General features: G+C 42.4%; 1 protein-coding gene across 2 annotated transcripts; it reads right to left on the reverse strand.

Moving 5' to 3' along the window:
- Positions 1 to 25,519: 25,519 nt before the first annotated feature.
- On the reverse strand, positions 25,520 to 60,394 carry itga11a (integrin, alpha 11a). 2 transcript variants are annotated; one of them, XM_069657174.1, is made up of 27 exons: positions 60,317 to 60,394; positions 59,304 to 59,418; positions 59,033 to 59,160; positions 58,127 to 58,275; positions 57,901 to 58,045; positions 57,217 to 57,382; positions 56,019 to 56,089; positions 52,618 to 52,762; positions 51,521 to 51,669; positions 50,231 to 50,374; positions 44,711 to 44,914; positions 42,832 to 42,962; positions 42,422 to 42,588; positions 40,636 to 40,775; positions 39,997 to 40,107; positions 39,771 to 39,856; positions 38,237 to 38,447; positions 38,010 to 38,108; positions 32,202 to 32,278; positions 31,893 to 31,976; positions 31,535 to 31,625; positions 31,334 to 31,447; positions 30,127 to 30,210; positions 29,918 to 30,028; positions 29,639 to 29,734; positions 28,265 to 28,378; positions 25,520 to 26,806 (listed from the first exon to the last, which is right to left on the reverse strand). In XM_069657174.1, exons 1-27 carry the CDS (start codon positions 60,365 to 60,367, stop codon positions 26,729 to 26,731), a joined length of 3,261 nt encoding a protein of 1,086 aa, XP_069513275.1. In that variant the 5' UTR covers positions 60,368 to 60,394; the 3' UTR covers positions 25,520 to 26,728. The 2 variants fall into 2 exon arrangements, with proteins under 2 accessions (XP_069513275.1, XP_069513267.1); XM_069657166.1 differs by having other exon boundaries at positions 28,257 to 28,378.
- Between the last annotated feature and the right edge of the window lie 554 nt (positions 60,395 to 60,948).

Consider the following 60,948-nt stretch of genomic DNA (forward strand, 5'->3'; position numbering starts at 1 on the left):
AAGTGTGGCTACAACTCTGTGAAAAAATCACTGTTCTACTGTGTAATTTGTGGCTGGGGTGAGTCACGGAAAGAGAGAATTTCTGAGAGTTTTTTGGAGTCTGAAGAATTAATTGGCCCAGCTGAGCTCGGTTGCCGCGGAGATGGTTGTCGTTACTCCCTAGCAACGACCAAAGCTGGTGTCTGTGGCAGCTGATCTGAGCGTGATTTCTGGCTCACATTTAGGACGTCAAACTACTGCCATTTCTTCCAAACCAAACATGATATCGTCAAAATTTCTTCACCATCAAGCCAGAAAGGCCTTAAAGAACACAGACATAAGTTTTTGTGGTCCTAGCTTCTAAAATGTGGTAATAGGAGCGAGTTAAAAACAGGTGCACTTTCGAAAATCCTGGAAAATCCTCCTCCCGATTAACATTGGAGTAAATGGAGCAGTTGAGAGCTACTCTTGTCGGTTAGGGGCAGATAAATGAAAAACCGTACATCCTACTGATAAAGTAGACACATTGGGAGAAAGAAGACAAGTGTGGCTACAACTCTGTGAAAAAATCACAGTTCTACTGTGTAATTTGTGGCTGGGGTCGCGAGAGAGAGACAGAATTTCTGAGAGTTTTTTTTGAGTCTCCGCACTCTGTCAGTTAGCTCTGCACGAACATTCCGCAATACACACCCATTATAAATCCTGAATTTTTCCAAAATAACTCACCATCTTTAAAGGGTCACCGTTCAAAAACGAAACATGGTAGGAAAAAAGTTCAAATACAACTTAAATAGACAAGACCCGTGCCTACATTTTAAAGTTTGAATGGTGTTTCTAGGTGAACGTAGGCCAGAGCAGGAGATGTTTGAAAAACTTCGCAGATTTTCGAGGTTTTTTGTACCTCGTCCCATTCATTCCAGATGGGAATTTTTTCCCATTTTTTCGCGTCTTACGACGCGAAAAATTAATATTCTGGAGATAAAAATAATAGCATAGCGAGTTAGACCGAGCCGCACGTTTTGATGTATTTTTTGTTGGTGTGCGCTCAAAGCTGCGGGGCAAGAAAGAAACCGAAAATTAGGTAGGAAGAATAATAATAAAAAGAGGCGCAGTGAAGAACAATAGTGGGCTGTGCTTCGCACAGCCCACAATGGACCCCTATAGCTACGCTATAGAGGGGGCCATTGTGGGCTGTGCTGCACAGCCCACTAATAAAAAAGAGGCGCGAGCAATAACAATAGTGGGCTGTGCTTCGCACAGCCCACAATGGACCCCTATAGCTTTGCTATAGAGGGGGCCATTGTGGGCTGTGCTGCACAGCCCACTAACTAGACAATTCCCCGTTGGGAAATCGCGAGAGTGGGCTGTGCTGCGCTGCATGTCTGTGTGCGCGTGTGTGTGAACCCCACGTACATTGAACATATGATAACATTTAGCTAACAGTCTAGACAGACACATTCTGTACTTATGGATAGCCTATAGCTTTGCTAACCCCTGTTGGCCCGGAGCTACTGGGCTCCGACTAGCCAAGCTAACTGCTAACGCTCCGTTAAAAAAGTACTGGCTCTTGCCAGTAGGTGGCGCTGTGACTATGAGTGAAAAATGAATATGCAGATGTGTTCAGGGCAGTACCCTCATGAAACCTGTGAAATTTGGAGCAAATCAGACAATGTATAATGAGAGTTGATACAGGCTGTCACCAGTGGGTGGCGCTATAGTATTGGTAAGGAAAGGAGTGTGTAGATCTGTTCAGGGCGGGACTCTGATCAAGCATGTGAAATTTGGTGCAGACAGGATGAAGTACAGGTGAGTTATCGCAGCCTAAATGTCATGGCGAGGCATCATGGCGAAGGTTATATGCGCCGTGCCGCCAGGGTCACGCCCTCTGTTGTAACCTGAACAAGTTTTGTTCCTTAATCAAGGTCTTAAGAGTTTCCTGACATGAATTTGAGGTGAACATGTTTTACCACCTTGGAGGAGGGGCTTGTAGAGTCAAATATGTCACTTCCTGTTTCCAGTAGCGGGCGCTAGGCCTGATGGGAAATATTTTCATGTAATTGTGTTCAGGCTGGGACTCTTGTCATACACGTGAAATATGAAAAACCACACACACACAACTGTCCAATCAGAGTCCTCCTGTGTTGTCTGTCATCTGTATCCGAGGTGATTTGTCAAATGAGATCGATCAGCACGGAGCAGAAGGTTATATCATGGCAGATAAAACCACACACACACAACTGTCCAATCAGAGTCCTCCTGTGTTGTCTGTCATCTGTATCCGAGGTGATTTGTCCAATGAGATGGCTGATATCTGTGCACTTGACACAGACGCCGGACGATCATACTCTGCTGCAGTCTCTCTGTCTGTGTGATTTACATTGGAGTGAATGGAGTAGTTGAGCGCTACTCTTGTCGGTTACAGGCAGATCAATCAAAAACCATAAGTCCTACTGATAAAGTAGACAGATTGGGAGAAAGAAGACAAGTGTGGCTACAACTTTGTGAAAAATCACTGTTCTACTGTGTAATTTGTGGCTGGGGTGAGTCACGGAAAGAGAGAATTTCTGAGAGTTTTTTGGAGTCTGAAGAATTAATTGGCCCAGCTGCGCTCGGTTGCCGCGGAGATGGTTGTCGTTACTCCCTAGCAACGACCAAAGCTGGTGTCTGTGGCAGCTGATCTGAGCGTGATTTCTGGCTCACATTTAGGACGTCAAACTACTGCCATTTCTTCCAAACCAAACATGATATCGTCAAAATTTCTTCACCATCAAGCCAGAAAGGCCTTAAAGAACACAGACATAAGTTTTTGTGGTCCTAGCTTCTAAAATGTGGTAATAGGAGCGAGTTAAAAACAGGTGCACTTTCGAAAATCCTGGAAAATCCTCCTCCCGATTAACATTGGAGTAAATGGAGCAGTTGAGAGCTACTCTTGTCGGTTAGGGGCAGATAAATCAAAAACCGTACATCCTACTGATAAAGTAGACACATTGGGAGAAACAAGACAAGTGTGGCTACAACTCTGTGAAAAAATCACAGTTCTACTGTGTAATTTGTGGCTGGGGTCGCGAGAGAGAGACAGAATTTCTGAGAGTTTTTTTTGAGTCTCCGCACTCTGTCAGTTAGCTCTGCACGAACATTCCGCAATACACACCCATTATAAATCCTGAATTTTTCCAAAATAACTCACCATCTTTAAAGGGTCACCGTTCAAAAACGAAACATGGTAGGAAAAAAGTTCAAATACAACTTAAATAGACAAGACCCGTGCCTACATTTTAAAGTTTGAATGGTGTTTCTAGGTGAACGTAGGCCAGAGCAGGAGATGTTTGAAAAACGTTGCAGATTTGCGCGTTTTTTGTACCTCGTCCCATTCATTCCAGATGGGAATTTTTTCCCAGTTTTTCGCGTCTTACGACGCGAAAAATTAATATTCTGGAGATAAAAATAATAGCATAGCGAGTTAGACCGAGCCGCACGTTTTGATGTATTTTTTGTTTGTGTGCGCTCAAAGCTGCGGGGCAAGAAAGAAACCGAAAATCAGGGAGGAAGAATAATAAAAAGAGGCGCAGTGAAGAACAATAGTGGGCTGTGCTTCGCACAGCCCACAATGGACCCCTATAGCTTTGCTATAGAGGGGGCCATTGTGGGCTGTGCTGCACAGCCCACTAACTAGACAATTCCCCGTTGGGAAATCGCGAGAGTGGGCTGTGCTGCGCTGCATGTCTGTGTGCGTACATTGATCATATGATTTTTGAAAAAGAAAGTTTCATTTTTTTTGTCAATGAGGATTGCCAATGCTATGATACTATACTACAATGCAATGCTACAATGTATTCATTTCACCACCTACCATTCATTCTCAGCGTCTTCATCTATGGTATTTGTCTAGACAGACACATTCTATACTTATGGATAGCCTATAGCTTTGCTAACCCCTGTTGGCCCGGAGCTACTGGGCTCCGACTAGCCAAGCTAACTGCTAACGCTCCGTTAGCGTTAGCATGTCTGTGTGCGCGTGTATGTGAACCCCACGTGTAAAAAAGTACTGGCTCTTGCCAGTAGGTGGCGCTAAGAGTATGAGCGAAAAATGATTCTGTAGAACTGTTCAGTCCGACACTGTAATCATACATGGGAAATTTCAAGCTGATTGAACATTGTATATGAGAGTTACTACTGGCTCTTACCAGTAGGTGGCGCTGTGACTATGAGTGAAAAATGAATATGCAGATGTGTTCAGGGCAGTACCCTCATGAAACCTGTGAAATTTGGAGCAAATCAGACAATGTATATGACAGTTTATACAGGCTCTGCCCAGTAGGTGGCGCTATGACTATGAGTGAGAAATGTATATGTAGATGTGTTCAGGGCGGTACCCTCATCAAACTTGTGAAATTTGGAGCAAATCAGACAATGTATATGAGAGTTGATACAGGCTGTCACCAGTGGGTGGCGCTATAGTATTGGTAAGGAAAGGAGTGTGTAGATCTGTTCAGGGCGGGACTCTGATCAAGCATGTGAAATTTGGTGCAGACAGGATGAAGTACAGGCGAGTTATCGCAGCCTAAATGTCATGGCGAGGCATCATGGCGAAGGTTATATGCGCCGCGCCGCCAGGGTCACGCCCTCTGTTGTAACCTGAACAAGTTTTGTCACAGACCTTAATCAAGGTCTTACGAGTTTCCTGACATGAATTTGAGGTTAACATGTTTTACCACCTTGGAGGAGGGGCTTGTAGAGTCAAATATGTCACTTCCTGTTTCCAGTAGCGGGCGCTAGGCCTGATGGGAAATATTTTCATGTAATTGTGTTCAGGCTGGGACTCTTGTCATACACGTGAAATATGAAAGACCACACACACACAACTGTCCAATCAGAGTCCTCCTGTGTTGTCTGTCATCTGTATCCGAGGTGATTTGTCCAATGAGATGGCTGATATCTGTGCACTTGACACAGACGCCGGACGATCATACTCTGCTGCAGTCTGTCTGTCTGTGTGATTTACATTGGAGTGAATGGAGCAGTTGAGCGCTACTCTTGTCGGTTACAGGCAGATCAATCAAAAACCATAAGTCCTACTGATAAAGTAGACAGATTGGGAGAAAGAAGACAAGTGTGGCTACAACTTTGTGAAAAATCACTGTTCTACTGTGTAATTTGTGGCTGGGGTGAGTCACGGAAAGAGAGAATTTCTGAGAGTTTTTTGGAGTCTGAAGAATTAATTGGCCCAGCTGAGCTCGGTTGCCGCGGAGATGGTTGTCGTTACTCCCTAGCAACGACCAAAGCTGGTGTCTGTGGCAGCTGATCTGAGCGTGATTTCTGGCTCACATTTAGGACGTCAAACTACTGCCATTTCTTCCAAACCAAACATGATATCGTCAAAATTTCTTGACCATCAAGCCAGAAAGGCCTTAAAGAACACAGACATAAGTTTTTGTGGTCCTAGCTTCTAAAATGTGGTAATAGGAGCGAGTTAAAAACAGGTGCACTTTCGAAAATCCTGGAAAATCCTCCTCCCGATTAACATTGGAGTAAATGGAGCAGTTGAGAGCTACTCTTGTCGGTTAGGGGCAGATAAATGAAAAACCGTACATCCTACTGATAAAGTAGACACATTGGGAGAAAGAAGACAAGTGTGGCTACAACTCTGTGAAAAAATCACAGTTCTACTGTGTAATTTGTGGCTGGGGTCGCGAGAGAGAGACAGAATTTCTGAGAGTTTTTTTTGAGTCTCCGCACTCTGTCAATTAGCTCTGCACGAACATTCCGCAATACACACCCATTATAAATCCTGAATTTTTCCAAAATAACTCACCATCTTTAAAGGGTCACCGTTCAAAAACGAAACATCGTAGGAAAAAAGTTCAAATACAACTTAAATAGACAAGACCCGTGCCTACATTTTAAAGTTTGAATGGTGTTTCTAGGTGAACGTAGGCCAGAGCAGGAGATGTTTGAAAAACGTTGCAGATTTGCGAGTTTTTTGTACCTCGTCCCATTCATTCCAGATGGGAATTTTTTCCCAGTTTTTCGCGTCTTACGACGCGAAAAATTGATATTCTGGAGATAAAAATAATAGCATAGCGAGTTAGACCGAGCCGCACGTTTTGATGTATTTTTTGTTTGTGTGCGCTCAAAGCTGCGAGGCAAGAAAGAAACCGAAAATCAGGGAGGAAGAATAATAAAAAGAGGCGCAGTGAAGAACAATAGTGGGCTGTGCTTCGCACAGCCCACAATGGACCCCTATAGCTTTGCTATAGAGGGGGCCATTGTGGGCTGTGCTGCACAGCCCACTAACTAGACAATTCCCCGTTGGGAAATCGCGAGAGTGGGCTGTGCTGCGCTGCATGTCTGTATTTGTCTAGACAGACACATTCTGTACTTATGGATAGCCTATAGCTTTGCTAACCCCTGTTGGGAAATTTCCTATGGAGATCTGTTCAGGCCGAGACTATAATCATGCATGTGAAATTTGAAGCTGATATAACATTGTATGTGACAGGTAGTACTGGCTCTTGCCAGTAGGTGGCGCTAAGAGTATGAGCGAAAAATGATTCTGTAGAACTGTTCAGTCCGACACTGTAATCATACATGGGAAATTTCAAGCTGATTGAACATTGTATATGAGAGTTACTACTGGCTCTTACCAGTAGGTGGCGCTGTGACTATGAGTGAAAAATGAATATGCAGATGTGTTCAGGGCAGTACCCTCATGAAACCTGTGAAATTTGGAGCAAATCAGACAATGTATATGAGAGTTGATACTGGCTCTGCCCAGTAGGTGGCGCCATCAGTATGAGTGAAAAATGTCTATGTAGATGTGTTCAGGGCAGTACCCTCATCAAACCTGTGAAATTTGGTGGAGATTGGACAATGTATATGACAGTTTATACAGGCTCTGCCCAGTAGGTGGCGCTATGACTATGAGTGAGAAATGTATATGTAGATGTGTTCAGGGCGGTACCCTCATCAAACTTGTGAAATTTGGAGCAAATCAGACAATGTATATGAGAGTTGATACAGGCTGTCACCAGTGGGTGGCGCTATAGTATTGGTAAGGAAAGGAGTGTGTAGATCTGTTCAGGGCGGGACTCTGATCAAGCATGTGAAATTTGGTGCAGACAGGATGAAGTACAGGCGAGTTATCGCAGCCTAAATGTCATGGCGAGGCATCATGGCGAAGGTTATATGCGCCGCGCCGCCAGGGTCACGCCCTCTGTTGTAACCTGAACAAGTTTTGTCACAGACCTTAATCAAGGTCTTACGAGTTTCCTGACATGAATTTGAGGTTAACATGTTTTACCACCTTGGAGGAGGGGCTTATATGTCACTTCCTGTTTCCAGTAGCGGGCGCTAGGCCTGATGGGAAATATTTTCATGTAATTGTGTTCAGGCTGGGACTCTTGTCATACACGTGAAATATGAAAAACCACACACACACAACTGTCCAATCAGAGTCCTCCTGTGTTGTCTGTCATCTGTATCCGAGGTGATTTGTCAAATGAGATCGATCAGCGCGGAGCAGAAGGTTATATCATGGCAGAAAAAACCACACACACACAACTGTCCAATCAGAGTCCTCCTGTGTTGTCTGTCATCTGTATCCGAGGGGATTTGTCCAATGAGATGGCTGATATCTGTGCACTTGACACAGACGCCGGACGATCATACTCTGCTGCAGTCTGTCTGTCTGTGTGATTTACATTGGAGTGAATGGAGCAGTTGAGCGCTACTCTTGTCGGTTACAGGCAGATTAATCAAAAACCATAAGTCCTACTGATAAAGTAGACAGATTGGGAGAAAGAAGACAAGTGTGGCTACAACTTTGTGAAAAATCGCTGTTCTACTGTGTAAATTGTGGCTGGGGTGAGTCACGGAAAGAGAGAATTTCTGAGAGTTTTTTGGAGTCTGAAGAATTAATTGGCCCAGCTGAGCTCGGTTGCCGCGGAGATGGTTGTCGTTACTCCCTAGCAACGACCAAAGCTGGTGTCTGTGGCAGCTGATCTGAGCGTGATTTCTGGCTCACATTTAGGACGTCAAACTACTGCCATTTCTTCCAAACCAAACATGATATCGGCAAAATTTCTTCACCATCAAGCCAGAAAGGCCTTAAAGAACACAGACATAAGTTTTTGTGGTCCTAGCTTCTAAAATGTGGTAATAGGAGCGAGTTAAAAACAGGTGCACTTTCGAGAATCCTGGAAAATCCTCCTCCCGATTAACATTGGAGTAAATGGAGCAGTTGAGAGCTACTCTTGTCGGTTGGGGGCAGATAAATGAAAAACCGTACATCCTACTGATAAAGTAGACACATTGGGAGAAAGAAGACAAGTGTGGCTACAACTCTGTGAAAAAATCACAGTTCTACTGTGTAATTTGTGGCTGGGGTCGCGAGAGAGAGACAGAATTTCTGAGAGTTTTTTTTGAGTCTCCGCACTCTGTCAATTAGCTCTGCACGAACATTCCGCAATACACACCCATTATAAATCCTGAATTTTTCCAAAATAACTCACCATCTTTAAAGGCTCACCGTTCAAAAACGAAACATCGTAGGAAAAAAGTTCAAATACAACTTAAATAGACAAGACCCGTGCCTACATTTTAAAGTTTGAATGGTGTTTCTAGGTGAACGTAGGCCAGAGCAGGAGATGTTTGAAAAACGTGTCAGATTTTCGAGTTTTTTTTTCCTCGTCCCATTCATTCCAGATGGGAATTTTTTCCCAGTTTTTCGCGTCTTACGACGCGAAAAATTAATATTCTGGAGATAAAAGTAATAGCATAGCGAGTTAGACCGAGCCGCACGTTTTGATGTATTTTTTGTTGGTGTGCGCTCAAAGCTGCGGGGCAAGAAAGAAACCGAAAATTAGGGAGGAAGAATAATAACTAGACAATTCCCCGTTGGGAAATCGCGAGAGTGGGCTGTGCTGCGCTGCATGTCTGTGTGTGTACATTGATCATATGATAACATTTAGCTAACAGTCTAGACAGACACATTCTGTACTTATGGATAACCTATAGCTTTGCTAACCCCTGTTGGGAAATTTCCTATGGAGATCTGTTCAGGCCGAGACTATAATCATGCATGTGAAATTTGAAGCTGATATAACATTGTATGTAACAGGTAGTACTGGCTCTCGCCAGTAGGTGGCGCTAAGAGTATGAGCGAAAAATGATTCTGTAGAACTGTTCAGTCCGACACTGTAATCATACATGGGAAATTTCAAGCTGATTGAACATTGTATATGAGAGTTACTACTGGCTCTTACCAGTAGGTGGCGCTGTGACTATGAGTGAAAAATGAATATGCAGATGTGTTCAGGGCAGTACCCTCATGAAACCTGTGAAATTTGGAGCAAATCAGACAATGTATATGAGAGTTGATACAGGCTCTGCCCAGTAGGTGGCGCTATGACTATGAGTGAGAAATGTCTATGTAGATGTGTTCAGGGCGGTACCCTCATGAAACCTGTGACATTTGGAGCAAATCAGACAATGGATATGAGAGTTGATACAGGCTCTGCCCAGTAGGTGGCGCTATGACTATGAGTGAGAAATGTATATGTAGATGTGTTCAGGGCAGTACCCTCATCAAACCTGTGAAATTTGGTGGAGATTGGACAATGTATATGACAGTTTATACAGGCTCTGCCCAGTAGGTGGCGCTATGACTATGAGTGAGAAATGTATATGTAGATGTGTTCAGGGCGGTACCCTCATCAAACTTGTGAAATTTGGAGCAAATCAGACAATGTATATGAGAGTTGATACAGGCTGTCACCAGTGGGTGGCGCTATAGTATTGGTAAGGAAAGGAGTGTGTAGATCTGTTCAGGGCGGGACTCTGATCAAGCATGTGAAATTTGGTGCAGACAGGATGAAGTACAGGCGAGTTATCGCAGCCTAAATGTCATGGCGAAGCATCATGGCGAAGGTTATATGCGCCGCGCCGCCAGGGTCACGCCCTCTGTTGTAACCTGAACAAGTTTTGTCACAGACCTTAATCAAGGTCTTACGAGTTTCCTGACATGAATTTGAGGTTAACATGTTTTACCACCTTGGAGGAGGGGCTTATATGTCACTTCCTGTTTCCAGTAGCGGGCGCTAGGCCTGATGGGAAATATTTTCATGTAATTGTGTTCAGGCTGGGACTCTTGTCATACACGTGAAATATGAAAAACCACACACACACAACTGTCCAATCAGAGTCCTCCTGTGTTGTCTGTCATCTGTATCCGAGGTGATTTGTCCAATGAGATCGATCAGCACGGAGCAGAAGGTTATATCATGGCAGAAAAAACCACACACACACAACTGTCCAATCAGAGTCCTCCTATGTTGTCTGTCATCTGTATCCGAGGGGATTTGTCCAATGAGATGGCTGATATCTGTGCACTTGACACAGACGCCGGACGATCTGCTGCAGTCTGTCTGTCTGTGTGATTTACATTGGAGTGAATGGAGCAGTTGAGCGCTACTCTTGTCGGTTAGGGGCAGATCAATCAAAAACCATAAGTCCTACTGATAAAGTAGACAGATTGGGAGAAAGAAGACAAGTGTGGCTACAACTTTGTGAAAAATCACTGTTCTACTGTGTAATTTGTGGCTGGGGTGAGTCACGGAAAGAGAGAATTTCTGAGAGTTTTTTGGAGTCTGAAGAATTAATTGGCCCAGCTGAGCTCGGTTGCCGCGGAGATGGTTGTCGTTACTCCCTAGCAACGACCAAAGCTGGTGTCTGTGGCAGCTGATTTGAGCGTGATTTCTGGCTCACATTTAGGACGTCAAACTACTGCCATTTCTTCCAAACCAAACATGATATCGTCAAAATTTCTTCACCATCAAGCCAGAAAGGCCTTAAAGAACACAGACATAAGTTTTTGTGGTCCTAGCTTCTAAAATGTGGTAATAGGAGCGAGTTAAAAACAGGTGCACTTTCGAGAATCCTGGAAAATCCTCCTCCCGATTAACATTGGAGTAAATGGAGCAGTTGAGAGCTACTCTTGTCGGTTAGGGGCAGATAAATGAGAAACCGTACATCCTACTGATAAAGTAGACACATTGGGAGAAAGAAGACAAGTGTGGCTACAACTCTGTGAAAAAATCACAGTTCTACTGTGTAATTTGTGGCTGGGGTCGCGAGAGAGAGACAGAATTTCTGAGAGTTTTTTTTGAGTCTCCGCACTCTGTCAGTTAGCTCTGCACGAACATTCCGCAATACACACCCATTATAAATCCTGAATTTTTCCAAAATAACTCACCATCTTTAAAGGGTCACCGTTCAAAAACGAAACATGGTAGGAAAAAAGTTCAAATACAACTTAAATAGACAAGACCCGTGCCTACATTTTAAAGTTTGAATGGTGTTTCTAGGTGAACGTAGGCCAGAGCAGGAGATGTTTGAAAAACGTGGCAGATTTGTGCGTTTTTTGGACCTCGTCCCATTCATTCCAGATGGGAAATTTGTGGCAGTTTTTCGCGTCTTACGACGCGAAAAATTAATATTCTGGAGATAAAAATAATAGCACACCGAGTCCGAACGAGCCGCACGTTTTGATGTATTTTTTATTTGTGTGCGCTCAAAGCTGCGGGGCAAGTTAGGTGCCGAAAATCAGGGAGGAAGAATAATAAAAAGAGGCGCGAGCAATAACAATAGTGGGCTGTGCTTCGCACAGCCCACAATGGACCCCTATAGCTTTGCTATAGAGGGGGCCATTGTGGGCTGTGCTGCACAGCCCACTAATAAAAAAGAGGCGCGAGCAATAACAATAGTGGGCTGTGCTTCGCACAGCCCACAATGGACCCCTATAGCTTTGCTATAGAGGGGGCCATTGTGGGCTGTGCTGCACAGCCCACTAAAAAGAGGCGCGAGCAATAACAATAGTGGGCTGTGCTTCGCACAGCCCACAATGGACCCCTATAGCTTTGCTATAGAGGGGGCCATTGTGGGCTGTGCTGCACAGCCCACTAACTAGACAATTCCCCGTTGGGAAATCGCGAGAGTGGGCTGTGCTGCGCTGCATGTCTGTGTGCGCGTGTGTGTGTGAACCCCACGTGTAAAAAAGTACTGGCTCTCGCCAGTAGGTGGCGCTAAGAGTATGAGCGAAAAATGAATATGCAGATGTGTTCAGGGCAGTACCCTCATGAAACCTGGGAAATTTGGAGCAAATCAGACAATGTATATGAGAGTTGATACAGGCTCTGCCCAGTAGGTGGCGCCATCAGTATGAGTGAAAAATGTCTATGTAGATGTGTTCAGGGCAGTACCCTCATCAAACCTGTGAAATTTGGTGGAGATTGGACAATGTATATGACAGTTTATACAGGCTCTGCCCAGTAGGTGGCGCTATGACTATGAGTGAGAAATGTATATGTAGATGTGTTCAGGGCGGTACCCTCATCAAACTTGTGAAATTTGGAGCAAATCAGACAATGTATATGAGAGTTGATACATGCTGTCACCAGTGGGTGGCGCTATAGTATTGGTAAGGAAAGGAGTGTGTAGATCTGTTCAGGGCGGGACTCTGATCAAGCATGTGAAATTTGGTGCAGACAGGATGAAGTACAGGCGAGTTATCGCAGCCTAAATGTCATGGCGAGGCATCATGGCGAAGGTTATATGCGCCGCGCTGCCAGGGTCACGCCCTCTGTTGTAACCTGAACAAGTTTTGTCACAGACCTTAATCAAGGTCTTCCGAGTTTCCTGACATGAATTTGAGGTTAACATGTTTTACCACCTTGGAGGAGGGGCTTGTAGAGTAAAATATGTCACTTCCTGTTTCCAGTAGCGGGCGCTAGGCCTGATGGGAAATATTTTCATGTAATTGTGTTCAGGCTGGGACTCTTGTCATACACGTGAAATATGAAAAACCACACACACACAACTGTCCAATCAGAGTCCTCCTGTGTTGTCTGTCATCTGTATCCGAGGTGATTTGTCAAATGAGATCGATCAGCGCGGAGCAGAAGGTTATATCATGGCAGAAAAAACCACACACACACAACTGTCCAATCAGAGTCCTCCTGTGTTGTCTGTCATCTGTATCCGAGGGGATTTGTCCAATGAGATGGCTGATATCTGTGCACTTGACACAGACGCCGGACGATCATACTCTGCTGCAGTCTGTCTGTCTGTGTGATTTACATTGGAGTGAATGGAGCAGTTGAGCGCTACTCTTGTCGGTTAGGGGCAGATCAATCAAAAACCATAAGTCCTACTGATAAAGTAGACAGATTGGGAGAAAGAAGACAAGTGTGGCTACAACTCTGTGAAAAAATCACTGTTCTACTGTGTAATTTGTGGCTGGGGTGAGTCACGGAAAGAGAGAATTTCTGAGAGTTTATTGGAGTCTGAAGAATTAATTGGCCCAGCTGAGCTCGGTTGCCGCGGAGATGGTTGTCGTTACTCCCTAGCAACGACCAAAGCTGGTGTCTGTGGCAGCTGATCTGAGCGTGATTTCTGGCTCACATTTAGGACGTCAAACTACTGCCATTTCTTCCAAACCAAACATGATATCGTCAAAATTTCTTCACCATCAAGCCAGAAAGGCCTTAAAGAACACAGACATAAGTTTTTGTGGTCCTAGCTTCTAAAATGTGGTAATAGGAGCGAGTTAAAAACAGGTGCACTTTCGAAAATCCTGGAAAATCCTCCTCCCGATTAACATTGGAGTAAATGGAGCAGTTGAGAGCTACTCTTGTCGGTTAGGGGCAGATAAATGAAAAACCGTACATCCTACTGATAAAGTAGACACATTGGGAGAAAGAAGACAAGTGTGGCTACAACTCTGTGAAAAAATAACAGTTCTACTGTGTAATTTGTGGCTGGGGTCGCGAGAGAGAGACAGAATTTCTGAGAGTTTTTTTTGAGTCTCCGCACTCTGTCAGTTAGCTCTGCACGAACATTCCGCAATACACACCCATTATAAATCCTGAATTTTTCCAAAATAACTCACCATCTTTAAAGGGTCACCGTTCAAAAACGAAACATGGTAGGAAAAAAGTTCAAATACAACTTAAATAGACAAGACCCGTGCCTACATTTTAAAGTTTGAATGGTGTTTCTAGGTGAACGTAGGCCAGAGCAGGAGATGTTTGAAAAACGTCGCAGATTTTCGAGGTTTTTTGTACCTCGTCCCATTCATTCCAGATGGGAATTTTTTCCCAGTTTTTCGCGTCTTACGACGCGAAAAATTAATATTCTGGAGATAAAAATAATAGCATAGCGAGTTAGACCGAGCCGCACGTTTTGATGTATTTTTTGTTTGTGTGCGCTCAAAGCTGCGGGGCAAGAAAGAAACCGAAAATTAGGTAGGAAGAATAACTAGACAATTCCCCGTTGGGAAATCGCGAGAGTGGGCTGTGCTGCGCTGCATGTCTGTGTGCGTACATTGATCATATGATTTTTGAAAAAGAAAGTTTCATTTTTTTTGTCAATGAGGATTGCCAATGCTATGATACTATACTACAATGCAATGCTACAATGTATTCATTTCACCACCTACCATTCATTCTCAGCGTCTTCATCTATGGTATTTGTCTAGACAGACACATTCTATACTTATGGATAGCCTATAGCTTTGCTAACCCCTGTTGGCCCGGAGCTACTGGGCTCCGACTAGCCAAGCTAACTGCTAACGCTCCGTTAGCGTTAGCATGTCTGTGTGCGCGTGTATGTGAACCCCACGTGTAAAAAAGTACTGGCTCTTGCCAGTAGGTGGCGCTAAGAGTATGAGCGAAAAATGATTCTGTAGAACTGTTCAGTCCGACACTGTAATCATACATGGGAAATTTCAAGCTGATTGAACATTGTATATGAGAGTTACTACTGGCTCTTACCAGTAGGTGGCGCTGTGACTATGAGTGAAAAATGAATATGCAGATGTGTTCAGGGCAGTACCCTCATGAAACCTGTGAAATTTGGAGCAAATCAGACAATGTATATGACAGTTTATACAGGCTCTGCCCAGTAGGTGGCGCTATGACTATGAGTGAGAAATGTATATGTAGATGTGTTCAGGGCGGTACCCTCATCAAACTTGTGAAATTTGGAGCAAATCAGACAATGTATATGAGAGTTGATACAGGCTGTCACCAGTGGGTGGCGCTATAGTATTGGTAAGGAAAGGAGTGTGTAGATCTGTTCAGGGCGGGACTCTGATCAAGCATGTGAAATTTGGTGCAGACAGGATGAAGTACAGGCGAGTTATCGCAGCCTAAATGTCATGGCGAGGCATCATGGCGAAGGTTATATGCGCCGCGCCGCCAGGGTCACGCCCTCTGTTGTAACCTGAACAAGTTTTGTCACAGACCTTAATCAAGGTCTTACGAGTTTCCTGACATGAATTTGAGGTTAACATGTTTTACCACCTTGGAGGAGGGGCTTGTAGAGTCAAATATGTCACTTCCTGTTTCCAGTAGCGGGCGCTAGGCCTGATGGGAAATATTTTCATGTAATTGTGTTCAGGCTGGGACTCTTGTCATACACGTGAAATATGAAAGACCACACACACACAACTGTCCAATCAGAGTCCTCCTGTGTTGTCTGTCATCTGTATCCGAGGTGATTTGTCCAATGAGATGGCTGATATCTGTGCACTTGACACAGACGCCGGACGATCATACTCTGCTGCAGTCTGTCTGTCTGTGTGATTTACATTGGAGTGAATGGAGCAGTTGAGCGCTACTCTTGTCGGTTACAGGCAGATCAATCAAAAACCATAAGTCCTACTGATAAAGTAGACAGATTGGGAGAAAGAAGACAAGTGTGGCTACAACTTTGTGAAAAATCACTGTTCTACTGTGTAATTTGTGGCTGGGGTGAGTCACGGAAAGAGAGAATTTCTGAGAGTTTTTTGGAGTCTGAAGAATTAATTGGCCCAGCTGAGCTCGGTTGCCGCGGAGATGGTTGTCGTTACTCCCTAGCAACGACCAAAGCTGGTGTCTGTGGCAGCTGATCTGAGCGTGATTTCTGGCTCACATTTAGGACGTCAAACTACTGCCATTTCTTCCAAACCAAACATGATATCGTCAAAATTTCTTGACCATCAAGCCAGAAAGGCCTTAAAGAACACAGACATAAGTTTTTGTGGTCCTAGCTTCTAAAATGTGGTAATAGGAGCGAGTTAAAAACAGGTGCACTTTCGAAAATCCTGGAAAATCCTCCTCCCGATTAACATTGGAGTAAATGGAGCAGTTGAGAGCTACTCTTGTCGGTTAGGGGCAGATAAATGAAAAACCGTACATCCTACTGATAAAGTAGACACATTGGGAGAAAGAAGACAAGTGTGGCTACAACTCTGTGAAAAAATCACAGTTCTACTGTGTAATTTGTGGCTGGGGTCGCGAGAGAGAGACAGAATTTCTGAGAGTTTTTTTTGAGTCTCCGCACTCTGTCAATTAGCTCTGCACGAACATTCCGCAATACACACCCATTATAAATCCTGAATTTTTCCAAAATAACTCACCATCTTTAAAGGGTCACCGTTCAAAAACGAAACATCGTAGGAAAAAAGTTCAAATACAACTTAAATAGACAAGACCCGTGCCTACATTTTAAAGTTTGAATGGTGTTTCTAGGTGAACGTAGGCCAGAGCAGGAGATGTTTGAAAAACGTTGCAGATTTGCGAGTTTTTTGTACCTCGTCCCATTCATTCCAGATGGGAATTTTTTCCCAGTTTTTCGCGTCTTACGACGCGAAAAATTGATATTCTGGAGATAAAAATAATAGCATAGCGAGTTAGACCGAGCCGCACGTTTTGATGTATTTTTTGTTTGTGTGCGCTCAAAGCTGCGGGGCAAGAAAGAAACCGAAAATCAGGGAGGAAGAATAATAACTAGACAATTCCCCGTTGGGAAATCGCGAGAGTGGGCTGTGCTGCGCTGCATGTCTGTATTTGTCTAGACAGACACATTCTGTACTTATGGATAGCCTATAGCTTTGCTAACCCCTGTTGGGAAATTTCCTATGGAGATCTGTTCAGGCCGAGACTAGAATCATGCATGTGAAATTTGAAGCTGATATAACATTGTATGTAACAGGTAGTACTGGCTCTTGCCAGTAGGTGGCGCTAAGAGTATGAGCGAAAAATGATTCTGTAGAACTGTTCAGTCCGACACTGTAATCATACATGGGAAATTTCAAGCTGATTGAACATTGTATATGAGAGTTACTACTGGCTCTTACCAGTAGGTGGCGCTGTGACTATGAGTGAAAAATGAATATGCAGATGTGTTCAGGGCAGTACCCTCATGAAACCTGTGACATTTGGAGCAAATCAGACAATGTATATGAGAGTTGATACAGGCTCTGCCCAGTAGGTGGCGCCATCAGTATGAGTGAAAAATGTATATGTAGATGTGTTCAGGGCAGTACCCTCATCAAACCTGTGAAATTTGGTGGAGATTGGACAATGTATATGAGAGTTGATACAGGCTGTCACCAGTGGGTGGCGCTATAGTATTGGTAAGGAAAGGAGTGTGTAGATCTGTTCAGGGCGGGACTCTGATCAAGCATGTGAAATTTGGTGCAGACAGGATGAAGTACAGGCGAGTTATCGCAGCCTAAATGTCATGGTGAGGCATCATGGCGAAGGTTATATGCGCCGCGCCGCCAGGGTCACGCCCTCTGTTGTAACCTGAACAAGTTTTGTCACAGACCTTAATCAAGGTCTTACGAGTTTCCTGACATGAATTTGAGGTTAACATGTTTTACCACCTTGGAGGAGGGGCTTATATGTCACTTCCTGTTTCCAGTAGCGGGCGCTAGGCCTGATGGGAAATATTTTCATGTAATTGTGTTCAGGCTGGGACTCTTGTCATACACGTGAAATATGAAAAACCACACACACACAACTGTCCAATCAGAGTCCTCCTGTGTTGTCTGTCATCTGTATCCGAGGTGATTTGTCAAATGAGATCGATCAGCACGGAGCAGAAGGTTATATCATGGCAGAAAAAACCACACACACACAACTGTCCAATCAGAGTCCTCCTGTGTTGTCTGTCATCTGTATCCGAGGGGATTTGTCCAATGAGATGGCTGATATCTGTGCACTTGACACAGACGCCGGACGATCATACTCTGCTGCAGTCTGTCTGTCTGTGTGATTTACATTGGAGTGAATGGAGTAGTTGAGCGCTACTCTTGTCGGTTACAGGCAGATAAATCAAAAACCATAAGTCCTACTGATAAAGTAGACAGATTGGGAGAAAGAAGACAAGTGTGGCTACAACTTTGTGAAAAATCACTGTTCTACTGTGTAATTTGTGGCTGGGGTGAGTCACGGAAAGAGAGAATTTCTGAGAGGTTTTTGGAGTCTGAAGAATTAATTGGCCCAGCTGAGCTCGGTTGCCGCGGAGATGGTTGTCGTTACTCCCTAGCAACGACCAAAGCTGGTGTCTGTGGCAGCTGATTTGAGCGTGATTTCTGGCTCACATTTAGGACGTCAAACTACTGCCATTTCTTCCAAACCAAACATGATATCGGCAAAATTTCTTCACCATCAAGCCAGAAAGGCCTTAAAGAACACAGACATAAGTTTTTGTGGTCCTAGCTTCTAAAATGTGGTAATAGGAGCGAGTTAAAAACAGGTGCACTTTCGAGAATCCTGGAAAATCCTCCTCCCGATTAACATTGGAGTAAATGGAGCAGTTGAGAGCTACTCTTGTCGGTTAGGGGCAGATAAATCAAAAACCGTACATCCTACTGATAAAGTAGACACATTGGGAGAAAGAAGACAAGTGTGGCTACAACTCTGTGAAAAAATCACAGTTCTACTGTGTAATTTGTGGCTGGGGTCGCGAGAGAGAGAGAGAATTTCTGAGAGTTTTTTTTGAGTCTCCGCACTCTGTCAGTTAGCTCTGCACGAACATTCCGCAATACACACCCATTATAAATCCTGAATTTTTCCAAAATAACTCACCATCTTTAAAGGGTCACCGTTCAAAAACGAAACATGGTAGGAAAAAAGTTCAAATACAACTTAAATAGACAAGACCCGTGCCTACATTTTAAAGTTTGAATGGTGTTTCTAGGTGAACGTAGGCCAGAGCAGGAGATGTTTGAAAAACGTGTCAGATTTTCGAGTTTTTTTTTCCTCGTCCCATTCATTCCAGATGGGAATTTTTTCCCAGTTTTTCGCGTCTTACGACGCGAAAAATGAATATTCTGGAGATAAAAATAATAGCACACCGAGTCCGAACGAGCCGCACGTTTTGATGTATTTTTTATTTGTGTGCGCTCAAAGCTGCGGGGCAAGAAAGAAACCGAAAATCTGGTAGGAAGAATAATAATAAAAAGAGGCGCGGTGAAGAACAATAGTGGGCTGTGCTTCGCACAGCCCACAATGGACCCCTATAGCTACGCTATAGAGGGGGCCATTGTGGGCTGTGCTGCACAGCCCACTAACTAGACAATTCCCCGTTGGGAAATCGCGAGAGTGGGCTGTGCTGCGCTGCATGTCTGTGTGCGCGTGTGTGTGTGAACCCCACGTACATTGAACATATGATAACATTTAGCTAACAGTCTAGACAGACACATTCTGTACTTATGGATAGCCTATAGCTTTGCTAACCCCTGTTGGGAAATTTCCTATGGAGATCTGTTCAGGCCGAGACTAGAATCATGCATGTGAAATTTGAAGCTGATATAACATTGTATGTAACAGGTAGTACTGGCTCTTGCCAGTAGGTGGCGCTAAGAGTATGAGCGAAAAATGATTCTGTAGAACTGTTCAGTCCGACACTGTAATCATACATGTGAAATTTCAAGCTGATTGAACATTGTATATGAGAGTTACTACTGGCTCTTACCAGTAGGTGGCGCTGTGACTATGAGTGAAAAATGAAAATGCAGATGTGTTCAGGGCAGTACCCTCATGAAACCTGTGACATTTGGAGCAAATCAGACAATGTATATGAGAGTTGATACAGGCTCTGCCCAGTAGGTGGCGCCATCAGTATGAGTGAAAAATGTCTATGTAGATGTGTTCAGGGCAGTACCCTCATCAAACCTGTGAAATTTGGTGGAGATTGGACAATGTATATGACAGTTTATACAGGCTCTGCCCAGTAGGTGGCGCTATGACTATGAGTGAGAAATGTATATGTAGATGTGTTCAGGGCGGTACCCTCATCAAACTTGTGAAATTTGGAGCAAATCAGACAATGTATATGAGAGTTGATACAGGCTGTCACCAGTGGGTGGCGCTATAGTATTGGTAAGGAAAGGAGTGTGTAGATCTGTTCAGGGCGGGACTCTGATCAAGCATGTGAAATTTGGTGCAGACAGGATGAAGTACAGGCGAGTTATCGCAGCCTAAATGTCATGGCGAGGCATCATGGCGAAGGTTATATGCGCCGCGCCGCCAGGGTCACGCCCTCTGTTGTAACCTGAACAAGTTTTGTCACAGACCTTAATCAAGGTCTTACGAGTTTCCTGACATGAATTTGAGGTTAACATGTTTTACCACCTTGGAGGAGGGGCTTATATGTCACTTCCTGTTTCCAGTAGCGGGCGCTAGGCCTGATGGGAAATATTTTCATGTAATTGTGTTCAGGCTGGGACTCTTGTCATACACGTGAAATATGAAAGACCACACACACACAACTGTCCAATCAGAGTCCTCCTGTGTTGTCTGTCATCTGTATCCGAGGTGATTTGTCAAATGAGATCGATCAGCGCGGAGCAGAAGGTTATATCATGGCAGAAAAAACCACACACACACAACTGTCCAATCAGAGTCCTCCTGTGTTGTCTGTCATCTGTATCCGAGGTGATTTGTCCAATGAGATGGCTGATATCTGTGCACTTGACACAGACGCCGGACGATCATACTCTGCTGCAGTCTGTCTTGTCTGTGTGATTTACATTGGAGTGAATGGAGCAGTTGAGCGCTACTCTTGTCGGTTACAGGCAGATCAATCAAAAACCATAAGTCCTACTGATAAAGTAGACAGATTGGGAGAAAGAAGACAAGTGTGGCTACAACTTTGTGAAAAATCACTGTTCTACTGTGTAATTTGTGGCTGGGGTGAGTCATGGAAAGAGAGAATTTCTGAGAGTTTTTTGGAGTCTGAAGAATTAATTGGCCCAGCTGAGCTCGGTTGCCGCGGAGATGGTTGTCGTTACTCCCTAGCAACGACCAAAGCTGGTGTCTGTGGCAGCTGATTTGAGCGTGATTTCTGGCTCACATTTAGGACGTCAAACTACTGCCATTTCTTCCAAACCAAACATGATATCGGCAAAATTTCTTCACCATCAAGCCAGAAAGGCCTTAAAGAACACAGACATAAGTTTTTGTGGTCCTAGCTTCTAAAATGTGGTAATAGGAGCGAGTTAAAAACAGGTGCACTTTCGAGAATCCTGGAAAATCCTCCTCCCGATTAACATTGGAGTAAATGGAGCAGTTGAGAGCTACTCTTGTCGGTTAGGGGCAGATAAATGAAAAACCGTACATCCTACTGATAAAGTAGACACATTGGGAGAAAGAAGACAAGTGTGGCTACAACTCTGTGAAAAAATCACAGTTCTACTGTGTAATTTGTGGCTGGGGTCGCGAGAGAGAGACAGAATTTCTGAGAGTTTTTTTTGAGTCTCCGCACTCTGTCAGTTAGCTCTGCACGAACATTCCGCAATACACACCCATTATAAATCCTGAATTTTTCCAAAATAACTCACCATCTTTAAAGGGTCACCGTTCAAAAACGAAACATGGTAGGAAAAAAGTTCAAATACAACTTAAATAGACAAGACCCGTGCCTACATTTTAAAGTTTGAATGGTGTTTCTAGGTGAACGTAGGCCAGAGCAGGAGATGTTTGAAAAACGTCTCCGATTTTCGAGTTTTTTTTTCCTCGTCCCATTCATTCCAGATGGGAATTTTTTCCCAGTTTTTCGCGTCTTACGACGCGAAAAATTAATATTCTGGAGATAAAAATAATAGCACACCGAGTCCGAACGAGCCGCACGTTTTGATGTATTTTTTGTTTGTGTGCGCTCAAAGCTGCGGGGCAAGAAAGAAACCGAAAATCTGGTAGGAAGAATAATAATAAAAAGAGGCGCGGTGAAGAACAATAGTGGGCTGTGCTTCGCACAGCCCACAATGGACCCCTATAGCTACGCTATAGAGGGGGCCATTGTGGGCTGTGCTGCACAGCCCACTAAAAAGAGGCGCAGTGAAGAACAATAGTGGGCTGTGCTTCGCACAGCCCACAATGGACCCCTATAGCTTTGCTATAGAGGGGGCCATTGTGGGCTGTGCTGCACAGCCCACTAATAATAAAAAGAGGCGCAGTGAAGAACAATAGTGGGCTGTGCTTCGCACAGCCCACAATGGACCCCTATAGCTACGCTATAGAGGGGGCCATTGTGGGCCGTGCTGCACAGCCCACTAATAAAAAAGAGGCGCGAGCAATAACAATAGTGGGCTGTGCTTCGCACAGCCCACAATGGACCCCTATAGCTTTGCTATAGAGGGGGCCATTGTGGGCTGTGCTGCACAGCCCACTAATAAAAAAGAGGCGCGAGCAATAACAATAGTGGGCTGTGCTTCGCACAGCCCACAATGGACCCCTATAGCTACGCTATAGAGGGGGCCATTGTGGGCCGTGCTGCACAGCCCACTAATGAGTGTATGTCCCTCTCCTCTCCTCTCCTCCTTGTGCCCCGAGGCCTCTTTGTGTTGGGAGACCTGCCTGACGCTGTTGGGATGGTGCTTCGTGATGATCACAAAGTATCCAAACCCTCAAGACTTCTCCTGGAAGCAACAAGTGTTTGGACTCTATAAGAAATGATCAATCCATAGTGTTAAGTCTAACTTATTTTTTTGCTTTTGTTTAACAGCATTACAGAGAAAAAAAAGCTTCAGTTTCATAACTTAATCAGCAAATTGTTCCGGCTAATGAGAGAAGCATGGTGACAATCCTAATCAACAGTGCACTGCTGGTTTGTGTCCTGTAACAGTATTTTGGTTGTGTTTGATTCTACCATAGCACTGATCCTGAATTTTAATATATACATTTATGTATTTTTAATGTCCTTCAGCACATATTTCATGTTTACTGATCCACATTTACTCCAGCCAAGGTAAGCTATAAGCAATATTTATGAGTACATAGCAAAGAACATCTGATTGTTACACTGAAATGTGAACAATTTTTACATCACCACATATTTTCTGTCCTGTGTTTGGATTGCTGTTTGCTGTGGCGTACTCAGGCCATTTGAGGGGCAGGGGCAAAAAAAGGGGTACCCGCTGCTAGCGCGCAGAAAGTTGTGCTGCGAAACAACAACGTGGGCATTTTTAACTATAGAGGCATACCATGAGGGCACATTGTGTCAAGTGTAGGAGTGTGTGGAGGCCGACTAATTTTCCAATATGTATTATTTCTCATGCCCTTCCCCTGAATACACCACTGGCTGTTTGTGCCTCTTCTGTTGTTGAATTTTAAGCAGCAGCTAGCAAACTCCCCCCTCAGGAATCAATACATTTTCAGCGTAGCTCTGCAATAGGGAACACAATTAGCATTTATCAGCTGAGTGAATCAAACCTGCATCCATCCACACAAGTGTGCAGCCTCAGTGAATCACAGCACCACATGGGAGCAGTCTTCATTTATTATTGTTTTGTTACCCTGGAGAAAAAAACACACAAACAGCCACTTACATTGATTCTCATTTGCCTTTAGATTAGATTTTCTCAGACGTCATTGAAGCAGCCGGAACAAAACCTGCAGGCTGCACAGTCACCTTTGTGTTAGATGCAAATTGTTGTTTGTGAAGCTCGAAGTAATGCATTAAGGACAAAATAAGGACGGGACCCTTGAAGGAAACTCGTCAGTGTAATTACTTACCAAAACCTGGCTTTATGGGAAACATTATTTACCTACAAAACATACACAACATAATTCAAATTTGCTGCACATGTTCTGTAAGAATGCTGCTGACATTTTAAAAAGACAACAGAAATAATCCTTTTTTGTGTTGTGTCAAACAGATTTCCGTAAGAACTGTTATTTTTGTGTAGCTGTAGTAGCTCATCAGTTTTAATATACCCATAAAATTGATGTCATTTACAGATATCAATGAAGAGATGTCACAAATGATAAAGTCCATAATAAGACCATAATAAGCCAAATTAAGAGAGGGAGAGAGATCATACTGATCCTTACTGGTAATGAAACCTTTAAGAAATGAAATGGCTTCTGAATAAAAGGAGCTCTCCACAGATACACTTGAAGAAAATGTACTCAGCCTGAGAAACTGAGCTGAGAACATACCAGGCAGGCAATTTTAAGGCAAATGTAAGCTATTGCCTTTACGTTTTTGCAATCGGCTACAGTCTGAGATGATGTAGCCTCTGAGGACACCGGTGAACATGTCGGGCTAAGCCATAACTTCTGGTCAACACTTCCTTTTCCGGGTGCTGCATTGTTAAAGAAAGAGAACACGTTTTCTTGTGATTTACTTGTTATTAATGGGTCTTACCTTTGCCGAAATTTCAACATCATGATGCAGATTTGTAAGAAGTAAATATTCAAGCTGTCCTCGAGAGCAGAAGAACATTTTTAAAACGCACGTTTGTTAAATGGAGGTGAATCGATGCATTCGAGGAAGTCGGGAAATCTGAACACTGAACGGCTTTCGTGACACAGCGTCAAGGGAATTTATCTCAAGATCTAGAACGTATTGTTAGCTGAACTTGCTGCAGATGTCTGTTTATAGAGATTCATAAGAAGCTAAATCGTCCTCAGATAACGCTGATGGGAGCGGGGATGGGATTATGGCGGATTAAGTTGTGCCTGCTTTTGCTCTCCACACGGACTTTTTTGCATGCCGCAGCCTGCCCATACGTGATTGGTCAATATTACTCGGACTACAAGCGTAGTTCAAACAGAACACTTGCCTTCCCAGACATCCACGTCCCTGCCCACAGATTGTACTATGTAGACTATTCTATGTAGAATCTGTAAATAGAGATTAAGGTGTTTGTAGCTTGTGTTGCGGCTGTTAATGAGATGCACCTGCACCAAAACTAAGAACCAAAAGTGAGCACATCTCAGCCTCTGCTCATACTGCTTTTTGATTTTAATGACTTCAAGTTTGGCCTTTGGCTTTTTTTAAGTATGCTAAGTGCTTTCTGGCAGAGAAGATCAATAACACTCAAGAATGGTATTGATCTTCTCATCTAAGAAAGCTGGAGATATTTCAATATATTAAAGATGTAACTCAAAAGAGACATTATATTTTGGGTTCTCGGGGAGAGGCTGAAATAATCATCACATATATCATATAACATAGCTCCCACCCAGTTTATGGCTCTCTTATAGCCACTGCCTCCTCTTCTGAATCCAAACCACGGTGGCAGTCCCCTGGCTTCGAGGACAGAAACAGAGTCACAACTTCAAAACAGGTTAAATATCTTATTTCTTAAAGTCTTTCAGTATTCTGACAACATGTTTTGGGGTTTTTAAACATTGCTGGTTAATTATAGATTCAAACGAACGCTCTTGCTTCTCCAGGCCTCAGGTGTTCATTAAAGAGACAGTCAGACATATACAATGTTTATTTGTAGGCGTATAACAGCTCGTCACTCATCAAACAGGACAATCTGACATTCGTTGCTAACACCAGGAGGGTGCGACATTACTGTAAGCCATGTGCATTTACTAGACCCATCTTTATGTAATCTGATCATTTAGTTACAGTTATTCATAAGACTCACTCTGTTAAAATCCATGTTGCCTGCAGTATTTAATGCACATCCTTTTGTTCTGATGCAGTGCATGTGAAAAGGCATGCAACGTCTCCTAACAGGTTCAGTGACAAAAAAAGCTGTTTGGTTTCATTTGTCTCTTTGCTTAAGTTACAAAGTAATGCCACAAACCACGCGGGAAATACTGAAAACCATTAGAATACTTGAAAGCGTATAAAAAGGTACTTGACTATTTACAAAATTCAAGTTAATTTTGTACAAAGTAAAAGTGCATCAAATGTTTAAAGCTCATCCTGAATGTTTCCAGGATGAAAATATCAAAAAAGAAAAGGAGTAAATTCAGGTGTAGAAGATTCTTCTCTGTAGAAAGTCTCTGTCAGTTGAGCATCATGAATCTTCTTTGTACTCTGGCAACTTTAGTTCTGTTTGTTTCTTAATAAATTATTATGCATTTGAGCGGAATATGTTGCAGATAATATCTTTTAAACAATCGAATTCAATATACAATATAGTAACTTTACATTTGCGGTAGCTTTTGGGTGGAAAGTCACCCTTGAGGTTTTTCATGTATTCAAAATTTACCATAAGAGTTAAATAAATATACATCAGGAATAGACAAAGATTGGCTGACGCTCGCCTCATGGGCAAATTGTGGCCTGAAAATCTTCGAATAGATCAAGTGAAGTTCTATTCTTCTTTTCAACCAGCCAGAAACCAGAGCTCCAGCCTGAAGCCAAGAAAACGAGAGCTCATAGATCTATGAATTTACGACACAGAGGGCAGAGAAATACACGGACAAAGAAGGCCCTAACGTCGCAACAGTGCAGGAATGCTAAGTGTGTGTGACAGTGCTGACTCTCGGGGGTCAGAGGTCGTGGCGTGGGACAGATCCAGCGCGTTCAATGAGCCTTTCTTCATCAGCGGCCATGCGGAGCTGTCTATCAGTGCCACTGTGGTGTCGGGGGGAGCAGGGGGAGGTGGGTTGGTCCCTGAGTGTGGGGTCCCCTGTGGAAAAGGAGTCTGCTGGGGGGCCCTTAGCCTGCGTTACCGCTCTTCCGCCACTTTCCCGTTCGCCTCCTGCTCGTCCTCGTCTCTCCGCTTCCGCCTCTGGAAGAAGCCGAGCTAGAAGGATAATGATAAGGATAAGCGCTTAGTGAAGAAACCCCTCCCCTTGTGCCCTCATCCCAATACTTATTATCAATCTACCACATGCTGTTGGGCAGCGAGAGCCAGCACATCAACAAGGTTATCAAGTGGGCACCTCCCTTCACCTGTGTTTCGTCAAGTTAGACACACAACACCTCGGAGAGGCTCAACAGTTAGCTCTGGCTTCCCAGAACCACCCCCCTCCATGCTAGCTTTCTCCGCCCCTCACACACACACACACACACACACACACATAGACCTCCCTGCTATCAAATCTTTAAATAGAAAATGCAACTATTCCTGATATCAACGTTATATACAAAACAGGAATGGCATAGATGAAGTACATAGCTTCTGGGTTTAAATTGTGAAGCCAATCAAAAGCATCTTTAATCTGCATTCTTTTCAGAGTCCAGCAGGGGGCGCAACACTAGAGGCAAAAAAAGTCTGATAAGAGATGAGAGAAAATGATCCGATTTCTCACTTGCTTATTACCCCAAAATGAGTTTATGTTCTCCATCCATAGTTTCAAGTCTTCATCAAGACAGCAGGATGTTCATTTGTAAATTATGGAGTAACTTAGACCATGGAGCAAGCTATATTATAGGTCGTGGCTACCTTAGGATCGACAGACTCTTATTTCTCTGGAAATGGAAGTTGATAGCATCTTGTGAACATGAAAAATTCTGACTGCTTTGCCACAGAGAAAAGTTTCACATGAAGATCTTTTGTTGTCTGGAGATTGTGTCATTCAGTCAGTGGCTCTTGTGTTGGTCTGAGTGCCAGCAGGATGCCTGTGCTGACTGATTGAGCTTCAATATAAAGGTCTATAACTGTACCATTATTTCTCCAACTAGAAAACATTAACATGGAGGGAAATCACAGAGTTCAACGGTTTTCCTTTCTTATATTTACATTGAACAAAAGAGCAGCCAAGCTTTTCTCTTCCATACTAATAATTGTCTTTACAGAATTTGAAGCTTAAACAAACTGAAGCCTTTCAGATAAGGGTCTTCGAGAGCTTCAACCAAGTCCAGTTGCCTTATGGATTAAGCTTTGAAATACCTCAATGACTGAAAACCTTCACAGACACGTCTTTATGGAAGCTATATAAACCCCCTTTTGATAATGATATTCTTTGATATCACTTAGACTGGACATTTCTCAACAGATGTTCTATTCTCTACCAGAAGGTGGCAGCATAACTCTATACTGAAGTATTATGAAACTTCAACTATTTGTTTAGGTTCAAATGAGGCCTTTAAAGACCTTCAATAACTCAATGACAGAAAAAGAAGTTTGGCTAAAGAATTAAATGCTTTAAACTACTGTGGATAAAAGCATCAGTTCTGAGGCTCACATGATCTTTAGATATTCAGGAGGTCTTAACGTTATCACCATGACTTATAACTGTGACTTTACTTACTTACTTACCTTCCATAGAGCGAGAATGAGCAGGGCTAACAATAAGAGTCCTCCCAGCGTGCTGCCAATGATTATCCAGATAGAGATCCTGTAATCTCCCTCCTTCCTGATCTCCAATATTATCTGTGGACAACACGAGATGATTTTTAAATCATTCGATTAGAAGTACAATAACTTCGACATTTATTGGAGCGTATGGGTCCATCCTCTTAAAGAGAAAGAAAAATAATCGATAAATTAGTACGTGTCATTAGAAATTAAGTAAGCTAGTGTAAATGTCAGATGTAAGAAGTCTGTGAGGACTACAAACACTAAAGATGAATTAGCTATGACCTTTAAATGCAGTGCAGGTGGACTCCTCCTATAGATGATAGTCATTATAGTGGGTTATTAATTTAGACATTTGTTTTGTAGTTATATTAAGAACACACACCCTAAATAAATACTTTATATTGTACCGTATATTGTATTATATCTTATACGTCATATCATACTGTATTATTTCATACTGCTAAATGCTGCTGCTATTAACCATACATGTCACTTTATCCCATAATTGTCACCTTTGTATACCAGTTTTATATACCTCTTATTATATTGTATTTATTTTTCTATATGTGTTGACCTTCTTGCTACTCGAATTTCCCCTTTGGGAATCAATAAAGAATGATCATACATAATAACTTCACCGTACATGTAGGAGACATATGTAAAATGTCTATTCTTCAGAATTGGCCTGAAACTGGACTGACAAAGTTTGTGTTTATGTGTATTTTTACAAGTCAAATGAGAACTGTGCTTGCCAAAAAAATCCATTCCCCTTTTTTACAATAAAAGTCCATTAGCGCTCCTTACCCAAGCTTAAACAAATCACATGTATTTGCTCACAGAAGCATAATAAAGAGACACCGTTTGACTGTTTGTCCTGGCCATTAGATGGCAGCAAAGATTAATGTATTAGTCCAGGCTTTTACATGTTGTGCCGCTGGTCCTTTCGGTCCCTGAGCACCACGCAGCACGTGTGCTCCAATACCAACATTAGCTGTCTGATTCCACACTGCTTCAGTTATAGAGTGCCATGCTTCACTGTAGCATACAGTGCTTATATACTTTATGAAGTGGTCAGTGCAGCACTTTATGTTCTTGTTTAATCTGAGATAATCAGAACATTACAGATATTATAATACTTTAATACTTTACATAAATTAAATCAATAGACTGATCTAATCCCCTTAAGGACAAGTAATGTATTCACACATGGAGAGGATAAAAATCAAAGAGGCTAAATCTGTTCACATTTACAACGCTGCTATGAGCTCAGATCTGAGTCAGGTCAAACCCGGGACAGAGACAGTTTACAGCATCATTTGTTTATTGACTCACATGTCTGACAGGCCTCTCTTCATGTAGGAACATGGGACTGGAGGAGGGAAGCTCCACTGATGCACTGGTCACCAGTTCCAAGATTTTAAACTTGAGCTGGAGAGGAAATGAAAACATCACACGACACATCACACAGCAGAAAGACTACAAAGCTGTCATCACTGCAGAGTCGAGGCAGAACAACGGGAAGATGAATGTAACATTTGCATGCATATAAGCTATGAGCTAAAGCTAGGGATATCCAATTATGTCGGTCCATGCTGGGGGGTTTATACTCACTGCGTGTAAAGTATCTATTCGTAGTGCTCCTGTGATTCTAACTGCAATTTCTCTGTAGGAGGCCGCATTGACCGTGCACTGGATTGGCAGAGTCAGGGTGTTGGATCGGTTCTGTGTGAAGAAAACACAAACTTTACCTCTCAGGAAAACGATACTCAAGACAAAGTCAGAAAGTAGTCTGGAATACATGTCAGTGGTTTGTTCTTTACCAAACGAGAGAAGCGTGAAAGGTCCTCAGGAGACGCTCTGCTCTGTGCCACATGCTGAGGTGGTAAACAGTGCGAGCCATCTTTCTGTGTGACATTAGGGTGAAAATACCTGTTAGTGTAGTACATAAGATTGGACTGCAGAGCAACACTTTCAACTGCAAATTAAAGGATTGGATTATCATCTTGGGAGATCTCATGTCTGTGTTTGAAGTGCAGGATGTGTTTAGCCTAGCTTAGCATAAAGACTGCAGGCTGGGCAAGGAAGCAATCGTAGATGCTAGAACATCAAAAGTGCAACTAAAACTGACAAAACCTAGAATAGGTAAAGGTCAGACGGTGACTTATCGTTTTAACCCAAACTTTGATCTTTTCCAAAGCTTTATCAAATAGTGTTGGTGCCTAAACCTAACCAAACTGCAACCGTTTCACAAAGTTACTCGCATGCTTAGTTTGGTTTAGGGACCAAAAGAACCTAGGATGTGATCATGGTTCGGGTTAAAATATGAAGTCAAAATTGACATGTAGTTTCGCATGGGACACTCCTGGGAGAAAGTCCTGTGTTTGGCCTGTTTGCTCTCATAGTCAGTAACAGCACAGTAGCGCAGGACTGGGTGATACTCTATTGGGAGAAATATAAGGCAAGATGACATTTCACGACCCACTGAGCTGATGTTAGCTAAATTAGATCTCTGGAGCTCAGAGAAACTGTGAGCAAGAGTTATGATTTCATCCTGCAAACTCAACCTGCCCAAAACAGAACATTTCTGTCTACATTTGTCTGAAATAAACTCAAAGTGCTTTTACACTACAGGTCACATTCACCCTTTCACACTCACATTCACACACAGAGGCTGCTACTGCCTCTAAAGTGCCCAACTGTCAATCAGTCATCACATTCACACACTGATGGATATGCCACTCCAAATTTGGGGTTAAGTGCCCAAGGACTCATCGACATAATAGACTGAGGGAGGAAGTGGGGATCGAACCACCAACCTTCCGATTGAAAGACAACCCACTCTACCACTGAGCCACATCCACCCAGTAATTAATAATTTAATCTATATGGTGGTGAATTGTGCGCTGCCCAAATACAAAAAGGAAATTCAACCTTTAACTACTAAAAAGAAAAATTCTTGTATTATTTTAAAAGTTAGATATTCCCTTTGACACTTTCCTGTGACTTACTTTAAAGCGCCACACTCACCTGGTCGATATATAAGTCAGACATCTGCAGGACTTGGTTCCCATTTTTAGTCATTTCTGGGATCTCAATGTTCAGCTGCAGATCCTTCACTGGGAAGTAGCCAAGGTTTTGTATCTGATGGAACAAGAAGCAAATTATTCCCAAGCCGTTTTTTCCTGTACAATCATTTAAAGCTATGGTAATGATGCTCTTGGCTCTCACTTGGAAAGTGAAGTTGAAAGGCGGCCCGATAACTCCAGGCTCCTCCAGGGACAGCTCTGATTTGATGTCATACCGAGTCGGATTTGAATCCCTTTTGAAGTAAAGAATAAACACGAGAAAGGTGAGGAGTGATTACCTTCCAATTATGTGGGCTTTAAAGCATATGTTGTGAACACATGATATCAAAGCTCCCATTCCAGCTGCAGTATCTGAATCTGATTTTCCAACACTGAGAGCCTATTATTCAACATTTTTCAGATGCCATCGAATCACTTTGTTCCAGTTCATTGCTTCCAAATTCACCTCAAGAACCAGAACAACACGCAGAGTGTGGTGGGAAATGGAGATATTAACAAACCTAGTGAAGAGCAGGTCGGCCTCGTATTTCAGTGAGTAATAGAGTTCATTGAAATTATCTGCTGTGCTCACTTCCTCGCCATCACTGGTGAAAAGAGAATGAGAGCGAGCAATGATGTTACAATGGGACACACCAGTTAAAATATTTAACCTTTAAGCTCAATTGCAGGTTTTTATCTTATTTTGAGCTTCAGTAGAGATACAATACTGACAAACAGGACAGTTATGAACAAACCTCTCTGCTTGCAAAGAGGAAATGTATTAAGATGCAAATTATATATGAATACAGATTTTAAAGTGATGTTAAAACCTTCTAGCCTCGAGGATGATCCTGACGTGCTCCAGGAAGACGGTCCGACTGAACTCAAACTCCAGGCGAAATGTTACCTACAATAAGGAGAGAAAGTTTAGCAGATAAATCACTTGAACGATTTTTATCATTTATCTTCTTTAATAGTCTTCCTTTGATTTTTTTTGTTTATCATCTTAACATCGTAGATCCTCTATGTCATCTAATTTTCTGAACTTAAAGTTTTGTTCTCTTTGGCGGCACCTATGGCGATAAAAGGCAATTGCGGGAGCACACTTCCCAGATATCCAGACAGTGTTGCATGTGTGACGTCCACGGTACGCTCCAATTGTCATTATTGATTTTCCTCGCTGACGGTCGCTTTCCTTTTTAGACTGTTTGCCTTCATCTGAGCGTCTAATTTGTTTCTTCTTCTTTGGATTTTCAGTTATTGTTGAAGTTGTATCTGTAGTCATCCATCTTTTCTTTGTTTGTTCAGCCATAGTAGATTACTATTTACTCGCAACACTTGTAGAGATCAGAAAAGCAGCCGCTTAGCTCCGCCTACCCTCTCTGGCAGACCAACCACTGTTGGGTCACTGCTTGGGCGCTGTTTGTGATTTTTTCAGGTCAGAGATATCCTTGTCGACTTGCCAGGGTTATGACCCCCTCCCTCATCCACCATCACTGGCTTTCAGTCAGGTCCTGCATCTCCTACAAAATCCTCCTTCTCACCTACAGCTCCCTCCATGCCCTGGCCCCACAGTACCTTTCTGACCTCCTCCACACCTATACCCAGTCCCTGAATCTGCGGTCCTCGGAAACGGGCCTGTTCACCATTCCCCACACCTCTCTCCCTATTAAGATCGGCAACGCGACAAGCATTCACTCATTTAAAAAGCTGCTCAAAATCTTCCTTTTCAACAGGATCTAAAATCAATAAAAACCGTTACCCAGCTCACTTTGCTTTCTTTCTTTGTACTGTTTGTTTGTTTTTGTTTGGACTCCCGTGTAAAGCCACCTTGGGTTTCTTGAAAGGTGCTACATAAATCTAAGTAATTATTATTGTTATTTACCTCATACAAAAAGACTAAAAGCAGAGGTATGTTACTGTATATACCCTCCCTAACAGTAAAGGCCCTGCATGGTGGATTACAGAGTAAAGCCTGCAATAACCTGCAGTAAGTCCCCGGCTTTGACCCCAGGCAGGCAACAGCACAGTTGGTACTGCTTAAAGAGAGCCAGGAAATTTCCCCATAGTTGATGACAATGCCATAAATACAAATCAGCGTGACTACACACACATGTAAGACTATGATTCAGGGCAAAATGTGAGCACAGAGGCAGAAGAGCAGAGAAAGTAGACAGAAGCAGAAGAGATGACGACTGTTGTCGTTGAAAGTGGAAAAGAGAGGAGAGGAGAGGAGAGGAGAGGAGAGGAGAGGAGAGGAGAGGAGAGGAGAGGAGAGGAGAGGAGGTTTGATTGGCAGCAGAGCAAACGGAGCAAAGCAGAGCCGAGCGCTGCATTGTTTACAGTCGTCTACACTGTAATGAAATCCTGACTGATTCTGCCACACAGGAATGCATAACAAAGTTTACTGTAGCTTCCCTCCTCGACATAGACTGACTCATCGTTAACAGACCACAGATATAGAACATATACAGGAAGGATGACCCACTTTCATACAATCTTAAGTTGAAAATGACCCCTGCTCTTCTTTGTTATGATTGATCTAAAACATAAAGGTTCATCTTTTTTGTGTCTGTCCAGAGTATATTCAAATTAATTGGATGATTCTACATACTGGTCCTTTAAAAAGACACACACAAGAATGCACAGACACACAACTGATGCAAGCGGTATGAGTTTGGAAAATGACCCGTGCTCCTCTTTGTTACAATTGTTCTAAAAAAAAGAAAGGTTCATCTTTCATGATTTCAGGCTGTTTATTAAATTGGATGATTCTACGTGATGGTCATTCAGTGGAAAAGAATGCACAGACACACATGTGCATGCATGTGGTATGGTTTTGAAAGCTATGGTTTTCCGTGGCTAGAGGATGTCCATTTGCCAGCATGGCTGAACATGGGAATTCAAACAACTTCAACTTTATTAATATCCGGAAGGAAATTTTGATCTGCAGCAGGCATCACAACACAACAGATACATAAAAGACAACTTCAAAAATATAAATATCGAAGTTCCACAACTCAAGATACTCCGACCACGCTGAACCAGAGGCTGAAAGCAGCACAGTAAAGTCAAGCTGAGGAAGTGCTTTGCAGTGGCAATAGGATATTATATGAACAATCAAGGTGAGACAAATAGGTAGATGAGTAATAAAAAATAATCAAGGTCTACAATCTAAGAAACTATCAATCCAGGTACACATAAAAGACAGCAAGTTAGGCCAACAAATTAAGCTTGCCAATGGCAACAGGGATAAAAGAAGCTCTGGCACGCCTTGTTTTTGTTCTAGGCATTCTGAAACAGCAGCCAGAGAGAAGGAGTTGAAACTCTGCAGGAAGTAAGCAGTCAGGACAGTTCAGGATTTGGTGAGCCTTACTGATAACACGTTAAATAATAAATATCCTGCAGCTGGGTTTTCTGCACACGGATCACCTTACTTGCCACTTTTACCAGCTTTGCCAGCCTGTTTTTACTGGACATTGTGAGACAACCAAACCAAGCCACAATGCAATATGTGAGGACAGATTCTATAAAAATTGAAGCTCCACTTCCTCCTCTGGGTTGGCGTATTCGACCCACCTCCCTGAGCTACATTCACTGTCCGTCATTAAGCAATTAATTGCAACTACTTTCCTTGTCTCTCTCTGTACTCCCACAACAAAGAAAAACACATTTGTCATCACCACAAGAAAACAGGGCATGATTTTAGGCCTCACTTAGTGGCAGCAGTTGTAAACTTTGCAGTACATGTTAGTTTTACACCGGTCGAAAGCAGGCAGAAAAGTCAAAACAAGAGCGTTCACTGGCCACTTAAAACAGCTCTCCCTGAGGTTTCCACTTTCTCTCAGCGAAAAAGCGGTTTGGGCAGCCCTGGCAGCAGCACCAGTGTACAATCAGCCTCATTTAACTCTGTGCCACATTCTTAAAAGGCCCTTGACCAGAGCAGATCAGCCTTGTGGCTCTGGATGTTGTGCAGGCTGAATGAGTGGGTATGAATCACTCATACCAAAAGGGAGACCGGAGGCCTCTTGGTTCAGTTGTCGTGTAGCGTTACAGAGAAATGCAGTCATATTTAGGTTACCAAGCGATCGGTAATGTTTGTGATAATGACGTGGTTAGGACGATTCTTGACCTCTTTCGATCACCTTCATTATTTCATTCCTTTAGTATCTGTCAGCAGACTTTTTAGGAAGCAAGACGGACGATTGTTCAGGCATCAATGGAAAAGATGGCTCTTAAAAAGCTTTTACTTGCATCAGTGTCATCCCTGTCGAAGTGAATTCAAACACCACCTTCTTAAAAATAAAACTCGATTCTCTGCAGTAAAATTTACTGGATAGTGCAGCAGTCACATAAATATCTTTGACATTACAAGCCAGTGGAAAGGCTTGCAAAAATCAGTATTAAAAGTGAGAATCAGGAACAGATGAGAGAAGAACTCCCACTGTCTTTCACTCAGTCTCACCTGCAAGTTACTGCAGGGCAGAATGTTCTTAATGTCTGAGGAGGAAAGGTCTTCTGTCCTATTTACCATGTTGCTAAGAAACCTTGATAATAGTATAATGACAACCAAACAAGATGCTTATTCGTGTATTTCTGATGGTGTATAAAGGACGAAGGTTGAAGAGTGTCCAAGAGTTTTCATGTGCAAAAAAATGGATGCTTATTCCCTCTAACGCTTTCGATGCTTTAAAAATGTGCAAAGTCACTTTCTGAATGGTTTGAAGGAAACAGGACTCACACATGTGATGGCTTCTGTCCCAGAAATTCTCCAGACTCCACACTGCAGGTCTTCAGTTACACTTTGGTGCCTTTGACAGTGTGTCCTCTTTCATATAGAAAGTTAAATGTAGGACAAATCTGCAGTGTGGAGGTTCATTCTTTACTTTCTTTAAATTATACAATTTATCTATGCATCTTACTCTTATTCTCTTTCTGTTATACTCTCTCTTGAGGTTGGATGGCTTGGTAGGTTTTAATGTGCTTGCTTATTATAGATGTGTAATATATCACCAAGTATAAATAAATGCAGCATTCTTTCTGTGGCGAGTGAAAGTATTTCTTCTACTTTTAAAGCTCTTTGCACTTCCTGTTTTGATTATATGGTAGGTTTTTAGCTTTAAATGTGACTGGTGCGAAATAATGCAAAGTATTAGGCATTTCTCTGCATAGAACCGTAACTAATGTTAAAACTTTGGGGGGTATAAATCAAGATATCAATGTTGATCCTTATCTTTTATGAGTTGTTTTGCTCTACAGTGTTGGCTTAAGTCTTATTTCTATATCACAGTTGTTTCCTACTCACATCATAGTTCTAAATACAGAAGGACAAGTTTCAGTGTCAACACTGTAAACTTGGATGTTCAACTATAGAGAGATGCGTTCTCACAAACCAGAACTAAACCTGGCTCCTCTTGTTGGCTTGTGGGTCTTCCTTCAACCATCGTGGTCTGTCATGGTCATCTAAAGCCTGCAGCATGTGTTCTGTGCAGTCTGTGGTCTCATGTGACCCATGTCAATGTTTTTCAGCCAGCACGATGCAGGCTGTGAGACTTCTCTTCCAGGGCCGAGGACATGTATCCAGATTTTTATTCCTGTGCAACCATCTGAACCGATTTTGATCCTGTTTGGGAGTCAGAACGAAAACTCCCAAATGAATGATTTTTTATGGTTGGAAAGATCAACTTTTACATCTGCTTTTCATTCAGTCTGATAAATTCAGGAATGATTATTCTCACCTCAAACATATGGCCTTCTTCGACTTGGAAAAACTTCCAGGAACAAAATGTCAGATATAATATAGTGAAATGCTCCAGAATCAGTGCAAAACCTGCAAATCTGCCAATAGATCAGGCTTATTTAAGTGTTTACACATGAATACAGCAGCAAAAGTCCAAAAAGTTTGTTTGTACATTATCTAATGGCAATTACCGAATCATATAATAATTCCTTACATTACAATCGGGTCCTCGCACCACATTCGGTGCTCGGGCCCTGATTAAAGTAAAAATCTGGAAGATTTCCATTTAAATAAATGTCTGTTAAGTCACTATCTATCGCTGAATGAGGTAACACAATGGTGATTGAGCCTATGGCCCACTGATGAAAGCCTTTGCATTTGCAGTATTACAGACTGGGTGTCTGTGGCAACTTTCGCGGAAAAAATCACAAGCAGCGCCCAGTTAGTGACGCGTTTTCCATCCCCCAGCAGTGGTTGGTCTGCCAGAGAGGGTAGGCGGAGCTAAGCGGCTGCTTTTCCGGTCTCTGCAAGTGTTGCGAGTAAACATGAATTTACTATGGCTGAACAAACAAAGAAAAGATGGATGACTACAGATACATCTTCAAAAATAAGTGAAAATCCAAAGAAAAACAAACAAATTCGACGCTCAGAGGAAGCAAACAGTCTAAAAAGGAAAGCGACCGTCAGCGAGGAAAATCAAGAGTTACAACCGGAGCCAACCGTGGACGTCACACATGAGACACTGTCTGGATATCTGGGAAGTGTGCTCCTGCAATTACCGTTTATCACCATAGGTGCCGTCAAAGAGAACGAAACTGAGATCTTCGAGATTATCACTTTAACAACAGGAATTCATTTTTTAAACAATAATTATTTCCATCAGCATCTTTTATCTCACCTGAGATTTGGCCCTCATGAATGGAGCGCTGACGTTGCAGATCTTCTCATTCCTCAGTTTGTCCTCCATGTAACACTCTATTCTGATGTCCGAGTTGTCCTGAATCACATATAACAACAATTTTCATCACAATGCTGTAATGCAGGATTTATCTCATCTCATAGTCTTTTTAACACAGTTTAATAAAACATTTTCTCATCTTATGAATTTGGTTGGTGGTAATGTACCTTGACTATGAGGCTTGAGAAGCGTAGATTGGGCGTGTAGGTGATATTTAGGCGAGCGTTGTAAGCGTTCTCTCCTTTGTTCTCAAATCGTACATCCACCACCATCCTCCTCCTGTGTCCCTCCACAATCCGCATAGATCCCTCTGTCCCTGCTTCGCTGACACGGCGGCAGAAAGCTCCACGGGACTGTACGGGCTGCGTGCAGAAAAGACTGAGAGGAAGAGAAAGAGAGAAGTGTTATTTTTAGGGGTCACACAACGCGATACTATCATGATACTTTAACCAGATGTAATATTATTCTGATTTTAAGTGTTTTCCCATCTGCTGATAACTGTATATTGTACAATAACATATATTGTGACATATTACAATTTAAAGACCTTTTTTCAACTGTAAATTATGTCCCCACACAAAATCTTTGGCAAATTTGTTTCATCTAATGATATTAAAGGGCCAGTTCACTGATTTTCAACCTCAGTCCTATCATGCCATTATGGGAGGAAAAAAATGCAGTTTCGCTCTGTGCCTTTAGAGGAAGCTATCCGCTTCTCCAATGGGCCCTGGAAAACCTCTGCCAGACTACGTAAAACAAGTAATCTGGCGGAGGACAGGGAGCTCGCTAAACTACACTTCCTCAATCTAGGATGCCCGCCTCCGATGTCATGTCTCGTTCAGAATCGTCAGGTTTGAAATATAGACTGCAGACCTGAAGATTTTTTAGATCACCGGTATATTCTCATCATATTTCAGATTCTGTACCGCTCTGAGCCATTGCCTGCAGCGATCAATGTCCTTGACTGGAAAACGGTAGTATTTCACTCCAGCGTTTCTCGCTGGGCCGTTCCTTGTGTGGCGCAATGCATGCTGGGTGTTGTAGGAATGTAGAATGGGCGAAACCATGAGCTGTTTGCACAACTTTCTCCACAGCTATGGCACCAATTTCTAATATTATTGCTTCTATCAATTAGAGAGAACACCAGCTTTGACTAACAGTGGCTTTTTCCAGGGGATAATTGCTCCTGTAAGTTTTTATTACCGCACAGTAGAACTGTCATAACAGCCTGCCATAAATATTGCGTGCACCTGATCCAACTCAACTGAATGCAGTTGAGTGTGGACTATTGTACTATTAGCAATATTTGGAACAATGCAACTTACACAAAAAAGTTATGCAGGCCTTTAAGAAAATGGGACATTGTGAATTAAATTACTGTTATATTATAATCAAACAATGAGGTCACCATTGTTGTTTTTAACAACTTCCTACTGATCCCACTGACCGTGACCTGTGGCCTGAACAGAAAGAAACTTAGCACCATCTACTGGACCAAAAAAGCAGTATTGATTAATCATTGCAGTACCAAAAAGTTGTATTTGTATGCAATATTACCATTATAATTAATATTATAAAAGATCAGTGCTTGAGTCCATGTGTCGATATAAATATTGGCTCATAAATGATTGTGTTTTTTTCCCCCAGCCCTTGTGTGTGCTGCACTAAGGTATGTGTTGTGATGAATATGTGTGTACCTACTTTGGAGTCATCAGGTCGGTCATACTCTGCAGTGCCAGGTCGGGGATGCAGCGATCGTCCTCGTCACAGCCGTTCCAGAAGGGCAGCTAGCAAAATGGACAGGCTCATTTAAGTAAGACGACTTCAGAATCTTTCCTTTCCATACATACTTAACATAGAATCAGACGATAATTTATGGATGTACATTTTAATAACTAGGAAGCAAAGCTGTCAGATAGTCTCTCACCTCCGTCCTGACGACAGTCGGCCAGCTGTCATCCAGTACTGGTTCTTGTTCTGGATCCTGTAGCCCCACTTGCACAGAGAACACTATGGGCCTTGCATAGTCTGTGGTCTCCTTTTAAAAAACATAAAGCTCAATGTTAAGCCTGAGGATTTACTCTATCAGGGCACTTTATCTATGGCACTCAGATATTTCCTGCTTTCAAAGGGTTTGTAACAAAAATGTAGGAGAAGCAGAAATTCCTCAAAGATATAATTGTGATCTTCTGTTAATGTGCGGTACGTGTCGGTTTTGACCAATGTGGGAGACCAGGAGCAATTATGATATTTTAAGACTGAGGTAGCAGACCAAAGCTTGTTATGCTGAAATTCAACATCTTAAAATTGGACTCAAAACTTTGCTTAATAATATTAAATTCTAAACAAAGAAAAGAAGCATTAGAAACAGCATTTATACCTCATATGACCCTAAAAGTTTCCACATCACCTAACATGCATCTTTCAGCCGTGTCACTTATTTAATCTTATGTAACCACTGGTATGTATCAGTCTTGGTTTGAGTTATAAAATGAGCAAATTAAAGTTAAAGCCACTTTTTTTGCAGGTTTCAAATGTCTTTTACAACCCTTGGGACGGGCCTCACCATGACATGGAAGTAGATGTGCTCGCAGATCTCTTGTCCAGGCAGGAGGGTCCGGTTCTGAGGCTGCAGCTTGTTGGGGTTGTCCAGAACAGCCCGTGGATTGAAGCGTCTCTCCGCAATGGAGACATTATATTTGATTCCTAGTGGGCCAAAGGAAGAGAGAGGAGAACATAACACTTCAATGTGGAATCGTAAAAGATCCTCTTTATGTTACTTAGATCAATGGACTCACGTTAGTGCAGAATAATTGACAAATGGCGACAAAAGGCTTTGATGAATGACATCACTGCGGCAGTGCTATGAACATATGACGAATGTGTGACCAACATATACAGGAGGCCAAACCCCACTGGGTTCACTTCTGAGCTACTTCCAAGCCACATTGTTTAAGAGGCTTTCCATTCATGGCCTCGTGTTTTCATGGCACGAGGAAAAATGAACTAAAGCTGGACTTGTGCATGCGTCGTGTTTGGGGTCAGCTGCAGAGTTACAGAGCTGGATGAATCTTAGATCCTTCTGCAGAGAGATCTGGGTCGATAATGATTTTCAATTGGCAACTTTTTCTCCACTTTTCACCACATTACACTTATCAGTTTCCAGTTTTAAGAGCTACTTCGATACACAACATTTGTCATCATTATAACAACTCAAATCCCTTCAGAGAACCTCTAAATAGCAGTTGTTTAAGTCTTTTTGTTGACACTACTCTCAAATACTGTACATAGATATTTACATGAACAACATTGACTCCACTGGTATGGACAAAAGTTCCATTTTTATGCAACAGACCACAGCGATCTCACAAACACCAGCACATCTGCCATGCATTACCGACCAGACAACACAATGAGAGGAAAATCAAATAAACGTGCTCCACTGTATGAAAGCATGGCGGACGAGATACCTCCCTCTGCTCGTCTTCTACTCTGCTTTGGCCCGTCTGATAGATTTGATAAAGATGTCGGAGGGTCAAGAGGTTAACTCAGAACACGCTCCCATGCACCTCTGCTTCCTCCTCTCTAATACACGGTGAAATTGAACCCCGCCATCACGTCTCTTAAAACAAATTGAGAGCAGAGAGGCCCTGCGGTGACGTGCAGGTGGGCTGCTATCAGTGGAACACCCATCTGCAGAGCTTTTTTAACACCATCAAACACTAAGAAACAACTCTCTTTTTAAGGCGAACAAAGCAGAGATGCTTGCTGATGCTTTCCGAACATCGCTCACACAACGAAATGAACATTTGATAGCAGCTCTGTGGCTAAAATATGCCAGTTCTGGAGGCAGCAGCAGCATTGGCTTTGGCAGGGGAACAACAGTGAGATCAGAATCTCTTACTGCTTGTAAAGAAACATTTTGCCCTGGCGCCAATCTGAGTGGAAGGAGCCATGACAGTTTTTACGGGAAGCCACATGCTGAAAGTCTGCTGGAGCCATGAAATGAAGGATATACATTCATAGAGCTGGATGCCTTTTCTCACTTTAAACCAGCCAAGTTTCACTCTGTTCTGAACCACAGTTCATATAACAGCTGACCTATATCGAACATAGCTGCTCGAGCATATCGGTAAATGTTCTGTTAAAGGTTTGACACACAGTAACACATATTCTTCTCTTAACAAGTTCTTTTATCTATATTTCCGATGGGATGTGCAATAAGATCTGCTTTACTAAAAGATGAAAAAGTTTTTTATTAACCTTGTAAAGAAGCCAAACATCAGGCAAAGACAAGGGAAGGAAACTTTACCGACATGCTTCCACAGCACTGGATTATTTTTCTGGCTTACCAATTTCCTGTGTGGGAGGGATGGCCGTCCTGGCAGTGATGTTGAAACATACAATGGCTGACATGCAGGTCACGTCTTTACCACCTCTCTGGCAGTCCTTCACAAAGACGTTGACTTTACTGGGCTCAAATCTGACTGTGGTGTATATCCGGACAACACTCTTCGACCTGTGAGGCAGAAAGGGGTTATAGATAAAGCCAAAACAATACTTAATACTCTGGAAATATGATTATTTTTCCTACTAAAGGCTGATGTTTTTCCCTTTCAATGTAACAGTAAGATTAATACAAAAGGGAAAAGAGGGATCTTTTTATAGTTATTCAAGCTGTCTAGAGCTTCTGCAGAAACACTGGCAAGATTTGTCTTTTATATTTATGACATCTGTATTATTTACTGGGTGTAATACTAACCAAAGGAGAACAGCAGCACCAAGAGAACCTACTGCCAGGTCCACTAAACCGTCATTGTTCATGTCCATTGTGCCATGGATACTGCGGCCAAAGTACTGCAGGCCTGGAGCCAGATCTGCTGCTGCTATCCTCTGAGACACAGACACAGTCTGATATTAAAGCAGTCAAATATGCAATAAAACAGTTTGTGGAAATACAGTTTGCACATATTTAAAGCCAGGATAGTAGATGATTCTGAACATTTAAGATAATTTACTTTCTGTCATCAATCCAAAATAGTATTTCTTAAAGTATATTGCTCTCTCTCCTCTCAGTGGTCCTGTAAACTGACCATTAGCCACCTTTACACTGCCAGTTCAAGGCGGGATTATTATGCCTCTGTTACGTTTCGTCTTCTATGTAAAACGCACGGAGGCGGATGGTGGGACGAAGTCGTTCTGACTCTGAGCCGGCATTGGAGGTAGTAACAGAGACGTAACGGAGGTGAAACAGCGTCTGTGTAAACAGAAGAGCTGGCAGGGCGGAACAGTGCCGTGTGTGTGTACGTGAAGCACCTTTTGCTTCTGCACCACCGGAACACACTGGGGCAGCTTTAAGCCGGCGTTGCTGGTCCAACGTAAAACAGCGAAGGCGGAGCTTCGTTTCGTCGCTGTGGCGGAACCGCAGTGTAAAAAGGGCTATTGTCTAAGACAGGGTGCTCAAACTTCTTGGGCCCAGGGACCCCTTACAGGGGAGAACATTTTCCAAGGATTTTTTTTTGCACACTTGATGCCATTGGAATTATTTGTATTGTAAAACGTATCAACCTAAACACTTGTGACCTGTTTGATAGTGATGAACAGAAAAGCATTTCAGCTTAAATCATGTTAATACCACTCACGGGGTCATTCTATTCAAATTGCTTGTGGACTCAACTTGACAGCATTTATACCTTTAAAGTAATTGATCTTAAAAGCTCAGAAAATGAACAGTTCATCGCGACCTGAGTGAGTTGAGCGATTCATGACAGATTGACGCGATGTGTCACAATCATATCAGTTTCTATTGGTCCAAAGCTAATGTGAGCGGGAGCAACGGACACAATATACTTGTTTGTTAATTGGCGCAAATGGTCATCATCTGTAGACATGCAGTTTTTAATAATACAGCACAATTAAATAATTTATTATATATGTATTATAACTATTTCGCGGACCCCCAGGCTATGGTTCGCAGACCCCCTGGGGGTCCGAGGAGCCTAAAAAACTCTACAGCATTCATTCAACAATGTTTTTTGAGGCCTTTCTAGGGTTTGTTTTGGTCAAAATTACAACCAAGAATTATCTGAAGTTTACAGTTGGCTTAATAGTTGAGTGCAGCTTTCTCAAATGAACTTATTTTACAGTTAAGTTGTTATTTATATCCTAACCTATCCTTTGAATTGTTTTCCACCTGTTCAGTAGCTTTCCTCAATGTGCTCCAGTCATCTCCACCTTGTCCCCAAATGCCCCTCATTCCCTCAGTATTCATGTAAATCCCTTCTCCCTCCTGCCTTGTGTTTGTATTCTCTTGTGTGCTCTCATGACTACTGCATGTTCCCTGTTGTTGCCAGTCCTCTTGCTCCTTGTCTGGTTTTGTTTGCCCTCACTGACAGATTGTCTGTTACTGACCTCTGTATAGAATGATGCTAAATTGTAGCGAGCCTCAAGTGTCGGCCAGTATATTTCTTTACCATACTTAAAGGAGCATAAATCAGAGGCCAGCTGAAACTCAAATGAAAAACATATGTACCATGTGTTGTAGGTAATCAGCAGTAATATGTTTATGTGACTATAATTGGTAGGAAAGAACATACAAACATTTTGGCATTGTCTAACTGTCCTCTGTGCACACCTCCTACCTGTTTGTACTTGCGTAATATTCTGTTCTGCAGGCTAAAGAAAACATAAATGGCCCCTTTGTGGTCGTCTTCCAGCGGGGCTCCCACCACCAGGTCATTGAAGCCGTCACCATTCAGATCAGGGACCGGAGCGAGCGAGGAGCCAAAGCGAGCGTTCTGGCCACCGTTGTGGATTTCCAAGGATCCTTCAAGGACGAATCGATTCTGGGAGAGATGAAGAGAAACGTAATGATGCAGAAGCTTGTGTCATCCTAACCATGAGTTCATGATTTGTTATCTGTTTGGATGTAAAGGATGCTCCTAAATATATTTGATACAAGCAATACACGGTGTGTTAAACAAGGTCAGAATACTTTTTTCCCTTTCCTCCCTGCTTCATAAATGTCGTAAGGCAATCACACCTTATGGGATAGTTTAATTATTTTTGGACGCAAGAATTTGTGCTTGTATACTTTACTGCAGATGTTGATAAATGATTTGCTTGAGCGGGGAGTCCCGGAGTGGGATGTCTGGCTGCTCTTCCCAGAAAATGAACCGCAACAAACAGGGTCAGAAAACTAAAACATTTTGAGACACAACACGAGATAAAAGTAGAAAAAGAATTTAATCTACTTCTGAAGCTCTCCTCCACACATCACAAAGTCCATGTGTGATTAACTGGACTACATCGTGCATGTGTGAAAACTTAAAGTCCTGAACTACAAATCAAGGAACAATAAGCTTTGAAACTCTACTTTCAATATAAAAAACATCTTGTATCTTATCTAGTCTTTCGAAACAACTTGTCATTTGGGCAGCTTATCCCTTGCTCCAACCAGGTAACTCCTAATTACAACAGAAGTGTACATCTTGGACTGCTGCATCAGGGTAATTATCTTCACAGATCGTGTGTTTTGGCCGAACAAATATGTTTATATTATGAACTGATTCACTTGTCTCTGTTTTAGATCTGTTTTCAACAACGTATTTGTGTCTGTTTACCCAACAGTTAGATTGTAATGTTTATATACTTAAGCGATATCACATGAGAGGGAGTGATGTTGTGCTGAATATCATCACGGCTGTGATTCGGTCATAGGCATGAGGCTGTGTGCGGATATTCAGTGCAACATCACAACCTTTAGTGTGACATTACTTTTATACAGTTACACAAGCAGCAAAAGTTAGTAAAAAGTAACAATCAACAAAAGATTATCGTTTGCTCCACTAATTCAACTAGTTCCATAACTTAAGTGAAACTGGACTGTGTCTACAGGTTACAACAGATCAGCTGTTTTCTATCATGTACATTTATCTGTTTGTTTTAATTCATCACCAACCAGTGAAATAAGAGTCTGCTGTGTGATTCAGAGGTACCAGCTTGATCAATGTAGACATACAGTCTGCTGTGATGTTAATTAACAGTATTGAGAACACCTGGCTGAGGCGGAGTGATACACAGAGTGAACAGTCTCAGTGATGTTCTCTAAATCAGCACTCATGGAATGCCTCTTGTCCAATCAGATTACTTGGTTGACCTAACTGCTGCATAATGTATAATATAGATCATATTTTATGTTTTGGCTAGTGTTTTTGAAAGTTGTTGCTTTGGCGAAAAAAACTCAACTAAGAGTTTTTAAAGATCCCCCGTGCTCCAGAGTTTATATTGACCTCATTGAGAATGGAGATCACAGCCTGAGTTCAAATCAATGCAACAATATAAGTGTCGGTAAGTAAAGAATGAAAAAAGTCATTGTCCATTAAGGGTATACGATTACATTTTTATCTCATGGGCAATTTTAACAGTCATCATCTCGTGCAATAAAAGTTTCTTCTTATTTTCACTGCAAATACAACTGTCAAAGTAACTGCCACCATTACTTTTTTTTACTAAGCTTAATTCTGTAAATATCTCATTGTACTACTGTTATTATACTAGGCACTGCCTCTTGGCATTTAACCCACAGTACACGTTATATTGTATATTTCACTTATATTTGTATTTCTTGCTTTTTGTACCGTAACTTTGGAGCAATCTGGCACGAGAATTTCCTTCGGGATTAACAAAGTTTTATTCTTCTAAAGTGTTGCAGAGAACTAGAAGGGCTACAAACTCTCAGACCGCTTACAGACATCCTGATACTTCAGACAAAACGTGACAGGCACAAGCATACAGAATGCCTTAGGAGTAAAAACACTACACTAAGAGGAAAAAAGCTGTATTGGACACAGAAGCATATGCCAAAAGGAGTTTAAAAAAAAAGCCCATTACTATTCAAAGAAAGCCCTTCTTCTTGTCCTATCTCCTGTGCAGAGGCCTCCAGGCAGAGTTCAGGTTCCCAGTTAATGGGCTGATCTGTCATCCATTTATTCCGACGTCTCATAATAAGACCAAGGCAGAGCTCGCTGCCCTCCATCCAGCTGGGTTTGTTGTTTCAATTATCTCAAAACCATCTTCAGTCGACTAATCGCGTTGTAATTTATTTTTCAGGAAAAAGTAACAAACTGAGTTTTTTCTTATCTCATCAAACTAAAAGATAAAGTTTGGATCTCCTGAGCTTCTGTGTTTTCCACATAATCCTTTAATTCTGCCTTTTTGAACTCAAATATCTGAAACATCTGGTCAGTTATGTTTGAGGAATTTGACCTCTGGGTCGTTAAAGAACTAAAGAACGGCGTATAGCTTTAGTGTATTTATTTGAAGTTCTATTCTTAGCAAACGTAAAGTCAGATGGAAAATATCCACGTCTTTGAAAGCAACTGCCCGACTGGAAAATGTTTCAAAGAAGGCAATCGGACAAATGGAGCCAAATACTTGAGTCCATCAGTAGTCATGCGCATCATTGCTCCACTCGGCATCACAGTCCACAATATAATTTAGGGTCGACAGACGAAACATGAGATCACCTGTTTTTTCAGTTGAATAATTGGGAAGGGAGTTGATTTAGGAAGGTAGCTTTGACTTCTCGGCTACCTGATGTGTGCATGTGTGACAATGTGGGAGATTGATCGAGAGATGGGGAAAAATATCGTCAGTGCTGCTTAAATTTGAAACATATGGTTTGTGAGGAGGCCATGAAGGGTCACAGGCAGAGTGCAGGGGCTCAGGAGTAAGTTTAAATAGCAACTTCTCTCTCTGTTGGAAGTGAATGGAATTTTATTTTTCACCAGCTGCCAGACATTAGGAAACATTATACTGCTATTGACATGTCGGTATGATAAGTTTTGTTACTTTATTTCTGTTGCTACAGCAGCTTCTTATCAGTTTGTGATTGGTTATCTTATGGACCAATAATTTTCATCATTCTTTTCTGACTGCTTTGTAGCTAAACCACTCATACATCTCCGATAAGGCAGGCCATCCTTCTAATATAGTGTTAGAATAAAATAGTAACGGGGGAATGTCTATGGTTGATATATAAGCAGTGTCTCTGTGGCTGTAGGCTTATTTGAGCTTTGAGCTAAATTCAGCATACTAAGCATGCAATAATTCATTTTCTTGACACTAAGACACAGCACAAACAAGATGTAAACACATGATTTCATGCTGTCATCATTCACTGTGAACCTGTTAGTAAATAGTCTCTACAAACTTTAGAGGGAAATGTTTGGCTGTTTCGCTGCCAAATGCTTCAACAGCTAGATGCTTCCTGAGACTGTCTGCTGCTTCTAGGCAGGTCGTATCCATTAGGTTTACAGAAGCTTTTTTTTAAGAAAGGAGCAGCTACAGTGTCTGAAAATGATGCTATGAAAGTGGAGAGATCGAAACAAAACAATGCTGTAAGCCAGAAAACTAAAACAATGAGCTAAAAGACATTAAAAAGCTCCATAGAGCTGAGGGGGACTGCAGACCTGGGTGATAATGATCTCTGAGTCCATCACTAAGAGCAACCTCTTTTAAAAAGAGTTCATGATATATTGTTGATTAAAATATAGATTAAGGGTTCAACATGCAACATTTATCGATGCTATATAGCATATTTTCAGGAGCAGGACCACACCTCAACCGCGCGTCTGTCGGCATTCCCTCTCCTTTTTTGCTCTCGCATTCTGCATCCCTCCCTCCCACCCCTGCTTTTTTTCTGTTTCTTACCGTTCTCCCATACTTAGGGCGCTGAGGGGGTTGGTCGTGCCGAGGTGCGACAACGGATCCCCAGTGAAGCTTCCCTAAAACACTGATCGCAAGAAGATTGACCTCTACAAGTCCAACATCCATCCATCCATCCATCCATCATCTATACCGCTGTACCGCTTATCCTGTTCAGGGTCGCGGGGGGCTGGAGCCTATGCCAGCTGTCATTGAGCTGACACATAGAGACAGACAACCTTTCACGCTCACACTCACACCTACGGGCAATTTAGAGCCACCAATGAACATAACGAGCATGTCTTTGGACTGTGAGAGGAAGCCGGAGTACCAGGAGGGAACCCATGCATGCACAAGGAGAACATGCAAACTCCAACTGACTAGGAACTTTCTAGCTGTGAGGCAACAGCACTGACCACTGCACCACCGTGCAGCCCTAGCATCATTATCATCAATCTAATTGATCAATAAATTGTTAAATTGTTGATGGTGTGGTCCTTGCTTGTAAAATGACAATAAATGAAATGATTGTAGATATTTTTTATTTAAAAAAAAGCGGACAAAATGTACTAAACATGTTTAATTTGTTTATCTGGGAGGTTTTATTCTGACCCGCACTGCTACTTCTGAAGCCCTGCTGCTCGTTTGGCTAAGAATCGATGAAGCCTTATATACACAATGTCAATTAAAATGCCTTTGTGCAAGTCTATAGTATCACATTATGAATGAATAATATTCCCCGTGGCCACAGTGACACATTTTTGAACCAGAGTGTCCAACCTTATTCTCCAGAACACTGTGCAGCATCTACAGCAACACCTGAGTCAACCTCACCATGATACGTAATTATCCTGAACATATGGCGGTGCTGTCTGAATGACGGACAGTTTTAAAAGGTGATTTCTTTCTGTTGGTGTTTTGCTTTGGACTGTTACACTTGGCCGTCCACCTGTGATGCGGTTTGAGCCTCGCCAGATATTTAAATACCTCCTCTGTGCCTGCTGAATGGACTCAAAACAGCTGAAGACATTTATTATTCCAATGAGCAAGACAGACCTGGAACACCAGGAAATTTCCTCCTATTAAAGAAAACTTCTCGCCTCCAAATGGTTTGCTGGAAATGGGTTTAGAAGGGGCAGAATACTTTCCTGTTGAGTTCACAGTCTGCACGCTGGCATGGCAAAGTTCTGTTATTGATCGCCACATTTGATCTGGACAAGGTCATGTGTCAAATTCTGTCTGCGGGATGCCGGTGTGTTAACTGTGGAGCAGGAATGCGACAGGGTCTGGTTTTGCTGTGTGTTACTGGACACTTCTGGTGAGGTGTGTTAAAATTACTGGGTAACACTGGAGTTTGAACAGGTGTTGACCTAATTCTGAGCAGCCGGTTGCCGGGTTGAGAATTGATTAATCCCTGCATGTGTCCAGCTTCTCTGTGTTTGGTTTATACTCACCAGCTCTGTCACTCTGTAGATGTAGACCTTTCCCTTCTCCAAACCGCCACTGAAGAACATGGGTGCTGCCACCAAAAGGTTGTCAGTTATACCGTCCCCGTCGATATCCACAGGTGCAATCTCACTGCCGTAGTAAGAGCCAATCTGAAAAAGACGTTCATGCATGTCATGCTATGAAATGTGTTATTCATCAGTTAAAATCCTTTGAAAGAATTATTTGTCAAGGCTGAACATCTTGGCTTCCTCTCCAGTGTTTGTGGAGCCAGATGTTGTTTGGGTTCAGTGATTTACTGATTATCCAGAGGGGGTTTGAACATGAATGTTGTAAGCAAATGGGAGCATGTGTTGTGTGAAAGCAAGTGGTCAGAGTCCTGAAGTTTTTCTGAATGCGCAGACTGTGAGAAGTTCACAGAGAGAGAGAGAGGCTGGACCAGTGACTGGAGTGAACGGAACATCATCTATTGGTTTTCAGATTAGAAACATCTGCCAATAAAAAAAGCTCCTTTCTCAAGAATTGTGAGATCAAGAAGGTTTTTCTGCAAAAAAACATCTGCTGTTCTGGATGAGTTGTTGCTGACAAGGTACAATGTAAGCTGCTGCAGGATCACTTCAGGCCTGCAGCCTGTGAAGAGCTGCCAGTCACGAGTGCAGCAGTCATTAACACACAGATCCATATCCCCTTGAAGTAAAGAGTATTTTTAGAATTGATGCGACTCAGATAATAGAATCAAATCCCAACAGATGATTTAATGTACACTCAAAGTACTAAATTAAAAGTTATACAACACTCACAATAATATTTTATTGCACCAAATCAAACGTGCAGTGCGTTTGTCCTTGTGTCAACTTGCACCATCAGAGCTGTATGTTATATACATGTCATCTGGACTGTTATAGTGCAGCACAGTCTTCAATTTCCAAATGAAAACTTCAGTTATAATTTGGCTCTATATAAATAAAAACTGATTGATTTATCTGCTGAAAAATATTGCATGTTATTCTATATGTTCATGAATACATACATAAGAATAAGAGCTACATCAAGGGAGCTTTAAAGGCCCTTCTAATGCTTTTCTTCGCCTATTAAAAGCACTCTGATTTCCTCTGTGTTTGAAGCTTGCTGTATAAATAAAGCTGCTCAGCCTCGCATTGCAATTAAGAACAAACTTCGCTGCTCTTCTTCTGTATCAAGCACTGTTTTCTAGCAATGTGATAAGACATTTCTTGTTGACCTGTTATTCTCTGAAAGCAAACACAAACTATAAAGCCTGAAGCTGAACACTGCAGTACCTGCTGGCCTTTGAGGGAGTGCAGGATGGCCAGATTTCCAGAGTTACTCAGAGTGAAGATGATGACTTTGCCGGTGTGGTTAAACCGTGGAGCTCCTGCTACCAGTAGACGACCGTTTTTGGCTGACACCACAGACGTCACAGTGTAACCTGGTTTTGGAAAACACAATCATAAACGCACATTAGTTCTGCCTCCTCTGCGGACAACAACCCCTGAAGGAAGCAGATATAGAGATTGGTCTGACCCACCTGCACTAAAGTAACTTATATTGCTTATGGTGTAAGTTTTTTGTGCTTAGCAGTAATCCTTTCCTTTTAAAAACTATGGGTCCGTAAATTAAGTGTATTTATGGCTTGATGGTCAAACAAACAAATCCACTATTTGAGTGTGCTAAGAGTGATTGGCCTGACCTTTAGGTTGAATTTCATAGTGATCTGCATGACGAGGGGAAATTGTAAAACTTTGCAATTTAAGTAGCTGAAACTCCTTGAGAAGCCTTCAGTTACACAGAACTGGATGTTCTGGTTTCTCAGGTTTCTCAGGTTTCTTCTTCTGTGTCTTCTATTTCATCTTTTCTCGTTAAAAGTTCCACTTACTCCCTGTATACTTTTCCACCTTCATCTCCTGTCTTCGTACCCCCTTTTTCCCAGCTTTAACTTTCTCCCGTCCAAAATTATGCCTCCACCTCATATTACTATTGAGTCTAGCGTGTCTTCCACTGGCAGCCTGGTGGATAAGCTCAGAGACAAGCCACTGATGGTAAAAGCAGAGGTCTGTGGTGTTGGAGAGGGATGGGGTTGGATATGATGGGAAGCACTGGGGCAGTGGGTACACTTTGTAGAGATGGGCTGCAGCTAGGATACTAGGTGCTAAACCACAGATCCTCTGCCAGTACAAGAGCATGCGAACAGAAAGGAAAGTCTGGTGTCCACAGCGGAAAATGCTCTTAACAGTTTTCAACCGTAGCCTTCATTAATAAAAACAACATTGTACTTTCTCTACATTTCTTCCCACAGTATAAACATGAGCAGTCCTGAATTTAACGCTCCATTAAAATAATTAGTTTGTGCTCTGTAGTTCTTTAGGGTATTACTCACCCAAGTAGGCACCGTGGTTTTTGAGCTCTTCAGGGAACTCCTGTGCATAGGACGACTTCGGAGGGACCACCTTCCCCTGCCGTGTCTCCTTCAGCACCGCTCCATTCCAGTCATAAGCCCCGACAGCACCCACCAGGATCCCATCCTGTGGGAGATGCACCGTATTGTTAAGTTACATATTTTCAGCAGCAGAGTAATGGACATCAGTCTGTTATTCTGCGTGTGCAGCATATGCACACAACGTGGTAATTAGTGTATATGTTGATGATGCGTTCATGGAAAGTAATAAAACTGTGACCACCGTTTTGGAGCATGTGTTTGGCACACATTGCTTTCAGTCAGATTAATGATGGTGCAACTCCACTTGTGGTGAAACGTAATCTTGGTAACAGAGATAAACACAAACTGTAAAGAAGGTTTCAACTACATTTGTGGATTACTTTATGAAGATATGAACAGAACGTATCCTTCTTTCTCCATAGGTTAATATTCTCTCCACACCTCTTGTAGCTCTGTTATTAAAGGCTTGACAGCTTTCTGAAACTGATTAGGGCGAAAGGGGAGAATAGTGACTGGGCCTCTTTTCTAAGCAAACATCTCAAAGGGCAGTGAAATAAAAATAAAATGATTCATTTTCTACTTCTCACAGAACTCATACTGAATAAATCTGAGTCTTCTTTCTTCCATAGCAGTGTGCTGGCCCATTTCAGTATGTAAAAGATCTTATGTACAAGATCTTTATTCATTCCATAGATTAAGGAGAACGTAAACAAACATATATCATATCATAATAAGTTCCCATTCTCTGGTTTGCTCCGACAGGCTCATTAGGTCTGTTTTTGTTTTTATCACATTTATGTTGCTATTTCCTGTGTAATTTTTAAACTCACCTTGTCACTGGCTGTGTTCGAAATGGAATACTATATAGTTCATAATGCATACTGCGTTTGGCAGTAGTATGTAGTATGGAGCGGTTCAAATGTATTTTGCAGTATGCTAAACCAGGCGCCACTTTTCAGTTTCGGAAAGTGAAAGTAAACAACAGTCCGCCAGCGCTCCCTTCAGCTTTTCTGCTGCCGTCTGCCATTTCAACTGCCGTGTGATGTCCCAGCACTTTGCATTGTGGGATACAGTAGGCAAGGCAGATTGGTCCGATGCATACTGGAGATTTTTTCCGAATCACTACGACATCCGGGTGTTTTTGGTCTACTGTAAATGTTGCTTTCGTTTGCATACTACATACTACATTTTGGCCAAATCAGAACATACTGCTAGTAGAGTATGGCATTTGGAACACAGCCTCTGTCTCTCAGATCCTTGCTCCCTGTGTCTCCTGCCTCATGTGTCAGCCCGGCCCTATTAGAACCACCTGTGTCTTGTTTCCCCTCGATTACCTGTACATATATACCCTGCGTCTTCCCTCTCGTTGCCAGTTCGTTGTGTGGTCCTCTGTGTCACAACGTCCTGGATTTTTTTCCCTCGATGATCGTAGTTTTTTTGTGTATGAACTTGAGCCTGTGTTCTGATTCTGCCTGCTGTGGATTTGCCCTTTTTTGGATTGTTTGACTGTGTATCGAACCTTGCACTGATCATTAAATGCTCTGCTCTGCTTTTACCTAAAACTGCTCTGTGTTGAGTCGTGCATTCTCGCCAATTAACCTAGTCCATAGCCACAACATCCTGTGTATCCTGTTATTGGTAAAGTTGGAGCATATCTATAAACAGGTTGTGCAACAAAGAAAAAAATGAGACCCTGTAGTCTGCTTCAACACATCTTCCCTCCAGAAAGTTTAAAGACTACTGCTGGACCGAATTCCTGACACATAAACTACAGTGGTGTTTAAGGAATGCGATAAAAACTGTTTTAAGGTCCATTATCAAATCACTTTTAAAGCTTGATCAAGTGTGTATTTTTAAATCGTCATTCAACAAAAGAAACAAAGCAGCAAGTGTTATTAGCTGCAGACACAGAGGGAGAGAGGGAGGATTTTCTATGTTCCATGGTTCACCATACTGTGTATCAGTGACACTATAATTATAGGGTTCCTTTGGTTAATGAGTGCAGGTTTTTTTTCAAGCCGTACACAATATGCAGACAACACATTTTCCAGTGTTTAAGCATATCCTGGAAGGCTTACAATTCCTCCCTGAAAGATGGAATTGCGTGCTCACCGAGCTTGCACAACGTCACTCTGTGACAGGAGCATTATGCCAGTGCGGTTCTCTGTTTTGGTCCAAATGGTCTCCATGGCAAATGAGTGAAACTCCAAAATAGTTCAACCTTAAAAACCAGTGACCTATTTCTACTGCAGTTGCATGTACGGACATGTGCCTTGCTTTGGTGGGGATGTCGACTGTTTTTATAGTGAAGGATGCCACTGCTTCTAAATAAGCATGCAACAGTGTAAAGAGGGTTTTTTTACACTTCACACAAACAAAGGTAATGTATATTATTCTGCACTATGTTAAATACAGGATCCAATTTTTGCAAATACACTTTAAGCTGCAAAATTTCAGAAAAACTAAGCCAAGAGATTTTTGTTCAGGATTGTTTAACGCAACAAACAGCAGTTGGAGAAACTGCCGTGTATGCAGATGCATGAAAGGTCTGGACGGTATATGACATAAGCAGCCTGAACAGTTGGCACACATCAAATTCAGCAAAGCCATCTGTGCTTTCAGCACTATTTTTGTCCTTTAAAGCCCAGACATTCCTTCCAGTAAGTTGTGCTACTCTCAACACCCAGGTTGGTGCTGTCGAGCATCTCTGGAATCCGGCCCTGTGGACAGAGTTTCCAGTCATTGCTGCCACCCAGCTGCAAAATTTTCCTCATAAACGGGGTCTATCTATTTCTCCCCTGACAAATCAAACTGTGAAGGGGAACTGGAAAATCAAAGCAGTTGCATCAGCATATGTCTGGACCGAGCCAGAAAGAGAGGAATGAAAATCTCTTAAACGGTATGAACAGCAGGTACAGTAGAGGACATGTGTCTTATCCTCCTCTTCCAGCTGTGTCACTCTAAAAGCCAGCACACCTGCAGCTATCTGCGCTCAGATACAATCAAAAACCTCTGGGTGAAGTTGAAGGAAAAACAACTGCAGCAGAACCGTCTCAATCTCGACTCAGCTTTCCACTGATATGTTTCCCTCGGGAACAAGCGGTGTCTTATTACCCATCACCGCATGGCTGAAGTGGAAAAGGCCTGTCTCTTCTGTCAGGGGCCCCTAAATCAGGATGACCTAAACCTCTGGGGCCACACAGCAGGCCCCTCAGGGGGGACTGGGAAGTGATAAATGGAAGCTTGTGGGAAGGAGTTATGATGCGCGAGAAATTGAGACAATGTGTGTTGTTCTAGAAGGTGACAGATGGTTAAGAAGACGAGGTAGAAGTCAGACTCACCTCGACGTTGTGTGCAGAAAATCCAGCCTGAGACATCTGGAGGCCAAACGCTGTCCCATTCTTACTGGTTCCTATGGAAACAAGTCAGTCTGTTACAGTGTGAGCCACTGCAGAACCAAACCAAATACATTATAAGAACTGTTTTCAAATATTGTGTCTCAAATTAATTAATCCTTTAATTGGCTAGAAAGTACTATGGAGGCTTGACTTCATTAAAGGGTTATCTGAGTGGTTATTATTTCACAGACAAGCAACGCGGTAAGCATGGTGCGATATGATTCTACATATCAACGTGTTCCTTTAAAAGCAGGGAGCTAGAGAGGGACTTATCACAATGAAGACCCAGAGCTCTCGGCTAGCTCGTAGATTTGGTAGATCACGGGAGAGGGACTTAACATTTCGGGAAAACATTTGGATACAAAATTCGAGTTTGCCCCTGACTGCAGGATGAGTCATAAACCTCTTTTTATGTTTTCCAGGAAATCACAAACTCTAAAATATCATTAAGAATACCTACAATTATTGTCATTGTAAGGCAAGATAATACAGGCGACAATCAATGCAAGACATATGTGATCAAAATGTGATTATTTGAAAAACACAGATTGTGGAGTTTAAAGTTTTTTGGGGAAATATAGCAGTACATGACTTAAAGAGGGGGTATTATGCTGTTTCACATTTTAAGACATAATGTTGGATGTCCAGACTAAACGTGGGTGAAGTTTCAAATCTGTAGGTAAAAGTATGTCGGAGTAATCCCCAGGCTCCTCAGCTCAGTCTGCAGGCTGCTGTGAACGCCAGGTTTCACACAGTTTTCTCTACACGCTACACTTTGTGACATCACAAAGGACAGGCTCAGCGGGCTTCGGAGAGCTGGCCAATCAGAAGAAAGTGGGCTTGTAGGGGCGGGGTTTCTTAAAGGGAGTTTTTTTAACTGTGAATTATGCTAAGCTACTCCACAGGCATCACAGAGTGAAATATGAAGCTTGAAATTAACATAACACCCCATATTTAATGGTTTCTATGCTGCTTAGTCCTAAGAATGTGACTGTGGCAATGAAGATGCTTTTAGTCATTTTATTTGGTTAAGCATGATGCAATTCAAACTCTTATATGCACTTTATATGAGTTGCTGTGGATAAAAGCTCTGCCAGATGAGTGTAACGTAATACTGTTCAAATGAATTTCTTTGCAAAACCTTCCAAACTGAAGATGCGTTCTCCAAGTGCGTCCACAATATCCTTCAGCGCCGACTCATCTGTCACATTAAAGAAGTGTTTGTCATCTGGGTCGCTGGCGATGTACTTGATTTCATTGAGGAAGGCCTCAGGATTGATTCCTCTACGGTTGTAGTAGCCAAGGACCTGTGAAGATGAGATCAAAAACTCAACCAACCTAGTAAATCTGTCGCATTTTAACAGCCCAATAACAGGTTAAAATTAGCGCTCTTTGAGAGGTTTTCAGAGGATTTAGGTTTTCTACACACTTGCCAGTGCTGCCATCAATTCCAGTTGGTTTTTTACCAAATGACTTCAGAGTTATGTTTCAGATGCCCATGCCCAGCAAAGCCACTTCACTGAATAAAGTGTGCTATTAGCTGTACCAGCGGTGGCTACCATGTGGTTTGGGGGATATCATTTACACCTTTAACTGCACTTCTACTGAGCTTATGTTTGGATCTCTCCAAAGGCTCTGAGTGCTTCTGGCAACATTCGTAACTCAGAGAGAGACCTGCTTTAACTGAACTCAATGAGGTCATCTCATTAATGTTTATGGTGTCTTAACGCTGCGCTGCAAATTTATTAGCCATCAGAACGCTAAGTTGAAACTCATAAAGAGTAAGCCATCTAAGCCAGGTGAATAATAGATCTAGCAGACTCACAGCAATGGCATAACGTGTGATGCCATCCTTCTCACTGTCCTCGATGGCTTGCTGGAGATCGGCACTGTCATGTGACTCTCCGTCAGTTATCACGATCATCACCTTCTTGGCACCGCGCCGAGCTCCTTGTTTGAAGGCCTGGGAGCTGAGAGGACAAGTTTAATAAGTTCAGTAAAATATATCACAGATTGGAAGAGCCTTAATCGTACCAATGGAGAATCAGTACCGTGCTGTGTTGATGCCAAGAGCTGTGTTGGTCTCCTCTCCGCCCCGTTGGTCGATACTCTGAGCCCTTTTCACCACTTCTTCAACAGATTTGTAGTCGTTGAGTTTGAATTCATGGACCACCTTCTCACCGTACTGAACGACTCCGACCTGTCCAAAGAAACACAGTGGCAGTGATGCATGACAATTATTAAGAGCTCTGTCTTCTTGCAGTTAAAGGAGCAATTCGCCTCGGAAAAAGCTACTGTCAGTTAAAGCTGGTGTTCTCTGTAATCGATAGAAGTAATAATATTTGAAATTGGCGCCATAGCTGTGGAGAAAGTTGCACAAACAGCTCGTTGTTTTACCCATTCTACATTCCTACAACACTCAGCATGCATTGCACCCCTCCCTCTGAAAGGACCGGCCCAGCGAGAGACGCTGGAATGAAATACTACTGTTTTCCAGTCAAGGACATTGATCGCTGCACGCAATGGCTCAGAGCGGTACAGAATCCAAAATACGATGAGAATATACCGGTGGATCGTCTAAAAAATCTTCAGGTCTGCAGTCTACATTTCCAACCTGACGATTTTGAACGAGACATGACATCGGAGGCGGGCGTCCCAGATTGAGGAAGTGTAGTTTAGCAAGCTCCCTGGCCTCCACTAGATGACCATAATGGCATAAGCTCCCCATAATAGCATGATAGGACTGAGGTTGAAAATACTTTAACTTCTTACTCATAGTTGTATATAAAAGTTTCCCGGCACAGTAAAAAATAAACTTTTATGGAAAAACCACAGGCAAAACAAACTTTTGGATAAATCCTGGAATTTAAAAATCCTCTCCCAAAAAAAAAATCAATCAAATCAAATATTAAAAAAAATTATTAACTTCTTTCAGTATTCTTTCCTTTCTTACACACCTGTATTTGACCTGGTCCAATATAGAACTTCTTGAGAATGTTGATGAGAAAGGCCTGCACTTCATACCAGGGGTAGATGGAGTTTGAGCCATCTAGAACGATCACTATGTCCATATATGTCTCACATCCTGAAAAACATTTAAAGGTGACTCTTTATCATGAAAGCACACATGGAGAAAACAGATGTTCAGAAATGAGGTAATAGTCCAATGCAGTGACTGAGAACTATCCATGGATGTTGGTCAAAAAGAAAAGACACTTTCTGGCTTACTCTGAAAGGCAGGCGCAATCGTTCTGGAGAACTTGAAGCTCGCGTTGACTCTGGAGCATATGCCAGTGCTGTAGTAAGAGCTGCCACACTCATAAGACCACAGCGGCCCACAGGCCTGAAACATAAAAAAAGGCATTTATACAAGCAACATTATCGAGCTCAGCATATTTGAAAAGTTTGGTTCATACTCTCCACGAGGAGAGCTGCAGTATGAAAACCGTGCAATCAAAAGACTATTGGATTGTCTTTTTTTTTTTGTTTTGAGCATCCCTTTTTCATTAAATGTGTTGCAGCAAAACACCATTAGGGCCTGTGTCCACTAATGGCGTTTTTCCGCTGGCAGCACCTTTTTTTCTATACAACACCAATGCACCAAAAATGCTGTCTGCGTCAGCTGTCTTTCGTTGCTGCACTCAGCGCTCTCAGTTGACAACAACGGCTGAGAATAAGCTAACCCCTTTGTTTTTTTTCGAGGGATCAATTTCCTTGTCTAGAGCTGCTGCTAATGCTTGGACATGTTTTCTTTGTAAATGTTCTTTGTATAAAAGCAAATATTAAGCATATAAGCTGTGTCCCAATCCACAGGCTACAGTCCTCTAAGGTGGCGGTCCACAGAGGATGCTGCATTCATAGCCTGTGTAGACAGTTAAAGCCGAACTGAAATGAGACGGAGGAAGCATTTGTCAGCTGCATCTGAAGGTGCCTTAGAATTGGGACGGCCTTCAACTTGCTTCTGTGACACAATCTGCCTTCAAATATGGCCTTCGAAGGCTGCAGCCCCTGGATTGGGACACAGCTATAGAGTAATTTAAAACAGACTTAACAGTCACAACTGAGGGAAGCAGAAGTTCCGCCAGACAACTTTTGTAACCTAGCGACAGTATGTTCCTGTAAGAAGCGCTCTGAAATTGAGGTGGGCGCTGCCATTGAAAAAAATGCGGTTAGTGGACACAGGCCCTAATGGTATGCCATATCCCAAGAAAGCAAATCTGTATGTCTTTTTACATTCTCACCACAAAGCTGTTGTCTTTAGGGTTAGTTGTGAGCGTCATCCCCAGCCTCATCTTGTCCTTCCGCTCTGATACGTTGGTCAGAGATATCCTTCCTTGAGGGAAAATGAATCTCACTGAGAGGGTCTTGGATGCACAGACTCATATATACATAAATACATGCGCTATCTTTAAGAGACCAGACAGAAGTTCCACCATCTGGGACTTTGGTTTGTTATTGCTGTCTGGGCAGCGGTAATAACTGTCTACATCCTCCAGATCTAAACGTTCACTTGCCTAAACTTCATGCGCCCGCCTAACCAGCACGACAACATGTGCGACCCGTATGAAGAAGCATGCGGTGGGATGTGTGGTATAACACATGTGTGGAAATGTACATAAACGATTCAAGAAAATAGTAAAATGTGGAATGATTGGTATGGTACCCACACTGCTGTCTCACACATGCCAACGTGATGTTTACTGAGACACAAGCAGAAAAGCGTGCAGACATACAAACACGGATACGTTACAAACAAAACCATTAATCCACATGTTTTATATTCATGATTGTCACTGTTGCTGTGTTTGGTATGGAGTGGTATTTTGTGATACTTTACCTAAGTTGAGCTTGGAGCAGCTGTTGGCGTTGGTTC

The sequence above is a fragment of the Semicossyphus pulcher genome, unplaced genomic scaffold (genome assembly GCF_022749685.1).
Source record: "Semicossyphus pulcher isolate SPU_LCO1_2020_fin unplaced genomic scaffold, fSemPul1.0.p SCAF_1, whole genome shotgun sequence".
NCBI classification, from domain to species: domain Eukaryota; kingdom Metazoa; phylum Chordata; class Actinopteri; order Labriformes; family Labridae; genus Semicossyphus; species Semicossyphus pulcher.

Excerpts from the sequence above, each read along its gene's own strand:
- itga11a (XM_069657166.1), bottom strand. The coding sequence starts at position 60,367 with ATGAGGCTGGGGATGACGCTCACAACTAACCCTAAAGACAACAGCTTT. Across the intron at positions 44,915-50,230 it reads TCTACAGAGTGACAGAGCTG|AATCGATTCGTCCTTGAAGG; the intron begins GTGAGTATAAAC and ends CATCTCTCCCAG. Across the intron at positions 40,108-40,635 it reads ACATCTACTTCCATGTCATG|GAGACCACAGACTATGCAAG; the intron begins GTGAGGCCCGTC and ends GTTTTTTAAAAG.